Source organism: Enhydra lutris, unplaced genomic scaffold, assembly GCF_002288905.1.
Source record: "Enhydra lutris kenyoni isolate GAN:26980312 unplaced genomic scaffold, ASM228890v2 scaffoldscaffold120, whole genome shotgun sequence".
NCBI lineage: Eukaryota > Metazoa > Chordata > Mammalia > Carnivora > Mustelidae > Enhydra > Enhydra lutris.
Genome location: NW_019154204.1, coordinates 590,476 through 662,564, shown reverse-complemented (window position 1 = coordinate 662,564; position 72,089 = coordinate 590,476). Strand labels below are relative to the sequence as shown.

Here is a 72,089-nt window from a genome sequence, read left to right as displayed (position 1 = left end):
GTAAAAAGAAACACTCATGCACTGTTGGTGGGAATGCAAACCGGTACAGCCACTCTGGAAACATTATGGAAGTTCCTCAAAAAGTTAGCAATAGAATCACCTTATGATCCAACCATCACAGTCTTGGATATTTACCCAAAGTATACAAAAACATTAATCCAAATGGATACATGCACCCCTATATTTATAACAGCATTATTTATAATAACCAAGATATGGAAGCAGGCCAAGTGACTATCAATTGATGAAAGGATCAAAAGGATGTGATGAGATTATATATATATATTATATATGGGTATTATATATGGATATATATGATATATATTATATATATTATATAAATATTTAACATATTTAACTATTTATGACATATATATGTCATACATCTTGCCACTTGCAATTATGTGTATGGAACTGGAGAATATTATACTAAGTGAAATAAGTCAGTCAGAGAAAGGCAAATACCGTATGATTTCAATATATATGGAATTTAAGAAACAAAACAAATGAGCAAATTGGGGGGAATGAAAGAATGAGAGACTGAGAGAGACAAGCCAAAATACAGAATATCTATAAAGAATAAATCGATGGTTACAAGAAGGGAGGTGGGTGAGGGAATGGATGAAATAGGTAAGGGCAATTAAGGAGTGTCCCTGCGATGGGTACTGGGTATTGTATGAAAGTGTTAAATCAGTGTATTGTACACTTTAAATTAATATCTCATTGTGTGTTAACTAACTAGAATTTAACTAAAATATTTAAAATATTTAAAAAAGAAAATAGTGTGTATATATGTATATATATACATATATACACACTATTTTCTTTTTTAAATATTTTAAATATAATATACATATATATATACACACTATTTTCTTTTTATACACACTATTTTCTTTTTTAAATATGTATATGTATACATGGAATACTATTCAGTGATTTAAAAAAAGTGGAATCTTGCCATTTACAGTGACATGAATGGAAATAAAGAGTATAATGCTAGGCAAACTAAGTCAGTCAGAGAAAAACAAATACCACATGATTTCATTCATATGTGTATTTAAGAAATAAAACAAATGAATAAAGAAAAGAGCGGGGGGGCAAACCAGAAACAGACTATCTATAAGAACACACTGATGATTACTAGAGGGGAGGTGGTGAGGGATGGGTTAAATGGTTGATGGAGATTAAAGGGTGCATTTCTATGATGAGTACTGGGTGTTGTATTAAGTTTTGAATCACTATATTGAAACTAATATAGCACTGTATGTTAACTAATTCAAATTAATATAAAAACTTAACAAAAAGGATAAAAAGATGTTTCCATTCTCCTCACAAAGTAGGATTATGTAGTGTGAGTAGATAGCATTACTGAAAATGATAATATTACCTAAATAAAAATTAATTGGAGGAAAATAAATTAAATTAAAAAGACAAAATTGAACACTAAGTTTTTAATGAAAAGAGAGATAAAATGAGTACTATAAGACAATCACATGTATTCCTTTCAGTATGAGAAAACTAGGAAATGTAGAATGTCAAAATATATTTCCCATTCTCAAACAGTTTGCCTGATTTACCAAGAGTCCAATTCAAAATATGTTCCACTTTCCCACTGGCTAAAGTTATTCTTCTTGATTGTGAAATAATAGTAATAGAATTCAAATAAGGTGATTATATCTAGTGGTCATATTTTATGCACAGAGCAAAATATGAGTCAAATGTAATCTTTCCCTTTCTATAGGTAGTAAGGAGAATGTCTGTCCATGCTGATCTCAAATGACTTATCTATGTTTAGAAAATTCTGATGTCAAATTTGTCTCTATAATTGAGAATTAGTATACTAAATATGACAAAAGGAATAAAAATGGATAAAATATAAATATTAATATCAGTTAAAAGAAAGGAAATGTTACAACCACATTTTAAAAAGCAGGCAGACAGCAAGCTGACTTTCCATACAGATATAAATAAGTAACAAGTAGTAAAGATGTTTGAAATAAGGCCAAACTGTGTGAGAAATCTTAAAATGAGGTTTCTCTTTGTGTTTTCCTAGGATAACAAGTACTAAGTTACTGTGTGTGTATGATGGGAGAAATAATAAAGGATTACAAAGAACTCTGTATGTTAGTTGGTTAAGGACTTTGAAATGGTTTTGAATAAGGCTGTTTTAGAATATCTGACTGTGTAGAACTGATTGGGTAAGCAATAATGAAGAAAGATATAGCAAATGATGTGTTTCAGTTGAAAAAAGCAATAGTGAATATGATCTTTTCACCTCTAATTCTAATTCAAACTAAGCCCCAACCACTGGGCAGAGTGACAGGCACTATGAACAAGTTCTCAAGGTCCTACTTGTGCTGACCCATGCCCTCTCATCATCTGTCTCCACCCTTTCATACCTAATTTATCACCCTGCCATACTGAGCAATTTGCAATATCCTAACTTTTTGTCACTCAGCTGTACCTTTTTCCGTGCTGTTCCTCTGGCAAAAATATTTTCTCCTCCAGTCCCCACCACCCTGAAGATTATCTACACGCTTTTTTAGACTCAGCACTAGTCACTTATGTACAAATCTTTCTTGGACTCTGAAGAACATTGACCCTTTACACCCCATGTCACTTTGTGCTGCAAGATTAAGAGTCCATCCCACATCCTGAACCTCCTTCTATCATAGAAACTATAAGATACTACTGACCTAATTTTTACATTTGTATGTTTCTACCAAGCTATAAGCTACTTCTTAAACTGAAGTCATGTTTTACTGATATTATATATAAATTTTATGGTGCCTGGTGCATTGATCAATAACTGCCTTATGAAAGAAAGGATGCATTTTTGAGGTGTCCTTTTCCCACAGTCAGTCTCTCTTTTGATTATCCCTGGATAGCAGTTAATGAGGAAACAAAAGTGGTTATGGCCAGGGCAGCTGAGCTTGGATGGAGAACTGAACTGCTTCTGTTGGAGCAGACAATTAAAGCAAACAGCCAACACAAAAGTTACAATAAAACATTTGGCCATGTACTCTAAAGGCATGGGAAAAGTCTAAAACTGTAGAAAGCATCAACTATCCCTGTTCATTTATCCTCCATGGAATGGTGCACTGGGGAAGGTGAAGTAAATTAGAATGGGTGGGAAAATCGTATCTCTGTTGAGGCTACCTTAAAAAAATGGCTTCTGAAGTTTTTTGGGTCCTGGAACCAAGGGGAGGGAGAGAAGTGGACAGCTAAATGTGGGGACATACTGCGTACTGTATCAGAGTGGGGAAACTTGTCTTTAAGATTTTCCTCTCCTCCCCTCTACAAGGGGCACTGGGCAGAAACACCTGAGGAAGAGAACTGGGAATGATGATGCCTAGGATAGAAATACCAAATTATGTAAGAACATGAGGAAGGACTGGTATTTGAATCCTTGACCTCAACACCCTTCACAGACTGCAATGCCCTGGCTGTAAGACAAGTCCAGTTCAGGGAAGGCCCCTCTCCAGGTAAAGATTTGTGCAATTCCTTGTGGTCAAGACTGAAGAAACACACACATAGGTTTTCAAGCAGCCAACTCCTCAGTTACTTATGCTTTTGTGTCACACAACCCTGTTCATTATCCCAATGATCTGACTGTACAAATCTTTGGAACAGGTGGAAACATCATTATTTTGTCCTCTCTCAATTTTGAAAAAAACAATGTAAGACAGATGTTTTTATGTTCTAGTATATTACCCATATGCTTTGGTCCTCCATAACTTCTGTGTTTATTGGTGAAAATAGAAGACCAATGATTATAGATTACCCATTATCTGTTCAATTGTTTTAAGTCTAGATTAGAAGTTGCCCACCTGAGTCATGAAGTGCCTAATGTGACTTGTAAGCAAGTGTTCTCTACCCATACATATTCTGACTCTTGCTAATCCTCAAATTTTTGGTAAAATACAATCATGTCCTTAAAAAAAAAATAATAAGACCATAGTATCAGTTCAGTCAAGAAAAAAAAATGGTCTTCTAGAGAACATTTTATTCCTTCTCAACAAAATCTAACCCAAAAATTCAAATCTTTAATCATTTTCATTAAATTGTACTTACATTACTCCTCTGTTTCAACTTCAGAGTTCAAGGGCTTGCAATGATACACACATTAATTAAGATTCATTTATGGCATTTCTCAAGTATTTTTTTATAGTAAGTTGAAATCACCTTGAACTGAAGTGCTCTGGTTGAGTTGTGGAATTGTGTCAATGTGGAAATGAATGTGTGTATAGCTATCTATTAATCTATCTTTCTATCATCTATCTGTCTATATATCATTTATCATCTATCATCTATCTATCTGTCATCTATCTATTTACCTATCATCTATCTACCATCTATCATTTATCTATCATCTTCATCATCATCATCACAATTATCTATGGTGTTCTTTTTTTAAAACATAATTTTTTTTCAGTGTTCCAAGAGTCATTGTTTATGCACCACACCCAGTGTTCCATGCTATACGTGCCCTCCTTAATACCCACCACCAGGCTCACCCAACCTCCTACCCCGTCCCCTTCAAAACCATCAGTTTGTTTCTCAGTGTTCACAGTCTATGGTGTTCTTATAAAAAATTAATTCAAAAGGTTAGTTATCCTAAACATTTGCATAGCACCAACTTGGACTTATGAAGAATAACAAAATTTCTCTATGCTCTTATTTAATAGGCAGAATCTGAAGTTTAGATAGTTTATCTGTCTCACCAAATGCCATTATTTTAATGATAGAACAAGCCCAGCTGTGATAGAAATTGTAAAGTTGCTACCTCATTAATTTGTGAAAAACCCTTCAAAGTACAAATGCACTCAATTAACACCAACAGACTAAATTTTTACTTACTATCAGAGCTATTTAAATGTGTCAAAGTTTCTCACATCTTCAAGGAAGCACTTTATATAACATTTTCTTAAATTGTGTTTACAGGTCTAACCAACCCCTGACACATAAGATGACTGATTTCTAAAATATGTCTATTAAATATTCTCATTTCTAACACAAGCAAATCCTGAAGAAACTATTTTAGCAATAATGAGAATTGTGATATAGGGGGATCTTAGAATGGGGAAGTTGGCAATGTCTTGAAAAGGCCATGGCTTGTTTACAGTTACTAAGTCAGCTGGGGAAAACATGTGTCCCCAGCAGGCAATTAGCCAGGGGACTAACTTCTGGAGATCATCCACGAAAAATGGATACACATATTTCCCTAGTGTGAAATATTCCATTCTTTCTTGAATATTGCTTTGGGACCGTCTACTTCATAAAGGAAATAGAAGCCATTAGACTTGCACAACATAAAAACAAGTTATTTCATTAATTGATTTTATTAATTGATTAAAACAGCCTACTTGTATTGGTTTCTTTCAACTCCACTCCAGTTATAAGACAGAAAATTAGTCTTATCTTTTTGAAGTTAATCCTTCCTTCTGTATTTTGAATTTCCTGCATCATATTACTCACTGTAACTTCAAGCACCTTTCCCTATTAGACAAAGTAACATTATAAAAGTTTGTTCTCTATTAGAACAAAGTAACATTATAAAAAAGGGATCTGGGAAATGTATAGATTTACTAACTTTTTGCAATCTCAGCTTTCTCAAAGTTTTAATGTTGGATTTCTCAACCCCAGTCCAATGTCCTCTTCTCTTATCACATTTAATGTCTCCCTAATTGAGCCCATCTGCTAATGACTATATTAATTATGCATATATACCTCTATGAAGACCAGATCCATTTACACAAATTACTTCTTATTTTTCAATTTTTATTTAAATTACAATTAGTTAACATACAGTGAATATTAATTTCAGGTGTACAATTTAATGACTTAACACTTACACAAATACCTGGTGTTCATCAAACAAGTGCCTTCCTTAATCCCCATCCAAATTAACCCATCCCCTCAACCCACATCCCCTCTGTTAAGCTTCAGTTTGTTTTCTGTTAAAAATCTATTTCTTGGTTTCTCTCTCTCTTTTTCCCACTATGATCTCTTTCTTTGTTACTTAAATTCCACATATGAGTGAAATCATATGGCATTTATCCTTCTCTGACTGAATGACTTCTCAACATAATACCCTCCAGCTCTGTGCACTTCATTGTGAATGGAAAGATTTCATTCTTTTTTGATGCTGAGCATTAGTCCATTGTATATATATACCACATCTTTATTTTTTTTTTAATTTCAGGTTTTTATTTAAATTCCAGTTAGTTCCTATGTGGAATTTAAAATACAAAACAGATGAATATATAGGAAGGGAAAAAAGAGAGAGAAACAAACCATAAAAAACTCTTTACTATAGAGAAAAAAGTGAGGGTTGATGGAAGGGCATAGGTGAGGGATGGGCTAGGTGGGTGATGGGTATTATGGAGGGCATTTGTTGTGATGAGCAATGGGTTTTGTATGGAAGTGCTGAATCACTGAATTCTACTCCTGAAACTAATATTACACTGAATGTTGAATACTAGAATTAAAATAAGATTTGAAAAAAAAAATTTTTAATAAATTTCAGTTAGTCGGGCGCCTGGGTGGCTCAGTGGGTTAAAGCCTCTGCCTTCGGCTCGGGTCATGGTCCCAGGGTCCTGGGATCGAGGCCCGCGTCGGGCTCTCTGCTCGCTGGAGAGCCTGCTTCCTCCCTTCTCTCTGCCTACTTGTGATCTCTCTCTCTCTCTGTCAAATAAATAAATAAAAAATAAATAAATAAATAAAATAAATTTCAGTTAGTTAACATATATTGTAATATTAATTTCAGGAGTAGAGTTTAGTGGTTCATCACTTCCATACAATACCCATTCATCATCACAACTATATTCCTTAATCTCTAACACTCATTTAGCCCATCCCTCTACCTACTTCCCCTCTGGTAGCCATTTGTTCATTCTCTATAGTTAAGAGTCTCTCTTATGGATTGCCTCCCTCTCTTTGTTTTCCCCATTCCATATGTTCATCTGTTTTGTTCTTTAAATTCCGCAGATGAGTGAAATCATATATATTTGTTCTTCTCTGACTGACTTATTTCACTTAGGGTTCTACTCTCTAGTTCCATCCACACCATAGTAAATGGCAAGATTTCATTCTTTCTCATGGCTGAGCAATATTCCACATATATATTCTCACACCTGTCAGAATGGCTAAAATTAACAAAACAGGAAACAAAAGGTGTTGGTGAGGATGTGGAGAAAGGGGAATCCTCTTACACTACTGGTAGGAAAACATATATTCATACTGAATGACTGATTCAATATCTTTGCTGCTTATCAGTCTGTTCAAGTTTTCTATTTCTTATTGTATCTGGCTTGGTAATTTATGTTTCTCAGAATTTATCCATTTCTTGCAGGTTGTCCAATTTTTTGCATACAGGTTTTCATAATATTCTCTTAAAATTGTTTATATTTCTGTGGTGTTGGTTGTTATTTCTCCTTTCTCATTTGCGATTTTCTTTATTGGGTCTTTTCTCTTTTCTTTTTGATAAGTCTGGTTAAGGGTTTGTCAATTTTATTGATTTTTTTTTTTTCAAAGAACCAGCTCTTGGTTTTACTGTTTTGTATCAATATCATTTATTTCTGCTCTAATCTTCATTATAACCCTCCTTCTGGTGGCTTTAGGATTTGTTTATTATTCCTTTTCTAGTTCCTTTAGGTATAAGGTTAGGCTGTTCATTTGAGATTTTTCTTCCTTCTAGAGGTAGGTTCAAATTGCTACAAACTGGGGCACCTGGGTGGCTCAGTGGTTAAGCCTCTGCCTTCGGCTCAGGTCATGATCTCAGGGTCCTGGGATCGAGTCCCGCACCGGGCTCTCTGCTCTGTGGGGAGCCTGCTTCCTCCTCTCTCTCTCTCTGCCTCCCTCTCTCCCCCTTTGTAATCTCTCTCTCTTAAAAAAAAAAAAAATTTAAAAAAAAAAAAAAAAAAAAAAAAAAAATTGCTACAAACTTCTCTCTTAGAATGGCCTCTGATCCATCCCACAGGTTTTGAACCAATTTTTTTTTTATTTTCATTTGTTTACATGTATTTTTTTATTTGTTCTTTAATTTCCTGTTTGACCCATTCATTGTTTAGTAGCATGTGATTTAACCTTCATATATTTGTGGTCTTTTCAATTTTTTTTCTTCTGGTTGATTTCAAGTTTCACAGTATTATGGTCTGAAAATGTGTATAGTATGTTCTCAATCTTTTTATAATGTTGAGGCCTGGGTTGTAAACTATTATGTGATGTGTTCTGGAGAATATCTCATGTGCACCTGAAAAGAATGTGTATTCTGCTGTTTCAGGATGAAATTATCCTGAATATATTAAGTTTATCTGGTCCAATGTGTCATTCAAAATTATTGTTTCCTTGTTGATTTTCTGCTTAAATGATCTGTACATTGCTGTTAGTGTTACACTAACACTTAACTATTATTATAATACAATAACACAATATATAATGCAATAAAAACACAATACAATAATGCAATATTATTACTGTATTATTATCAGTGAGTACCTTTAAGTTTGTTATTAATTGTTTTATGTATTTGGGTGTTCCCAAGTTGGGTACATAAATATTTATTACCATTAGATCTTCTCTTTGGATTGTCCCATTTATTATGATATAGTGTCTTTCTTCATCTCTTATTACAGTCTTTGTTTTAAAGTCTAGTTTGTCCAATATAAATATTGCTATGCTGACTTTCCCTTGACAACAATGTGCATAATAAATATTCCTTCCCCTCACTTTCAGTCTACAGATGTCTTTTCATCTAAAATGAGTCTCGTGTAGGTAGCACAAAAGTGTTTGTTTGTTTGTTTGTTTTTATCCATTCTGACACCCTATGAATTTTTTAAAAAGATTTTTTATTTATTTATTTGACAGACAGAGATCACAAGTAGGCAGAGAGGCCGAGAGAGAGAGGAGGAAGCTGGCTCCCTGCTAAGCAGAGATCCCAATGTGGGGCTTGATCCCAGGATCCTGGAATCATGACCTGAGCTGAAGGCAGAGGCTTTAAACCACTGAGCCACCCAGGCATCCCAATCCCATGTATTTTGATTGGAATATTTAGTCCATTTACATTCAGGGTAATTACAGATAAATAGGTATTTAGTGCCATACTTTTTGGTCATTGTTTCTGGAGATTTTCCTCTGTTCTTTTCTTGTCCTTGCCACCTTGGCCTTTCCTTTACATTCAGAGAATATTAAAATATTTCTAGCAGGGCTGGTTTAGTGATCATGAGCTCCTTTGGTTTTTGCGTCTGGGAAACTATCTGTCCTGTTTTGAATGAGATTCTTATTGGATGTAGTATTTTTGGCTGTGTATTTTTCCCATTTAGCAATTTGAATATATCATCCCTCTCACTTCTTGCCAAGTTTCTGTTAAGAGATCTGAAGCTAGATTTATGGGTCTTCCCCTGTAAGGTATGGACTTTCTTTGCCTTTCTGCTTTTAAGATTTTTTTTTCTTTATCATTATTTTACATCTCAACAGGAAGAAACAGAAAATGTCATAGAGGGATCTAGTCAAAACAGATATAAGAAATATGCCTGGTCCAGAATTTAAAGCAACAATCACGAGTATGCTATCTGGGCTTAAGAAAAGCATAGAAAACATCAGAGAGACTCTTACTACAGAGATAAAAGAGTTTACAGCCAATCAGGCCAAAATGAAAAATGCCATAGCCAAAATTCAAAACTAACTGGATGCAATGGCTACAAAGATGGAAGAAGCAGAGGAATGACTAAGTGATATAGAAGATAGAATTATGGAAAATAATGAAGTTGCACAAAAGAGGGAAAGAAAAATCTTGGATCATGGAAGTAGAATTATGGAACTCAATGACTCCATGAAACGTTATGACATTTATATCATAGGAGTTCCAGAAGAAGAGAGTGAAAAGGGGCAGAAGGTTTATTTGAGGAAATTATAACTGAAAGCTTCCTTAACCTGGGGAAGGAAATAGACATCCTATTGCAAATTTAATAATAATATGTCTTGTCGGTCTGCTTTCGTTGATTTTAATGGGAGTACTCTGTGTCTCCTGGATCTGGAAGTCTCTTTTTTCCCCTCATATTAGGGAAATTTTCAACTGTTATTCCATCAAATAATTTTTCTGCCTGCTTTTCACTGTCTTTCTCTTCTGGGACTCCTATAATGTGTATATTACATTTGATAGCGTCTCTGAGTTCCCTAAGACTATTTTCATGTTCCATAATTCTTTCTTGCTTTTGTTCAGCTTCATTGTATTTCATTATTTTTTTATACCACTTATTTGTTCCTCCACTTCTTCCAGCCTACTCTTCATTGCATCAAGCCTGTTTCAATCTCAGTTATTGCATTCTCTATTTCTGAGTAACTCACTTATAATTACTTTATCTCTGCAATAATGGTTTCCTTGAAGCCTTCCATTCTGTTTTTCAAACCCAGCAAGTATTAATTGTTGCTTTAAATTCTCCATCAGTCATATTACTTATATATGTGTCTTGCAGATCTCCCGTCATGTCCTTTCCTTGCTTTTTTATTTGGAATGAATTCCTCCAACTTGACATTTTGTCTAAGTCTCTACCTTCTTTTTTGTGTTAGAAAAGTCCATTATGTTTCCTGCTCCTGAGAGAAATGGTTTTTTGAAGAAGTCATGCAGTGTCCAGGGCTTGACACTTCAGGGAGTATCAGGGAGTGGTGTGTGCTGCAAGCACTCTGCTGTTGTGTTTTGACTTTTATCCTTCAAGCCTGTCACGTGCAGAGGCTCTCCTTGACTGTTGTGGACAGTGTTTGATCCTTGGTCAGACTATGTCAAGTTTTAACAAGGTGTGCTCTTGTCTGCTTTGTAAATGAGAACTGACTCTACTTACACTAGAACTGAAGGCTTGCAGAACTCTCTGATTAGTAAACATGGTATGCACAGGGGTTTCTGCTGGCCTTCTGGGGGAGGAGGATCTGGCCCTGGGACTTAGGCAAGCTTGACTGAAATTGGTAGGTCCACCAGAGAACAGTGCTGTGGGACTTACTGTAAAACAATGAGGCAGTGAGTGTTGCCACTGCTTTATACAGTATTTGTTTTAAAGTCTACTTTGCCTAATATGTATATTAGTACTCTAGTTCTCTTTTGACATCGATTTTTGTGAAAAATATTTTCCCTCACTTTTGATCTGCAGGTCTAAAATCTTTAGGTCTAAAATAGGTCTCTTGTAGATAGCATATATTGATGGGTCTTGTTTTTTAATACATTCTGTTACTCTCTACCTTGATTGGATAATTAGTTTATATTTAAAATAATAATGATAGGGACACCTGGGTAGCTCAGTGGGTTAAAGCCTCTGCCTTCCGCTCAGGTCATGATTCCAGGGTCCTGGGATCAAGCCCCACATTGGGCTCTCTGCTCAGTGGGGAGCCTGCTTCCCCCTCTCTCTCTGTCTGCCTCTCTGCCTACTTGTGATCTCTGTCTGCCAAATAAATAAAATCTTTAAAAAATAATAATAAAATAAAATAATAATGATAGCTATGTATTTATTGCCAAATTGTTATTTATTTTGTGTTTTTTCTTTGACGTTTCCCCTGATTCTTTCTTGTTTTCTTCTTATGATTTGTTGAATTTCTTTAGTAATATATTTGGATTTTTTTATTCTTTTCATATTAATTAGTGGGGCTTTATTGATATGTGGATACCATTAGGTTTGTATATAACCTCTTCTTCATATAGTTATCTATATTAACTTAATGGTCATTAAGTTTGGACCCATTCTTTCCTCCTCTCTCCCAGGTTTTAAGTATATGTTATTATATTTTATATTATTTGCTTGTGAGTTTCCTTGTTTTAAAGATTATTATTATAATAATAATTTTTTTTTTTTTTTTTAGAGAGAGAGAGTGTATGTGTGCACACAAAAGAAAGAGCAGGATCAGGGAGGATAGGCAGAGAGAGAGGGAGAAACAGACTCCCAAATGAGCAGGGAGCTCTATTTGGGGCTCAATCACAAGACCCTGGGACCATGACCTGAGCTGAAGGCAGACACTTAACTGACTGAACCATCCAGGCACTCCATTTGCATGTGAGTTTCTTGACTCATATTTATAGAAATATTCATTTTTACTACTTTTGTGATTCCTACCCACACAATGTCATTTTTGTTCTCTCCTTTCCACTTGAAGTGTCCCTTTTAATATTTCTGACAAAGTTGGTTTAGTGTTCATGAATTTCTTCAGTTTTGTTTGTCTGAGAAATTCTTTATCTCTTTTGCATTCTGAATGATAGCCTTGTTGGATAAAGTATTCTTGACTGTAGATTCTCCCATTTAGTGCTTTGAAAATATTCTGTCACTCCCTCTGGTTTCTTTTCTTTGAAAATCTCCTGTTAGCCTTATCAGTTTTCCCTTGTAAATTCCTTCGTGTCTTGGTGCGCTTAAGATTTTTTCTTGAGCACCATATTTCGCCAATTTAATTATGTCTCAATGTGGGTCTGTATTTGTTGAATTTGATGGGTTTCTCTGTGCCCCCTGGATCTGGATATCTGTTTCCTTCCCCAGACAGAGGAAGTTTTCAGCTATTATTTCTCCAAATGAAGTTTCTGCCCCCTTTTCTCGCTTCTTCTTCTTTTCAAGGACTTCTATAATTTGAATTTTATTATGTTTGTGATGTTGCTGAGTTCCCTAAGTCTATGCTCATAATTATTTTTGTCTTTTGTTTAGCTTAATTTATTTCCATTACTCTGTCTTCTAGGTCATTAATTATTTCCTCTGTTTTTTCCATCCTGCTATTCATTCCATCAAACATGTGTTTCATTTTGTCCAGTGTACCTTTTATATCTGCTATGATATTCCTTATATCTGTGTTAAGGGTCTCATGTCTCCCATTCTTTTCTCAAGTCCTGGTGGGTAATCTTACAATAATTGCAAATTCTCCAACAGGCATGTTACTCATATCTATTTCACTTAGATATCTGGCTGTAGCCTTGTCTTAATCTTTTATTTGGGATACATTTCTCTGTCTCTTATCTGTTTCCCTTTCTATGTCTGTTTTTCTGTGTTAATAAAGTCACCTGTGTCTTCTGCTGTTGAAAATAATCACTTCATGAAGAAGAGTTCCTGGAGTGTCCTGCAGTGCAATATCTTCTGTTCACCAGAACCTGACACTTCAGGAGAGTATCCTATGTGTTGCTTATGCACTGTTGTTTTGTCTGAGTCATTTTTCCTTTCAGTGCAGTTGTCTGCACTGACTTTCTGCCCTTTGTAGGCTAACTTTGCTCTCTGTGGTGTTAATGGGATTAAAGCAGACCAGCTCTGAGGTGGCACCCCACCAGGGACTTGTGAGTGGAGTGCATTATTAGCAAAATAAGTGCTGAGACAGTAGTCATATGCCTTATCCCTCAAAGTACTGCAGTGGCTGGGGGTTGTGTGCAGGGTGCCGGGTGTGGGAGGCACATGCAGCTGGGCCCTGTGCAATGGTGGCTGGGGGTGCATGTCTGGACATGGTGTGCTATGACTGCTGGGGTGCATGAATGGGCAAAGCATGCAATAGCTCTTGGAGCTATTTCCAACCACAATGCTATAAAACTAGAAATCAATCACAAGAAAAAAGTCTGGTAAAAAACACAAATGCAAAAGGCTAAATAAATGCTGCTAAACGATGAATAGGTCAACAAAGAAATTAAGCAGGAAATCAAAAATGCATGATAATGAGTGAAAATAATACATAAACAATGAAATCAAAAACTAATGATGTGTGGTGACTAACATAACATAAGAAAAATTTTATAAAAAGAAGACATAACAGTCCAAAATCATTGTGATGCAGCAAAACCTGTTCTCATAGAGAAGATTATAGTAATATAGGTCTACCTCAAGTAATAAGAAAAATCTCAAAAGCAACCTAAACTTACATCTAAAGGTGGTATGAACAAGCCCAAAATTAGTGGAAAGAAGAAAATAATAAAGTTTAGAGCAGAAATAAATGAAATAGAAACCAAAATCACAAATAAGACAGACCAATGAAACCAACATCATATTTCTTTAAACAAAAATGAAATTCATAAACATTTTGATAAGCCAAACTCATCAAAAAAATGAAAGTGACAAGTCAAGTAAATAAAATCATAAATGGAGGGAAAATAACACCTAACATCACAGAACACAATGGATTATAAAATAGTACTAGGAAAAATTATATGCCAACAAATTGGACAAGCTAGAAGAAATTGATAAATTCTTAGAACCGTAACTTTCCAAAACTGAATCAAGAAGAAATAGAAAATTTGAACAGATTGGTTATTAGTAATAAAGTTGAATCAGTATCAAAAAACTCCAAACAAACACAAGTCCAGAACCAGATGTCTTCAAATGTGAATTCTAATAAACATTTTAAAAAGAGATAATACTTACTCTTCTCAAACTATTCCAAGAAATAAAAGAAGAAAGAAATTCAAATTAATCCTATCAAGCCAGCATTATCCTAAAACCAAAATGAAATAAAGACTAATGAACATAGATGCAAAATTCCTCAACAAAATGTTAGCAAACCAAATCCAACAATGGATTACAAAAAATAATTCACTACTGTTATGCTGAAAAGAAACTAAAAAGAAAAAAAAAGTGCAGAATGAGAACTAAACCAGAGCATTGTAACCATCAGGGTAAGACTACCTCCTAACACAAAGGGGGATTTTTCCTTGTGAGTTGTGTTGCGAATTATCCTTGACACACATTCTCCAGATGGGTGAAGAAAGAGACATATTTTGAGGGCCCAGAAGCTGGACCATATGGCCTATGTATCTGTTATGTATAATGTTTTCATTAAGATGATATGACGGTAATGAAATGATTTTGATAATCCTTTAGAAATTATCACATATCTGAATATATTAAGAAGGCTAAATAAAAAGAGGTGAAACAACAACAACAAAAATTCACCATAATCAAGTAGATTTTATTCCAAGGATACAAGTGTAATTCAACATTCACAAATTCACAAATCAAAGAGAGAAGATAAAAACCACATGATCATTTCAATAGATGCAGAAAAAAGCATTTGTCAAAGTGCAACATCTTTTCATGATAACAACTTTTCATAAAGTAGGATTAGAGAGAACATAACTCAACATAATAAAGGGCATCTATGAAAACCCCACAGCATCTTCATATTTAATGGTACAAAACTGAGAGCTTTGCTTCTAAGATTAAGAATAAAACACAACTACCGTATGATTTCACAAATATGTGGAATTTAAGAAACAAAACATGAACATAGGGGAAGGGAGAAAAAGAGAGAGAGAGAGAGAAAGTCAAGCCATAAGAGATCCTTTTTTTTTTTTAAAGATTATGTTTACTTATTTGTCAGAGAGATACCACAAGCAGGGGGAGCATCAAGCAGAGGAATAAGCAGTCTCCCCACTGAGCCAGGAGTCTGACACAGGGCTCAATACCAGGATCCTGGCTTCATGACCTGAGCCAAAGGCAATGATGGGTATTAAGGAGGGCATGTATTGCATGGAAGGCCAGATGTTATACATAAACAATGAATTCTTGAAGACTACATCAAAAACTAATGATGTATTGTATGGTGACTAACATAACAGAATAATAAATAAATACATTAAAAAAAAAAAAAAGACAAACCCTGAACCAACTGATCTACCCAGGTTTCTACGATTCTTAACTATAGAGAACAAACTGAAGGTTGATGGAGGGAGATGGTGGGGGGATGGGCTAAATGGATGATGGGCACTTGTTGGAATGAGCACTAGGTGTTATATGCAACTGATGAATCTCTAAATTCTACCCCTGAAACTAATAATACAGTATATGTTAACTAAATTGAATTTAAATAAAGAAAATTTTAAAAAAATAGCTTGAAATAAAAAAACCACAAATGTCTGCTCTCATCACTTATTTATTTATTTATTTATTTTATTATGTTCAGTTAGCCAGTATGTAGTACATCATTAGGGCACAAACTAAGGGCTTTTTCTATTTGCATATGACATGACACTACATGTAGAAAACCCTAAAGACCACCAATAAATTTCTAGAACTAAAAAAGGAATTCAGTAAAATCACAGGATACAAAGTTAATATAAAACAATGTGTTGCATTTATATACACTAATAATGAAATAGCAGAAAAAGTAATTAAGAAAGAAATTCCATTACAATTGTCCTAAGAAGAATAAAATACCCAGGAATAAACTTAATCAAACAGATGAAAAACCTGTACTCAGAAAACTATAAAATATAAAATATTGGTGAAATTGAAGATAAAACAAACAAATGGAAAGATATTCCATGCTTATGTACAGAAAGAATCATTATTATTAAAATGTCCATATTACCTAAAGCAATCTATAGATTGAATACAATGCCTATGAAAATATCAAAAACACTGTTTATAGAGCTAGAAGTAAACTAAAATTTGTATGAAACCATAAAAGACTGCAATTAGCCAAAGCAATCTTGAAAAAATAAATAAATGATAAGAAAACTGGAGATATTATCATCCCAAATTTCAAGTACAGCGATCAAAACAGTATGATACTGGTACAAAATAGACACACAGTTCAGTAGAACAGAATAGAGAGCCCAGAAATAAACCCACACTTAAGTGGCCAATTAACCACAAAGGATGCAAGAATATACAATGGGGAGAAAACAGTCTTTTCAACAAGTCATGTTGGGGAAAATGGACAGCTATATGCAGAAGAATGAAACTGGACCACTTTCTTACATCATACACAAAAATAAACTCAAAATGTATTAGAGACTTAGATATGACACCTGAAATCAAAAACTCCTAGAAGAGTACATTAGGCAATAGTTCCTTTGACATCAGCTATAGAAACAGTTTTCTAGATAAGTTTCCTCAGGCAAGGGGAATAAAACCAAAAGCTACTCAGACTTCATCAAAATAAAAGCTTTTGCACAGTGAAGGAAACTATAAATGAAGCAAAAAGACATGGCACACCTGGGTGGCTCAGCAGTTTGAGTCCTGACTTCAGCTCAGGTCATGATCCCAGGGTCTTGGGATCAAGTCTGGCATCAGGCTCCTTGCTCAGCAGGGAGCCTGCTTCTCACTCTGTCTGCCACTTCCTCTGCTTGTGTTCTCTCTTGATAGGTATATAATAGATAGATCAAAATAAAATCATACTTATGACAAGGATGTAAAAGGATGTTAAAAAAAAAAAAAAGGCAACCTACCAAATGGGAGAAGATATTTGTAAATGATATATACAATAAAGGGTTAGTATCCAAAAATATATAAAGAACTTACACAAGTCAACATCAATAATAATAATCAATAATAATAATCTGATTAGGAAATGGGCAGGAGACATGAATATACATTTTTTTTAAGATTTTATTTATTTGACAGAGATCACAAATAGGCAGAGAGGCAGGCAGAGAGAGAAGGAAGCAGGCTCCATGTTGAGCAGAGAGCCCAATGCGGGGCTCGATCCCAGGACCCTGGGATCATGACCTGAGCCAAAGGCAGAGGCTTTAACCCACTGAGCCACCCAGGCACCCTGAATATACATTTTTGAAGAAGACATACAAATGACCAAAAGACATGAAATGATGGCCAACATCAGCAATCATCAAGGAATGCAAATGAAAACTACAGTGAGATATCACCTCACACCTGTCAGAATGCCTAAAATTAAAAGAAAGAACACCTGTTGATGAATATGAGAAGACAAAGGAACACTCCTGCACTGTTGGTGGAGATTCAAATTGGTGCAGTGGAAGACTGTAAAAAGGTTTGTCAAAATATTAAAAATAGAGGGGCGCCTGGGTGGCTCAGTCACTTAAGTTTCTGATTCTTGATTTTGCCTCAAGTCATGATCTCAGGGTCCTGAGATGGAGCCCCCTGTTGGGCTCTGGAGTGAGTCAGGCTCTGGGCTCAGTGGGACATCTGCTTGAGATTCTCTCTCTCCCTCTCCTTCTGCATCTCACCCCAGTTGTGTTATAATAAAGAAATAATCAATCAATCAATCAATCAACAAAATCTTTTAAAAAAATAGAGTTTCCATATGATCCAGTAATGTCATTGTTGGATATTCACCCAAAGAAAACAAAAACACGAATTGGAAAAGATATATGTATTCCTATGTTTATTGCAACATTGTTTACAATAGCCACAATATAGAAGCAGCTCCTGTTTCCATTGACAGGTGAATGGAGAAAGACATGGTGTATGTGTGTGTGTGTTTTCCTGTGTGTGTGATGGAATTTTATACAGTCATACATAATAATGAGATTTTGCCATTTATGATATGAATGGACATTGAGGGTATCATCTAAGTGAAATAAATCACTCAGAGAAAGATTAATACCATGCGATTGTGCACATATGTGGAATTTAAGAAATAAAACAAACGAAGAAGCAGAGAGAGAGAAAAGAGATAAAGACCCAGACTCTTAAACATAGTGAACAAACTGGTGATTGCCAGAAGGAAGATGGATGGGATGATGGGTGAAATAGATAAAGAAGATTAAGAGTACACTTGTCCTAAAGAGTTCTGAATAATCTATAGAATGCTTGAATATTATATACCCAAAATAATATAACACTGTATGTTAATTGTACTTAAATAAACACACACACACACACACACACACACACACACACAGAGATAGAATCTAGGAAGAGCATTATCATTATCATTATACCTCTGTATTAGAACAGTTAGGAGTGATAATTCATTCCCTGACTCCTTATTCTTTATTTGAAATTATTACCACATCTGGACCTGCAGGATACTATCACAAAATTCTTCCTCATTTCATTGAGTTTATATATTTATTCTGATGCATGTTTAAACACACAGCATTCTTGGAAGCTAAAAACCATATAATCAATGTTTGCTACAATTCAGTGAAATAGTGTTTACAAAAAACTCAGTGAAATGGAGTGTTTACAAACAAATTCCCAAGAATCAAGATGCAAAAGCCACTCATTTCCAGAAAGGAATTTTTTTTTTAATTCAAATCGATTAGCCAACATACAGTACATCACTAGCTTTTCATGTAGTGTTTAATGATTCATTAGTTGTGTATAACACCCAGAAAATAAATGTTCTAAGCAAAGGCCATTTAGGGTGAAGTCCTGGGAAACAAATCATCAGTGCTATAGCATAAACAACAAGACTAATTTGACTAAACTCTCATCTGGAATATAAATCTCCAAGTTAAGGAAATGTGTTTAAATATAGAAATGTAGAGTTCCCTAACAATAGTGAATGTTTTTTATTTATATGTATTTGCAAGCCCTAGAATATTATATAGCTAAGCTTTTTCTTATGAATCAGACGTCACTGTTAGTAATTTCCAGAAAAGAAATGTGGTTTGTCATAGTGATCCAAAGGGGCACATGCACCTGAAAGTTTATAACAGCAATGTCAACAATAGCCAAACTATGGAAAGAACCTAGATGTCCACCAACAGATGAATGGATAAAGAAGATGTGGTATATATATACAATGGAATACTATGCAGCCATTAAAAAGAAATGAAATCTTGCCATTTGCGATGATGTGGATGGAACTAGAGGGTATCATGCTTAGTGAAATAAGTCAATCGGAGAAAGACAACTATCATATGATCTCCCTGATATGATGAAGTGGAGTTGCAATGTGTGGGGCTTAGGGGGTAGGAAAAGAATAAATGAAACAAGATGGGATCGGGAGGGAGACAAACCATAAGAGACTCTTAATCTCACAAAACAAACTGAGGGTTGCTGGGGGGAGGGGGGTCGGGAGAGGGGGGTGAGGTTATGGACATTGGGAAAGGTATGTGCTATGGTAAGTGCTGTGAAGTGTGTAAACCTGGCGATTCATAGACCTGTACTCCTGGGGCTAATAATACATTATATGTTTATAAAAAAATAAAACATTAAAAAAGCAAAGAAATGTGGTTTGTCAATCACTTAGTCAGTCATTTAGTCAGAACTGGTTTACTGGCTCAACTACTTTTGTCAGTCACTTAGAACTGCTTTTATTGGCTCAACTACAAAATAATAGAACCAGGTTGATTCTTTCTACTTTATCCTCTACCTGAATGTATGGGTTTTTTTCTATATGGATTATGCTCTTCTACACATTGATATCACATTCTAAGAGGATAGAGTGTAGGAGGAAATAAAAATTCTGCTTCATAACAGTTTGCCTCAATTTCTTCCATCTTTGGTGCAACTTTGGAAAAAGGGAAGACACTGGTCCAACTAGAGATACAGGAAAGCTGAGAGGCCAAATATGTTTTTCACAAATAAAGAAAAAAGAAATGACTAATTTAAAACATTTCTTAATTTTTTTTTCCTCAACATGGGAAAACAACAATTTTAGAGGTGTTTCATAGATGATATATTTCAGGAGGAAAGATATTTAAGAATAGATTGAACTATTGACTTTTATTTTTTTTGCTATTTTTTTGTTGCTATTGGGTAAAGGCAATGTTCCACAGTATATTATATATTCCACATATATTCCACAGTATATTATAGAATGTTGTATAAATAATTAACCAAAAGAAAATGGGAGAAAATGACCCAAATAGGCTTTTATTAAGAAGTTTAATGTTTTTAAAAAAAAGTTTAATGTTTTTTTTATTTTACCACACACAAAGAGATGTTTATCACAGTAGTGCTTTTTAAAAAACCTTTTATTTAAATAATCATGTAAACTTTATTCCCAGAATCTTTCCTAGAACTTTCCTTAGTGCCCACTTAACCTCTTTATTTCTCAAAGTATAGATAAGAGGGTTGAGGATGGGGGTCACCATGGTGTAAAAGAGGGAAACAAACTTTCCCTTGTCCTTGGATCTACTCTTGGCTGGCTGCAGATACATGAAGATGATGGTTCCATAGAAGATTATGACAACCATCAGGTGGGAGGAGCAGGTCCCAGATGCTTTCTTTCTTCCAGAAGCTGACTTAATCCTCAAAACTGCTTGGGCAATGTAGCCATAGGAAACCAGGATGATGGAAACAGGTACTATAAGGAAGATAATGCTAGCTACAAAGAGCTCAGCCTCATTGAAAGTGGTGTCCACACAAGCCAACTTGATGAGTACAGGGACCTCACAGATGAAATGATCCACTTGATGATGCCTACAGAAAGGTAGCTGCAAGGTGAGAGTAACTGTACTAGAGTAGTGACCACCCCACTGAGCCATGCCAAAGATGCCAAAGCCATACAAAGATGAGGATGCATTGTGTCAGTGTAGTGGAGGGGACGGCAGATGGCAATGTAGCTATCATAGGACATCACAGCTAGGAGGACACATTCTGTAGATCCCTGGGCAAGAGAGACATAGAGCTGAACCACACAGCCACCATAGGTGATGTTTTTCATAGGATCCTACAAGTTTACCAAGAGCTGAGGAATAACACTGTTGGTAAAGCATATATCCAAAAAGCAGAGATGAGAAAGGAAAAAATACATTGGCGTATGAAGCTTGGATTCCAGACGAGATAACAGAATGATGGTGGTATTCCCAAAAATGGTTAATAAATACAAGATCAAAATGACCACAAATAGAACCTTCTGTAACTGAGGATAATCAGAAAACCCCAAAAGGACAAAACCTGTTAGTCTGGTCTCATTGGTACTCCTCATCATCCCCATATGCAAAGTGTGTTCCCAAAGGCTGTTACAGTTGAGAAAGATGACATATTATATAAGGTCAAATGAGACAGTATATTTCCCCCAAAAGTATTCTATGTTAAGTTCTTAGAACCTATGTCCTTACATCTAGTAGATTAGATCATTTTTCCTACTATGTGCATTGTAAATAAATACACATCTTCTCCTCTGATGCTCTCTAAACTAGAGAAGAGCAGACATATGTAAAAACATCATAATCGAGCTACAATAATTAGAAACTATGGTACTGTCATAAATGTAGATGTATGTATCAGTGGAGTAAAATGAAGGGCCTGGATAGAACCCATTTATATACAACCACTGGATTGCCAACAAAGTTACCAGGGATACATAATGATAAAAAGATAGTCTTTTCAATAAATGGTGCTGGGAAAGCTAAATATCCACATGCAAAAGAATGAAGTTGGACGTCTAGCTTACACTACATGCACCATTAATCAACTCCAAATGTATTGAAAACTTAAATGTAAGATCTAAAACATAAACTTTTAGGAGAAACATAAAGGAAAAGCTTCATGACATTGGTCTTGACAATATTTTTATAGATATGACACCAAAACCACAGACATCAAAAGGAAAATCTAGGAAATGGAAGAAAATATTTGCAAAACAAATATCCAAAAAGGAGTTAATATCCAAAATATATAAGAATCACAAATGAAACAATATCAAAATAAATAAATAAATAGATATATAGATAGATAAATAAATAAATAATTAATTAAAAAGTAGGCAAAGTCTTGAATGGACATTTCTCCAAATGAGACATACAGATGTTGAATAGGTATAGGAAAAAGTGCTTGGCGTTGTCATCATCAAGATAATGCAATGAAAAATACAATATCACATCATACCTGTAAATATGGATGTTATCAAAAAAGATAGGGAATGTTGACAAGGTTTTGGAGAAATTAGAATCCTTGTATGGTGTTGGTGGGGGTGTAAAATGGTACAGTCACTATGAAAAACAGAATCAACCTTCCTCAAAAATTAAAAACAAAACTTTCATATGACCTAACAGTCCCATTTCAGGTATATATCCAAAAGAACTGAGATCAGGATCTCAAAGAAATGTCTTTATTTTTGTGTTCATTACAGCATTATTTACAACAGCGAACTTAAGTGTCCATCTATGGGTGAATAGATATGGTATTTATTACTCACTCTTAATGAATATTATATCATTTGATATTAATGTAATGTTACTCAGTTTTAAAAAAGAAATCCTGCAATGCACAAAATGGTTAAATCTTGAGGGCATTATGCTAAGTGAAATAAGCCAGACACAGAAGGAAAAATATTCCTCTTACATGAGGTATATAAAACAGTTAAACCTACAGAAACAAAAAATAAAATGGTGTGGTGGCCAGAGGATGGGAAGAGAGAAAAATAGGAAGTTGTTCAATGGTTATAAAATGACAGTCATACAAATGAGTAAATTCTAGAAAACTACTGTCCAACATATTGCTTGAATTTAACAATACAATTATGCAATTAAATTTAATTATGCAATTAAAATGTGTTAAGTGGGCAAATTATGTTAAGTATTCTTACCACACACACACACACACACACAAACACAAGAGGACACGAGTAAACTAGAAAACTTTTGCAGGTAATTTATTACCTTGATTATGGGAATAGTTCATATATATGTCCAGATTCATCAACTCTACACTTCAAATATGTGAAAATTTTTGTGTATCAGTTATATGTCAATAAAACTGTGTGTGTGTTGAGGGAAGCAATATTATCTATTGCAGGAAATAAATTAGACCATCACTTCCATCCAATCAAATTTACCTCTTTATATTAACATCTTTCTAGTTACAGAAAGATGGGAAATATAACTAATTTCAATAGAAGGAAAAAACAGGTTTGTTTTAAGCAATTTCAATCAAGAAGAAATAAAACCATTTTCATCACCCAAAATAGTGGAAGTCATTTATAAATTTATATTTTTAAAAATATAGCAGATGTAATGGTCATTACATTTTTTAAATGGCATTACTTTAAAAATCAAGTCCTCAGAGCTTATGTGACCCAGTCAAAGGCACACATATACTTAACAAGTGTATTATATATATTATATAGTGTATATAATATATAGTATATATTATTATGTATTATATATGTATATATATTATTATGTATTATATATAGTATATATTATTATGTATTATATATGTATATATATTATTATATATTACATACACTATATAGTGTGTATATTATAGTATTATATAATATTATAGTGTATTTTATATATAGTATATTTTATATAGTGTATTTATATATATATATATATATATATATATAGTGTATTATATACACTTAACAAGTCTATTTCTTCCTCCAGTTAATTCTCTACACTACCTTTCTTCTTCCCTCTCATTATGTTTATTTCTTAGGGGTTTTTTTGTTGGTGGTGGTGGTGGTCGTGGTGGTTGTTTTTTTGTTTGTTTGTTTGTTTGTTTTGCCTACTCCTTTTTTCAGAGACTCAGGATACTCCAGGCTCTATAATCAATTTTTAGGAAGTGAAATCCTATCCATATGGTTTTAGATTTCTTTTTCCTGGAATCATGTGTACTTTAGTCATCAGCTCAAAGTGTGAATGCAAAATGTGGCTCTTGTTTTGGAAACAATTAATTAAGGGGCTATTTTATATCCAATGATGGCACTGTATCCAATTTATAAAATAATGATACTTAGCAAGCTAGTAATTATGATTTCATCACAAAAAGGTGAGTCCTTCTTTTACATTGCAGCTACCAATGAAATTTCCCTCAGTATCATACTTTAATACTAGACTCCAAATCCTTTGTCCTTATTTGAATGGGAAACTAGCTAATGGGGTAATTTTTTTTTTTTTTTTGCACATGACTAGATAATATACAACATCTTCTCTATTTGCTTACATGACTAAGTTGTGTATGTATCTGTTCACAACAGCTTCTGAGAGTCATGAGGCCAAGGGTCACATAAAATGTAATTTTGTAGCACCCAATCCTTAGATGGCTCAGCACAAAGTAGTCTCCCCAAAATTAGTCAGCAATTCATCTAAATTACATTCACCATTTCATACCTATTTTATTTTCCCTAAAGAGACTAACACATCTCTAGTCAATAGTAGAGTTACTAGTAGATACCATTACCAAATGAATGAATAAGCAGGCCTTACCAATCTTCCTCCATCTTGGAGCTGCCTCAAACACATGCTATTCTGCCATCTATTTAAACATGGCTATATTAGAATTGCTAAAATCAACAACATAGGAAACAACAGGTGTTGGCAAAGATGCAGAGAAAGGAAAATCCCCTTACACTGTTGGTGGGAATGCAAACTGGTGTAGCCCTCTGGAAACAGGTTGGAGGTTCCTCAAGATGTTAAAAATAGAGCTACTCTATGGCCCAGCAATTGTACTACTAAGTATTTATCCAAAGGATACAAAAATACTGGTTTGAAGGGACATGTGTCCTGATGTTTATAGCAGCATTGTCAACAATAGTCAAACTATGGAAAGTACCCAAATGTCCATAGACTGATGAATGGATAAAGAAGATGTGGGGGTGCCTGTGTGGCTCAGTGGGTTAAAGCCTCTGCCTTCAGTTCAGATCATGATCCTAGGATCCTGGGTCAAGCCCCGCATCGGGCTTCCTGCTCAGTGGGGAGCTTGCTTCCCTTCCTCTCTCTGCCTACTTGCAATCTCTGTCTGTCAAATAAATAAATAAAATCTTAAAAAAATAAAAAAGAAGATGTGGTAGATACATACAATGGACTATTACTCAGCTATCGAAAATAATGAAATTTTGCCATTTTCAACAACATGTATGGAGCTAAAATGTATTATGCTAAGAAAAATAAGTCAATCAGAGAAAGATAAATACTGTATTGATTTCACACTTATGTGGAATTAAAAAAAAAACAGATGAACATATGGGAGAGGGAAAAAAAGAGGAGACAAACCACAAAAAAGACTCTTAATGATAGAGTACAAACTCTGGGTTTGTGGAGGGTTACTGGAGGGGAAGTAGGTGGAGGGATGGTTTGAATGGGTGTTGGGCATTAAGGAGTGCACTTATTGGGATGAGCACTGGGTGTTGTATGTAAGTGATGAATCTCTAAATTCTACTCCTGAAACTAATATACTATATGTTAACTAGAATTTAAATAAAAACTTACAAAGACAAAATAAAATTTAAAAATGCATGAATTTGATAGGGGGACTTCTAACGTGATAAGTAGGAGTCAGACCACACAAAAACTTCTTGGTTTTGATGAACTCCACCTCAATCTTGTAATTACAAAATGGAACCATCCTGTAATATCTTCATTACTATTTTGTCTATTTGCCCCATTCTTTCCCAGTAGGAAACTTCATGTATTTTATCTATTACTAAAGAAAATATATGTCTATTACAAAAACAAATGCTTCCTTTTTCAAATTCATTTTTTTCTTGAGTAAATATTATGCAGAATTAATTGTTTTTAGTTCTGTCTTTGTCACTTCATGTACGAGCCCTGCAAAATGTCCCCAGCCCCTTCACTGGTGAACCCTGAAACCACTACCTTTAATATGCATGGTGAATAAACATTGCCTCAGTCTACCCTCATCATTCTGAACCTTTATTGATTTCACTCTACACATCCACAAGTGGACTCACAGAGAACAGCAGTGTCCAGTCACCTGCCAAAGATGCACTGCAGAGTTTACAGAAAGCAATTAATTCCACTTCAGATAACACTGAGTTTGGACCTTTTAATCATAGCAATTTTTCTGATCAAGTTAGAAATCCTCATTACTCATTAAGAGCATCATAAATTACTAAGCTTTGAAGGTTTTTAAATTAGTTCTATAGAAAAATTATTAAACTATAAATATTGGCAGTGAATGCAGTATTTCCACAACTTTTCTCTTCAAATCTTATATCTTCAACATATCAAACAGGGAGTAGAAAGAGAATATTCTAAACAGGAACAATTCTAAAACTATGGAATGTGTAAAAATATGTATCACATTCCATGTATATGTGCCTAAATTAGAGGAATTCTGTATAGTCATATATCCCAATATATGCAGATACACAGGAAGCTGCTCAGAGCAGTGGCTTATAGGAGCGGTAGACCTCTGGGAGAGAGATGAGATTTTGCCATTCACCATTTTATTATTTTGACTTGTGTAACACAAATAGTAATTGTTCAAATATGAATAAATATTTTTCCTATTTTAAAAATAGAAAAAAGATGAAACATGAAAAAAGATCATGTTTAGCAAGTAATTTAATAAAACATGCCTCAGTTTTAAAGTATATAAAAGTGTATCTAATATATATTAAGCAATGTTCACTACAAATAAATGCACTTGATGAGGAAAACCCAAAAAAGCATCCAGGGGAAGAAAAGAAAAAAGAAAGAAAGAAAGAAAGAAAGAAAGAAAGAAAGAAAGTTCTGTTTATTCAGGAAACAATAAGCCTAGATCACTATGTACATCCAAAGGTGGGTATTTAAGAAATATAAAAACACTGGACCTAGGTTTTGAACATTTAAAAAAAACAACTAAAATACAAAACAAGACCAAGGACAAAGACAAAAAGGAAAATGTGCAACCTTCAAGAAACAAAAGTTCAATGAAGAACATATACTTGCAGAAGAATTTTTCCAAAAACCAGTATAAATATTTGGGAAGCAAACAGTAGTCCTTCACACTCAAGAAATTTTAGACAAGGATGTTACTAAAACAAATGATTCAAAACAACAGTTTATTTTAAAAGGTAAACTGGCTGTAGAAAATGATTAAGGACATATAGAGCAATTACATCCTAATTTGTACTAAGAAAGTGAAAACTAAGCTGAGTAAAAGATATGCCTGAGTAACTTGCCTAGAATGGAATAAAGGAGAAAGAGGGAGTTACAATGAAAGGTGACATGAAGAGTTAAAAACATAATATATCGTAAGATTTTCAGTTAGTAAATTTTGACATCAAACACTCACAGTTTAACATTATGAAAGCTAACATGCAAGCTAAAGTTCTAATTCTCACAGTTACTTTATAACTATATGTTAGGGCGCCTGGGTGGCTCAGTGGGTTAAGCCGCTGCCTTCGGCTCAGGTCATGATCTCAGGGTCCTGGAATCGAGTCCCGCATCAGGCTCTCTGCTCAGCAGGGAGCCTGCTTCCCTCTCTCTCTCTCTCTCTGCCTGCCTCTCTACTTGTAATCTCTCTCTGTCAAATAAATAAATAAAATCTTTAAAAAAAATAACTATATGTTAATCTACAATGAGACATAGACCTACTAAATTCCCATAAAACAAACATAAAATACACAACACACTGGTCATATAATAAAGTTTGTGTTATTGACCAGGTATTAAGCTTTAATGAAACACTCAATTATGTGGAGAATAGAAATTTCTTTCATTATATTCTCTAACTCATTGCTGTGAAACTTAAATATATAATAGAATTTAAGTGAAAGAGGGTGCCAAAATTTCAATTGGGGATTATTAAATAAATTTTTTAAAAATTTGAATATTAAAATGTAAACAGTTTTAATACTTCCTTTAAATAAGATAAAATGAGAAAAAAATAAGAAATAAGTTAGAAATATGTCAGAAAATAAAATCTAGTAAAAATAAAGATAATATTTTATATAGCATAATAAACAAAAGTAATCATGAATATTAATATAACATCCCCCAAAAGTATAAAAAATAGCATATTATAGTAACACAAAAGTAACAAGATAATTTTTAAAAATATTTCAGAAACAGTTTAATAATTTAATAATTCATATAAAAGAGCAAATTAAAAGGCTATATTGTAAACTAATTGTATATTTTTTTACAAAACTGTAAAACACCTGCATTACAAAATACTATCACTGTTTTCTTAATTAAAGCAGAAAATATCTATAAAGAAAGACACATTTCCTTAAATATGCAGGGATACAATGGAAACAATGAGATTGTCTATTTGGGAACCAAATAAATCATGCTAATCGTTGCCTCTTTTACCAATATTGAAGAAGTTTCTTTCAAAGTCCAACCAACTTCCCTTCCAGTTCTCCCAGATGCTGACTATGCCCCATTATGCTTCTGTTTTTCCTTTCTGTGCAGACTAGTCTTCCTTGCCATTCAAACACACTGTAGCCTGGCCCCTAAACTATCATATAAAGCTGAATTTTGCATTTGACAACTGAAAAGACCTTTTAACATTAGGATTTTTAGACCCTTTGTCTAGACCCTACCCATAGTGACATGCAGCATCCCATGGGACAGGGTTCTCTACACCTTTGCAGATAATGCTTTCTGTTTCTCCACAGTCACTCACCACTTTTAAAGACCACTAATAGTGCCAACCTCAGAACATGAAATGATCCTAATCAATGCAATTTTGGATATACCTCTCATCTATCTGCCTTAGAATATAGTAAACTTCTGGGTATTTCCATATCACACGGGGTCCAGCCTGATTATCATATCTGATTATCATTGATAAAGCCTATGCCCCCTGATTGTGCTGGACACCCCCATAGCCGCTCACCCCCCACTTGGAGCTTTTTCTCCTTTAAAAACCTATTCACCAGATTCCAGCTCTAGAGTCACTTTCCCAGTCTGCTATTCTAGGTTGACCCTATCAGAAATGCTACATGGATCACCGGATTTTGTGAATTCCTACATCTTACCTCCTTCTCTAAATGGAATTATTTTCACTTTGAGAATACTGTGCCCTCCATTATTTCACTGTGTGATTGTAGGGCATGAATTGAAAATGCTATTGTAATGATGAGCCCATGTATTCTAAATGTTGCTATGAACTATTTAACCTGCTACTCTGTTCTGGCAGACCCCCCCCAACCTCTTTTATTCCTTTCTAGACCCAACTACAAAACACAAAACAAGAACTTACTTTAAACATACTAAGAGCAATTTTCTCATCCAAATAGAATAAATCTAGGCCAAAGGACACAAATATTGTCAGCTAACTAGATGTACTTTTTAATACAGGAAAAGTTGCACTCAAAAGCAATTTTTTAAAAAATTGAGTTCAGGGTGCCTGGGTGGCTCAGTGGGTTAAGCCTCTGCTTTCAGCTCAGGTCATGATCTCAGGTTCTGGGATTGAGTCCCACATCGGGCTCTCTGCTCAGCAGGCAGCCTGCTTCCCCTCTCTCTCTGCCTGTCTCTCTGCCTACTTGGGATATCTCTCTCTCTCTCTGTCAAATAAATAAATAAAATCTTTAAAAAAAATGAGTTCAGAGGCACCTGGGTTGCTCAGTTGGTTAAGCAACCAGCTCTTGATTTGGCCTCAGGTTGTATTCTTGGGGTCATGGGATTGCCCCGGCATCATGCTCCCCACTCAGTGGGCAGTCGGTCTGCTTCTCTTCCTCTACCCCTCCCCAACTCTCTCTAAAATAATTTACTAATTAAAAATTCTTTTAAAAAATTGAATTCAAATGTTCTCTCAAAACAAGATAATTATGACATGTGCCATGAAAGGAGGGAGCGTGCTGATGTAAAATACAAGCATCTTCATTGTCTATAGAATCAAAGATAGCCCCAGAGCAGTTCAGGAGACTGTGGCTGCAAGCAGACAAAGCAGCAAAGAGGGTGGTAAGTGGACATACATGCCATATATTGATCTCCCTTCAGAGCCAATTTTTTCAAGAATTTATTTGTAGTCAGAATTAAGATGAATTGGTTGAGCAAATAATGTATATCCTCAATCAATTCCCTTTTAATTCAATGAGATTGTCACCATACCCTGGTAAGATGTTTCACAAGTGTTTATTAAATGCAAAAATATTTGGGTGGGAATGATTATTTTTTTCAGTTTGAAGAATATAGAAGAATCAGGAGTGAACAATTTAAACCCAGTCTTTGCTGCCTTTGAGCAGAATATTGGGTATAAGAAAGAACAAAATGAAAAGAATTTTATGAGATATTTCCTGTTTAGTTGTGAATAGTCAAAGGCAACATGAAAAGACTAGTCTGAAATTCAGACTTCACGATTCTGAGTTGCTTTAATTTCAGTTTGATCTACATGCCATAAAACATAGAACCTGACCATAAATGTAAATATACCTATTTCAGGCCAAGAACATTCATTTGGCCTCAGGAGTTACTTTCTTGTCTGCAGTATCTTCAGCTGCCTGTGTCTTGAGAGGAAATAAAAAGGTGTCCCCAGGTTAAGATCCCAGAAAGGACTAGCTGGGAACCACATGTAAGATTCTAAGAAAAGAGGAGTCTGGGTTGTTGTAGACTCCAGTCACTGACTGCCCCATAAACCAGATAGCAGTATGCCCACAAAGATGATACCTAGCTCTTACCATTGTCTGGAAAGGTATGCAAAAATGTTGAAGCTATGGCGGAGAGTTAGGACCACAGGTGAAGTCTGACCCTCAGCTATGCAAAGTAAAACTTTACTTTGCAATGTAAAACAATGGCTCAAAAGCTACCTCTCTGGGCCCTGAATCTCTCTGCAATAGCTCCAAAAGTGGTTAATCCTGATCCATGCCATATGTGGTACAACATGGAAATGTTCATGCCAAATAAGGTAAAAAATTAAACGGTTTCTAGACTAAATGTCAGGACTTGCCTGGGAACATGTCAGAAGAAAGTGAGCTAACTTAACCTCACTAACTCCACTTCTAAGAAAAAGAACTTGGAAGTAAGAAACCCAGTGACTACCTCTGCGATGAGGAAATGGCTTAAGCTAGCAAAGAGAAAAAAAAAAAAAGTCCTGTTGATGTGACCTAATCATGTCCCTAGAAGGGTTAGAGATTTACCATCTTCCCTCTATGGAAAATGTGTAGCTCGTTAAAATGTCCATAGGAGAGGATGCTGGGACATGGTCATGCACAAGAGCCCTGCAGTCATAATTTCCCCCTATCATGTAAGGATTCACTAAGACATCAGGAGCTTACCTTGACACTTTCCAAAACATTACCAATTTAAATTCATCCTGATTATCCCATTGTAATGCAAGAGGCAGTAGAAAAATGTTGTCTTTCAGTAATCACACAGAATTCAGAGAAATAAACTAAAGAGTAAGTCCCTTGAGTAACCAGCTCACAATATCATGGTGTCTATGGACTGAGCTCCAATGGGACACCAAATGCCAGACATTATTGCACTGTGCTATTCTCACTCTAGTAAACGGTACCTTTACAATTATGAGCAGAAAAATTAATAATTCTATTCTTATTTATCACATCTACACTTAAACACTTTAATTGCCCTATAGAAGTAAAAAAGAATTGTTGCTCTATTGTTACTCAAAATAGGAGAGTCCCCATTTTTCCGAGGTTATCTAAGTCTCTGATCATGCTTATCAACAATTCCCAAACTCTGCCTAAGAAATCTTTTCATTTCCCATATGTTTTTTTAGATCATTAAGCCCCAGTTTACTTGGAGTTCAGAGATGTTTGTGCACTCCTGGGCACAAAGAAAAACATTCTATTTCCAACCATATCTTTATATTCTGTATATCCTCTGGCTCTTCTAATAATTTTAAATAAAATGGCCTCTCGGTTATCTAAAGTGTATTATACCATTTGAAGACTATTTGGTTCCTGTTATAAGCTGTCAGCCCTTTAAAATTCACCCGTGGATTCTTTTCTTTCTTATACACATATTAACTTATTTGTAACTTAGCAAAAAACAATATAAACTCTTTCCTCCTTTTCCGAGTTGGTGTGCCACTGTTTAGATAAAGTTGATTTGCAACCACATCAATTTAGTAACAAATATCCAAGTAAAATAAAAGCACATAGCCATTAAGCTTATAGCTTGAGATAGATTTGATTTTTTGCAACCAACTTGCTGAAAGTGACATTTTCCCCCATTAATTACTTATTTTGTTAAATATTAGATACTATCAGATAGTGAAAATCTACCAATTAACTGAATTGAACCACTAGCATATAAAGGTACTGTTTCCTTCACATCTGTGCTCTCAATGTCTCAATAATTGTTGGACAAATAATTGCATTTCTTAAAGCAGATAAGACAAGCATAGGTTCCACAGTGCATTAAAAATTGTGTGCACCTAGTAATGTAAGATAGAGGGTATAATGGAAGATGTGAGCAATTAATTAAATAAATATCTCTCCATCTAGTAAAGAAGCCATCTCAGCAGTATGCAGGTAGCAGGAAATTAAAATGGAAAGAAGTGGGTAAACTAGAGAGATAATTAAAAGGTAAAATTTACAGAATTGTGTATAGGTTACATACAGTTGGTGAAAGGAAGGGCAGAATTTAGGATGGTGCATGCTTCATTTTGTGATATTGAGAATAGTGAGAAAGAGCCAAAAGCAGAGAAGCTTTTGACTTAGTTATCATGTGCTCATTTTGAAGTTGTTTTAATACACCCAGGTGGAGAAGTAAAACACATAGCTGAACATGAGACTGTAGATAGAAAATACAAATCCAGGAGTCACCTGTAAATATATTCTACTTTAAATTATGATTAAGTCAAAATGTAGTTGCCATTCTCAAAAACCTACTAAGGAGAGAAATACAAAAAATCAGAAACTTGTCAAACAGGAGGGAAAGTGCTGGAATAGAAATGAGCTCAGTGTATGATGGAGACTTGACCACAACTTCAGGGTCCAATAATCCACAGTCTGTTGAAAGAGCAATACCACTGAAGTTGAACATTTCTTCTTTCTGTTTTGAGCAAATAGTTAAAATACCTTGATCTCTGCAAAATAAGGCATAACAATACCCATCTAGCATACAGTTGTGTCTATTAAATACAATAGACTTTATGAATAAACCTTATTTAAAGTCAAATGCTTATGGTAGTGTTCTAATTTTAATTTGGGTTGTTCAATATTACACTTTCCAGTTCATAGATGGTATAAATGTTATGCAAATTGTTCAGGTCACACAGCTATTATGTCATGAAATGAGCATTCAAACTCAGGTTTGTCCAACTCAGAAATTCAAGTACTATTAATTTTTTTCTAATGAAACCCACTATATGTTTATGAACATAACCAAATAATTTACTGAGTCATCATCCATTAAATTAATCAGTCATAATAACTGCCTCCTAAAAAATTCTTGATAATCACGTTTCACTAAGTCAAAGTTCTCCCAAGAATTTTTTTCAGTGCTGCCTTCACTTCCTTGTTTCTCAGGGTGTAGATGAGGGGGTTGAGTATGGGGGTCACCACGGTGTAAAAGAGGGAAACAAACTTTCCCTGGTCCTTGGATCTACTCTTGGCTGGCTGCAGATACAGGAAGATGATGGTTCCATAGAAGATTATGACAACCATCAGGTGGGAGGAGCAGGTCCCAAATGCTTTGTGCCGTCCAATGGCTGACTTGATCTTCAGAACTGCTAGGGCAATGTGCCAATAGGAGATCAGGATGAGTGACAAAGGCACCACCAGGAATAAAACACTAGCCACGAAGAGCTCTGCCTGGTTGAAAGTGGTGTCCACACAAGCCAACTTGATGAGCACAGGGACCTCACAGAAAAAATGATCCACTTGGCAATGCCCACAGAAAGGCAGCTGCAAGGTGAGAGTGGACTGTATGAGGGTGGTGGCCACCCCACTGAGCCATGACACAGATGCCAGGATGTGACAGAGTCCAGGGTGCATGGCAAAGGCATAATGTAGAGGATGGCAGACAGCAATGTAGCAATCATAGGACATCACAGCCAGGAGGACACACTCTGTGGATCCCAGGGCAAGAGAGACATAGAGCTGAACCACACAGCCACCATAAATGATGGACTTATCTGAACCACCCAGGTTGACTAGAAGCTGAGGAATAATGCTGCTGGTGAAACAGAGGTCGAGGAAGGAGAGATGGGGGAGAAAAAAGTACATGGGAGTGTGCAGTTTAGAGTCCAAGAGGGATACTAGGATGATAGTGGTATTGCCTAGGAGTGTCATCAGGTAAAGAAAAAAGATTATCCCAAAGAGAACCAGCTCTAACTGAGGCCGGTCAGAGAAGCCTACCAAAATGAACCCAGGGAGTGTGCTATCATTAGTCCACCACATTATTCTTTGATTATTAACTCCAGAGTGATAAAGTCACATTAAACAGAAACTGCAAGGATTTTATGTAAATTCCTTCATAATTAAGATCTAAGTGTTTAAAAAATAAGACTTCGGATGTAGGTAAAGAGAATATCAAATGAGATGCCATTGATTATCCCACGAAGTGGCATACCTGGTGTGTTGATCATAGGTTTTCCATCTACCTTGAGGGCAAAACAAAAGTTAGAATACATCAAAGATCAGGTTTACCCCACTGTTTTGTCAATACCTTTCTTTCAGTATAAAGGTAATGGAATTGTGTAGGAAATATGGGAATTGCAAACACCATACCGCATTCTCAGAATCTATCATATGGGTGGACAAATTAGGGAGGAACATAATGAAACATGTCAGAATGTGCAAAACATCACCTGGGTCAGCAGTGTGGTATGAGAATGCAGAGCAGGGAGAAGAATCTATAGAGGGAAGGTTGAGATTAAGTTCAAGGATTAGGTTACATCTTATTCTTAAAAATGAGAGCAATCAAAAATGATAGAATTGCACAATGTTAAGAAGTATAGAAATGGAGAGGACACTATAGAGTGTCATTAAAAAGAAAGGAACTAAATTTAGGGTGTGATTATTGCATATACTGGCTATGCTATATAATAGAATATGATATTTACAAGGTAAATTTGAGTCACTTTTCCTTTTCTTTTTTTTTTTTTCAAAATTTTATTTATTTATTTGACAGACAGAGATCACAAGTAGGCAGAGAGGCAGGCAGAAAGAGAGGAACAGAAGCAGGCTCCCTGCTGAGCAGAGAGCCCGATGTGGGGCTCAAACCCAGGACCCTGGGATCATGACCTGAGCCGAAGGCAGAGGTTTTAACCCACTGAGCCATGCAGGCACCCCACACTTTTTCAATGACCATAAACATCAGTAAGCATTATTTGGATAGCAGAGGTTCTTGTTAGGAGGGTTTTTGTTTGATTTGAATTGTTCTTTTCAAGATAAATATGGCTACACAATATAGATTTTGGGGTGGTAACTAAAGAGATGGAGGGAAGTGGGATGGGTGAAATAGGTGATGGGGATTAAGGAGTGCACCTCTCATGATGAGCACTGAGTGTTGTATGGAAGTGTTGAGTTACTAAATCCTAAACCTGAAACTAATATTACACTATATGTTAACTAGCCAGAATTTAAATAAAAACTTGGAAGAAAAAAAGAAACAATATAGAAGATTTTTAAAAAGAAGACCCTCTAGTCCAGAAACTATGTAGGAAGTCAATGTAACAGTAAACAACACCATGTTACAAATTTGGAATAGAATAAAGACGATGTAAATAGAATGCAAGAAATGCTGCACAGTTAAATGACAATCAAGATTTAACTACTAATGGGATATAAGACAAATGAATAGGAAGAAGTTAAATTATTAAAGCTTTACATATGATGAAAAAGGGAGATCTAGTAATTAAGAACAGCCTGCATTTATTCAGTCCCAAGTCACCTGGTGATGCCAGGAAGAATGAGACTGATAATTTCTACAGAGTCCTAGAATAGGATTGATGACCATTGTTTTGATGTACTCTTTGGTATAAAGACTTGGACCCAGAGTCTCACTTAAGCTGTGACGCATTGGTAGCAGCTACTCATTTGATACCCCCCCACAATTTAGACTCTATAAAAACACATAAGTCATATATATCTTATATAACCACAAAAATTGCATAAAAACATAATTAGGGAAGCTCAATTAACATAAAGACTATTCCCAGTCAAAACTCTGCATGTCTGAAGAACAATATGGCTAATTAATAATTGCAATCTAGGGTGGTTGGGTTATGGACATTGGGGAGGGTATGTGATATAGTGAGTGCTGTGAAGTGTGTAAGCCTGATGATTCACAGACCTGTACCCCTGGGGCAAATAATACATTATATGTTAATAAAAATAATTAATTTTAAAAAAGCAAATACAGTTGAAAGGAGTTCATTAAGTTCATTAAGGTCCTAAGTCTTTACTCTGAAGTTATGTTTCAACATCCTATTAAGATTTTAAATTTTTGCTGACTATATTTCTTTATACCACCAAGTTTGCCATCTCAGTTCAGGTTTTAAAAATTTTGTCTTTTATGGTATGAAGTGAACTTAAAACTAGTGTCCTTCCACCAGAACACAACTGAAGCCATATTTATTGTGTTTAGATACACATGCAATCATTGCCACTCCCCATGTTGATGGAATTCTATAAAGCATGATGAAAAATCAAAGACTTTGGTAACAGAAAAAGCTTAGGTTTAATTCCTGGTCCTCCGACTTTTGGTTGTGCACCTGGAGTAAATAAGTAGATACTGCTGAGCTTCGGTTTGTCTGTCTGTGACATGGAGATGATAAATAGTTACCATTTATAGGAATAGTGTTAGGACTGTAGGAGATGGCAGCTCAACAATACCTGGGCAAGAGTTGAGCATGAAGACAAATAAATAGTGTATTCAGTGTGTGGATCAGGATATTAAATGTAAATCCTTTATATAGCTTATAAGCCCCTCAATATTTGCCTAAACCTATCTTCCCACCTTTTGATGCCTCCTTCCAAACCACAGAAGGAAATACTTCCAGTTCTCCAAACTCAGAGTATGGTCTTCCATTATCAGGTTCTGTCATTGGCTGTGATTTTCATAGTATTCACTCATGGCATCTGCTCAGACATTTTTATGCATCCTTTAAGACTTGGTTCAAACAACAAAGATTCTGGGAATCTTTATAGAAAAGTCACCTTTTACAGTTCATTTCCACATCGCTCTGTAGGTATTTCTATATACATTGTAGAATTAAAGGATATTGAATGCTATATCTCACTTATCTTGATGACCTTTAATGCAGCATAGTCACCAAAAAATGACTATGAAATCAATATGTGTGTATGTGTATAAATAAATGAAAATAAAAATGAAGATTTTATCACTTATTTCATTATATATGTCTTTTATCTTCCAACACGAACACTGATCTTTTAACTTTATCATGGATTTTATTAAAAATACAATATACAATTAATAATATAATATATAAAATATATTATAATAATAGAATATATAAGAAATCCATGATAAAAATAAAATATCTATAAAAACATATGATATACAGTCATGTGCACATATTTTATTTAAACACATATTAATATATAGCCATATGTACACTATATTATATTAAAATAAATGTAATGAATATATAATATGTATTTTATATATAGAAAAATAAATGATAAAAATAATAGATAATAGATGTAGAAAAATAAAACTTTGGAAATAGCTAAAGAGAAAGGGTTAAAATAGAGAATATAAGGATAAAATAAAAGAACACATTTAGGTTAAGGTCTTCCTTACTTTTTCATCACTATCAAATGTATTTATATATAATTTATATATACATATATATGTATGTAAAATTATATGTGATTGTCCTACACTGCTCTATTCAGCCATACACACACAGAGAACACATTTTTTTCATTTTTACAGCAACAAGTTTTAAGATACATTATAGATATTAGATGGATAATTATAACTTAACTATTTTCCATTGGACATTTTGTCAATTAATGTATCCATCAGTATTTATTGGATACATACAGTGTTCCAAGACCTCTGCTGAGTATCAGGCATATGAAATTAGAAAGGCATGAATTTTGGGGTGCCTGGATAGCTCAGTCAGTTAAGCATTCAGACTTGATTTCAGCTCAGGTCATGATCTCAGGGTCATGAGACTGGACCCCTACATGAGGTTCCACATCCAGTGAGGAGCCTGCTTGGGTTTCTCCCTCTCCCTTTGCCCCTCCCCCTGCTCATGCACACTCTCTAGAAACAAAATAAAAAGGCATGAATTTTGCTATCAAGAACCTTCTTGGCTATCCAAAACAGAAGAAAATTTTAAAAATATAAGCACAATAGTAAGTTTTAAGTGCAACTAAATGGCAAATCTTATTCCATTCTACAATGACTAATAGAAGGGAGAAAGGAATGAAAGAAAGGCCTCAGAAAGCAGATTTGAGTTTTTAAGATTATGAAGAGTTCTTGAGTTGGACAAGTTGTCCCAGGAGGAAAAGGCAGTCTTACTGATGATGCAAAGTCTTAAAATAATTGGGCATCATCTTCCATCACTCGTGGAGGTTGTGTGTGCTGCTGGAACTGAGATTATAAGGGATGGAAAGGAAAAGGGGAAGACTAAAACCAACTAAGATTGATCTTAGGCCATGCTCTTTAGGACTAGAAATCCAAACAACATTTTACAATGAAAACTATATGGAAATTTTTACCAAAAGGAATGTTATGAAATGACTTTAAAGACATCAGTGGCTGAGTGAGACTAACGGGATCTGAAATAGCAGGATGGGAAGGATATGGATATAGGGACTACTGACCTCCGGTTTCATTTCCGACTTTCTCTGAACCAGTGTATGTCTTTTTATAAAAATAAATGCATCTCATTGCTGCTCTTGAACAGGACATTCTGATACAAGAATTCTGAGTGGGTTTTCTGTTTATCTACCAATATGAATGTCTAGCTCTTCCAACCACATGTAAATAAAATATTAGCCAAGGATGTCACTCTTCAGACGTTCTAGTAGGAAGGTCATGTCATTAGGTGTAAAACAGCCTCAGGTCATTTCTATGAATGCTCCCTGCACCATAGTCACACACAGACAAGTAAAGAAGTATGCAGGAAGGAGAATAAAATTAGGGGGAAAAAGGTACTAGACATAAGGCAAACAATAAAAATGTAACAATGGTTTAACAGGTATCATCAATAGCAGTACAGAGAGAAGAACATATGATGCATTTCTGAGAGTTAAACCATAATTTATGCAGTTGTTCTTAAACTTTTTAGGGTTCTTCAGGATATCATAACTTGAAAGCTCAGATTAACAGTTTTTACCAGCTGTGTACATCAATGTTTGTCTGCATTCCCTACCTAACTCAAATACCCTGTTACATTTTCCTCCTTGCTGGAAGAACATGTGAGTTTATCCAGGGGAGTGCTACCAATTGGGTACAACGCATATCCATTTGGAAAGTGACCTGAAAGTGAAGGGACAACCTGGTCTGTGTCTGAGGGAAGCAGTCAGTAGCATATCCCTCTGAAGTCTGAGGTATGGAGAGAACCTCCAGGGCAAACGTCCAAGTCTGACTGCCAATCAGGCACTCAGAAATAAACCCAGCACTGCATGCTATATGCCTAATGAGTCAATGACTTCATCAAAAATCAATGAGGTACTATATGTTTGCTAATTGAATTTAAATTTAAAAGAAGAAGAAACCCATTGGTGCACCTCACATTGCTGAACATTTTCCCTCTGCATAAAAATGCAGTTTCCATGCTTTGCTGCAGGAAGTTTCCACCAGCTTTTACTTTTCTTTTGGAACAGAAGAAAGGTGTTCTGTACTGTTAATGCTGTATTTATCCTGAGAGAATGCTGGGACTACAAACTGTGCTGCTGCCCAGGGATTAACTAGATGGATGATGAGCCACGAATCCATGCTAAGGTTGATTACTGAACTCCCTCACTAACCTTGGGAAAGGATTTCATGTCCCTAAAACTAAGTATCTCCCTATGTAAAGCAAGGATAGTAACATCGGTTTCTGCAAGCACTTAAGACATGTTGTCATGAAGAATGATAAATACCTGAGCATCTGCATTGAGAGTCAACAGTCTGGCCCTGAGCTCATGGTGATCGTGGTATTAGGCACACTTACAGAGTGCTCACTCTTCACCTCAGATTCTGCTCCAAGTACCTATCTTCTATGAACCCACTGAATCTCTCCACAATGAAAGTGGGGGCATTACTATTCCTATCAACACAGATGAGGAACTAAGACTCTGAGTGAAGCTGACTTTATAGGCAAAGCCAGAATCTGAGCCCAGGTGCTTGCATTCCCAAGCCCCTTGCACTATTCTGGCCTCCTGGATTCCTGCTGAGATGGAAGAAATGGACATGCTTATAAATGCTGTGCAAGAACCAATACCTTCTAAATCATCTCTTTGTCGTGCTATTCATAGTGCTTTGCTTCCTCATAAGCTATTTGTTTTAGTGAATGATAGTTCTGATTTGAATTACAGCTTTGAGCTTCCAAGGTTGTGCTGGTCACTTAGAGAGCTCTCAGATATTTCATGTTTAAACACTTGTCATTTATACCACAAGACTGCAGACAGGACACAGTGTCTCCTTGGTGATGTAGCAATTCTCATTTCAAATATGCATATCCAAATGTGCTGCTTTGGGTTACAGAAAGAAAGAAAGTTTATAAAAGAATATGTGGAAAAGGCCAGTGACAGCAAAAAAGGAATTAAGGGCATAAGAAATATAATCTTGAGATAACTGGCAGATATGATAGTTTGCATCTTCTGGAGCTGAAGATACTTGCCTAATCAGCTGAGGAATTCTGGCATAAATAAGGCCTATGTTTAGGGTTTAATCTCAAGGTGGTGTCTTTAGGTTCAGAAGTGTGCATCACAGGACAATGCTTGGAGAGGGGTGGCAGTCCAGAAAATGTTTCTGTTGTTCCACACAATGGACCCTAAGTCACAATGTCTAAGCATATTTTACTCAAATTAATATATAATGGGGTTATCTGGTTAGATTTTGCAAAAACACTTAAACATTACTTATGGGAGAAAGCGGTATTGGAAAAATCAGCAAAGTCACTCTTGAAACCTAATGATAAAAAACTTCATGTATAATTGTTTCTCTCAGCTTCCCAGTGTGAAGCTCATAGCTGACCCTTGCTGTGATAGGAAACTCTCATCATTCCTGCAAGAAACATTTGGTCTAATCTTAGTAACTAGTTTTCTTCTTCTTCTTCTTTTTTTTTTTTTTTTTTGACCACCCCCCCTTTCTTTCCTGAAGTGGAAAAAAAGAATAGAGAATAAAATTGAACTATGCAAGGACTGAGTTATAAAAATTTGATTCTTCAAACTGATGGTCACCAGAACAGAGGTGGGGGGGGGGATGGGTTAAATGGGTAATTGGCATTAGGGAGGGCACCTGTTGTGATGAGCACTGTGTGCTGTACGTAAGTGTAGAATGACTAAATTCTACACCTGAAACTAATATTACAGTGTACGTTAACTAACTGGAACTTAATAAAAACTAAAAACAAAAACAAAAACAAAAAACCTCAAAAGGGGAAAAAAATAAAAATTTAATTCCTATCAGAACCCAAATTTAAGCATTCCCCAGGGCAGAGGGAATCTTTGCTACTATCTCATCTAAATGGTATACATTACTATAAAGGACATACAATTTAAAATACAGTGTTTTGGAGCACCTGGGTGGCTCAGTCAGTTGAGTGTCTGCCTTGGGCTCAGGTCATGATCCTACAGTCCTGGGATTGAGCCCTGCATCAGGCTCCTTGCTCAGCGAGGAGCCTGCTTCTCCCTCTCTTCCCCCCCTGTGCTCTCTGTCACTCTCTCTCTCTCTCTCTCTCTCAAATAAAATCTGAATCAATCAATCAATAAAATACAGTGTTTTAAGCCCACAAAACATAAGAAGATGACTTTATATTTTCATAAGTTTACCAAGGGTATGGGACTTTGGAAGCCAGTCAGTAGGCAGTCTCTCACAAACCGCTGGCATTTTTCCATTGGAAATGCATTACCCAGTTACCTTTTCTCTGCTCCATGGCAACATGAGTCCAAACAATCTGCCACCAACTCATTGTAGATTCTTAGACTCCTAGTTTCAACTCTATATGCTTCTGTTTTCAACTCTGGAAAAAGAAAATGAAAATTGAAACAATTTCCGCATATGCTTTAAAGAAAAACTAAAATCATTTCATTTTTAAAACTGCAAAGTTATTGTAACTCAATGAACTACACATTATATATAAATTGATGGGCCACAAATGAAGATTTTGCAAATGCTTTAGAAAGCTGTCTCTGAAGCAATAAAGTTATGATCATAATTTGGTTGTAATTTTTAATGAACTCCCTCACATTATCCAACTGTAAAAACATGAACATTTCCCTTTAGTCAGCACAGTAGTCCAACCAGAAAAATTCTAAGAAACATCTTTAAAAGTTATCCTTTCAGATGACATAATATCTAATTTTGAAGAATTTCCAAAAAATGCTACTTTTAGAATAATCCATCTTCAGAGCAGTACAACACTTGTAGTAGGTAATGGTGTTCTTCCTCCTTGGTGTTCAGAGGATAGACATAATTTATTCTGAAAATGCCAATTTCCCTGAAGTGTGGATTCTTGCATACTCTAGAGAGAGGTCATGGGTTGGTCTCCTGGGTACCAGGCACCATTACAGCCTAGGAAATTTCAGTAGTATTTCTGGAAGTGCTCAACACAATTTGAACACACGCAGTCTTGCATGCACCCAGCCAGCCAGCTAGCTAATGAGCCCTCTGTCCATCTTGCCATGTTAACATGTCATTTAATGATTTCTCATTAGATTCTAAAATATCCCGAAGGGTTTTTTTGTTTGTTTTTTTGTTTTTGTTTCTGTTTTTTACTTTTGTTGTTGTTGTTTCAAGTTTTTATTTAAATTTTAGTTAGGTGTGGTGCCTGGATGGCTCAGTCAGTTAGGCATATGCCTTTAGTTCAGGTCATGATCTTGAGGTCCAGGGATTGAGCCCCACATCAGACTCTCGGCTCAGTGGGGAGTCTGTTTCTCCCTCTCCCTCTGTGCTTGTATGCTCTCTTTCACTCCCTCTCTCACCTAAGAAATAATTTTTTTTTTTTTAATTCTAGTTCGTTAACATATAGGAGACTATTGGTTTCAGGTGTAGAATTTAGTGATTCATCATTTCTACACAACTCCTATTGCTCAACACAGTAGGAGATTACTTTAATACCTGTCACCTATTTAACCTATCCCCACCTCCCACCTACTTCTCCTCCAGCAGCCGTCAGTTTGTTCTCTATTGTCAAAAGTCTCTTATGGTTTGCCTCCCAAAGTTCTGTTTGTTAATAGCAACTTTAATAAACATACTAATGGGAAACAATGCAAATAACCAATAAGACTTCATATTTCTATACAACAAAATATCATTTAACAAATAAAAAGGGGAAAATTATGGATACATCTTAACACAGTACAGGGCCCAGCATGATTTGTCTTAGCTTGCTTATTCAACTCCATTTGCCTGTGTTTTGTGTTGCTTTGTTTTGTTTTATATTTCTCACATTTTAGTTTGTTCCTTATTTTGGAACATTTTTAACTGCCCTTACTTAACACAAAAATGTTTTTCTCAGTCTATCTATTCTTCACACTTTATTCCTTACACATACTCTTTCCATAGTACCAATCTGAAACAAATTTCTTTTTTGTCATGCTCTTTATTTTTTTAAGAGCATCTAAAAACAATTATAAAATTGTCCAACCTGTTTTTTTTAATTCCTGGCTATGATCCTAGATTCTGAACTTTGAGATGGTGTCTTAACAATTATTAAAAAAAGTGCACTAGCATTTAATTGACTGACACATAGCAGTTGTGCAAAAAATACTCTTAAATGGGATAATCATTTTAATTTACCTTTCTATACTTGCATAATTTCCATCAAAATTTACTTCACATTTGAAATAATTTTATGTAAGCATATGATACTTAATAATCATATATACCTTATGTTATTAAAGACAGGTATTATGTCTTACTAATCTTTTAAACTTTCTATAGTAATAAATGCATACTGAATTAAATTGAGTAGTAAATGAATGAAACTGATTCAGGAGTTATTAAGCAAGATTTCATTCCATGGTTATTTGAGTATCTATCTTCTAGCCTCTGCACCAAAAAATGAATATGTAGCAATGAACATGCTCTCAGGCATATCATGGGATAGCAGAAGAAAGATTACATCTATTGTAGAAAGTCAATACAGTGTCATATTAGCATGTAAAAAAAAAGAACAAAAATTTAATCTAGACTCTAAAAAGACAAAAGAGCTATCTGAAATAGGAATGTTCACTCTGAGTTTGAAAAAAGAAGCAATCAAAAGATACGAGGAAAGAAAGTGAGGAACTGTGCAAGAAAAATATACAGAATGGACAAAATCTCAGAAAAAAAGTATATTAGTTTTCTGCAAGTAGCTTTGCAAGATCAGGGATAGAGGGGCCAGAAAGATAGTGTATGTATAGAAATGTAGATAAATACACAGGACTATAGGAAAACATGACAGATTAAGAGAATAAACTTATCAGCCACTTTCCATGATAGTAATTAAGGCATTTTAAAATTTTAATCAAAAAGCTCAAGGAGAAGGGAGAAAAAATTGTAGATTTAATATAAAATATAACAAATTTTATTGACACATGACAAAGTAATTTTAAAAGTTATATGGGAATTCAGTAGGATGGAAAAAGTCAAGAAATTTTTGAAACACAAAACAGTTCATTCACAAAAAAATTCATTCTACCATATTACTAAGACCTCTTAAAATAATAATCAAGAATTTGCAATATAAGAGCACTGATAACTAGATAGGTCAACAGAAGGAAGAAAAAACTTAGACACAAGAACATGCATCTACGATATTTTACAAGTGCACAATGGAGATCAGTAAGGGATTTTTTTTCTCCTTTAAATGAATAGTTCTAGTCCCATTGGATACATAAATAAAAATAAAATTGCTAAAAAGTTTGTTTGGAATGATGAAAAAGTCTGGAAATGGATGGAGATAATGGTTGCACAACATCGTGATTGTTTTTAGTATCACTAAATTATACAATTATAAATGTACATTCTTATTTATATATACTTAATCTCAAAAATTTTATTTTGTATATTTTACCTTCATAAAAATAAAATTGCACAGCTCTCAATAGTATGCCTAAAATACCCTATATAGCTATAAATCTGAAAGAAAATGCAATAAATACAACAAATACTATAATTTATTATTACATCTTATTTATTAAGTAAGATTTTAAAAAATAATAAATAAAATGAGATTGAGACATTTAATGACAGAACAATCAAGAAATTCTGCTAATTAAAAAAGTTAAAGGAAAACTATTTGACTTGATATTTATAACATAAGTACACAACAAATGACTTGTATCCAGCATACATAAACACATCCTAGAAATCAATACAAACATAAAATCCATAGGAAATATGTTCCAAATAATTAAATGTGTACTTTGGAAAATAAATCAATCAATAAAATAAAGGTCTTCAAGAGAAATATAATTTAAAATAAGAACATGGTTTCATTGCACATCTATCTATAATATTTACCAAAATTTAAAAGACTGACAACATGAAGGGCAGACAACAATGTGAAGCATCCATCAAAAATGTGATATAATGATGTTGAGACTTACTATGACCATTTAGGAATTTTTTAGGCATTTTCTAGTATAGTTGAACATTGGTAAACATGATTGCCCAGTAATTCTATATCTAAGAGTCCTAGAAAAATGTGGCCACATATGCATAAGAATATACATGGACACATTTATAGCAGGATTGTTCAAAACTATTAAAAACTGGAAAAGCCAGTTGTCTATCAAAAGTTGAAGCGATAGGAGCTCTGATTCAAGATGAAAATTAAGAAAGTCTTGAACTCACCTCCTCCCACAGACATACCAAATCTGTCACTACATATGAAACAATTCCCTCTAATATAAATCTAAGAACTAGCTAAGTGATACTTACACATTGGGCAAAAGAAAGAAAACTCACATCAAAGATGGTAGGAAAGGCTGAAACAAAGTAATAAATCTCATCCTTGCCCTGGTGACCCACAGTTGGGGTGAAATTCACAACATCTAGGTTTTTCCTGATGACTGAAGTGTTTTAACCCCACATCAGACACCCCAAATATTAAGACCTGCATCCAAAAGATGGACTTCTAAAACATCTACCTTTGAAAGCCAACAGGGTTTGCAACCATGAGATCCACAAGGTTTTAGTAAATAGAGAAGCATTCCTTAAAGCATTGTAGCAGACTCACCCTTGCCATCCTCTCAGGACACAGCACAGAGGCAGCTGCATGTAGTTATCCTGCAAAAGGGACTCTTTGCTTATCTCAAAAGTTTTGACATAACAGACAAGCATCTAATTTAACACATATCTAGAGATCAACTGAAATATTTTATAAAGACTGCAAAGCCCAATAGACACCATGTTCATACTTTCCCTCTGTCCTGCTCCAGGTCACATGTGTTTCATAGCTGTGGCCAGAGACACAGGTTTCTAATTAAGCACACACCTAAGGGCCAAGGGTAATCCTCTCCAGAGACTTTGGAGGACAGGTACCATCTTCACATTCTTTTTCGGCCTCACCACAGGGTACCAGTGTCTCCCAGAAAGGAGTTTATACACATTCCAGAGTCCTAGTGTCTGCAGCTTCCATCCAAGGAGTACCCATTAATTGCCTGACTCTAGTGGCCAATGAGGCTTTTGTTTATGGTCCCTCAAGACTGAAACAAACAGAATAACACATCTTAACCAGCTACTACCTCAGGGCACGGCACAGAGGCAGCAGACAGAAATGGGGTTTTCCTATGAAAGTGGCTTATTAACTTACCTTCATAGCTGTAGTTTGAGCATGAGGCTTCTAATTAAACACACATCTAGGGATTAAACATACATTAATTAAACACACATCCAGAAACTGGGAAGGCCAGCAGACACCATCTTCATGTTCTCTTTCTGCTCTGCCTCAGGTTACCAGTGTCTTCAAGAAAGGAGTTTCTGTGGACAGTGGGTGACACAGTTTTTGTGGGTGCCTTCCAGAGGACACATCCCTTAATAGCCTGGTTCACTGGTCAGTGGGACCAAGATGGTAGCAAACAAATAAACAGTTCATAACTGACTATCACCTCTGGAATTAGTGCAGAAGAGAGAGGAAAACATCCCTCTTAAGTCTTTCTTTGAAAGAATATTTGCATACCTTAAAAGATAATGCATGAAAGTCCAGTTTTCAGTTAGCCTGAAGCAAGGTTCTCACTGAGATTCTCTCCTTTGGCACACGGAGTAGTCTTGGCATATCCCCAGCTACTGAGAGCCAGTAAATCAAAGTAAACTGCTTGGACAATTACAGTGGTTTGAGAGACAACGAAAGTTAGGGCAAGGTTGCATAATAAGAGATTCACCTTCTACATGAGGCCATTCCTCATAAGACTACGGAAAAGGGCTGCTTTATCTAGTACACAGAAACAAACACAGATATTAAATAAAAATGAAAAACAATATAAAAGAATAGGTTCCCCAAAAAAGATTTTAAAAACCTCAGAAAATACCTTAATGAAATGGAAATAACTAATTAACGTGATAAGGGAGTTCATAAAGATGCTCAGAGGCCAGATGAACAATCCCTTTGATTCAATGAACTGAAAAATTCGATTCAAGACAAAGTGAGAATTTCAATAAAGAGATAGAGAATATGAAGAAGTACCAAACAGAAATCATAAAGTTAAAGAATAGAATAACTGCACTGAAAGAATACAATAAAGGGTTACAAGAGCAGTCTAGATGAAGCAGAAGAAAAGAGTAAGGAGTTTGAAAACATGGCAGTGGAACCCATTCAATCAGAGCAGAAAGAGAAAAAAAAAGATTAATGAAGAGTTAAAATAGCTTAAAGGATTGATGGAACAACATGAAGCAAGCCAACATTTACTTTATAGGATTCCCTAAAGGAAAAGAGAAAGACAAAATGGGCAGAAAACTTATTTGAAGAAATAATATCTTAAACTTCCCAATGTGAGGAAGGAAACTAACATCCAGATCCAGGAAGTTCAGAGTTCTAAATAATATAAACCCAAAAAGGCTTTCACAAAGATATTGTGCTTAAATTGCCAAGAGTTAAAGGCCGAGAATCTAAAAACAGCAAGAGAAAAATAATTTGTGGTAAGGAAACCCCCAAAAGACTATAGGTTGACTTTTTAGCAGAAACTTGACATGCCCCCAAAGAGTAGCATAATATATTCAAAGTGCAAGGAAAAAAAGAAAAATTTCCAACAAAAAATACTCTATCTAGAAATGTTGTCCTTCAGAATTGAAGGAGATATAAAAAGTATCTTCAAGCGAAAGTGGAAAAAAATTATCACCACTAGACTGACCTTAAAATAAATTATATACAGACTATTTAAGCTGAAAGAAGGATGATAATTTGTAACAAAAGAAAAAAAATGGATGTGTAAATGTCACTAGGAAAGGTTACTATATAGAAAAAAATAGTGAATTAATCACTTGTAAGTCTAGTATAAAGTTTAAATGAAAAATGTAGCAAGAATAACTAGAACTACATACTTTGTCAAGAAATATGCAAGGTAAAAAGATGTAAAGGGTAACATCAAAAACAAAAAAATATGGAGAATAAATCAAATATAGAGATTCAGAATGTATTCAAATTTATGTTGTTATTAACTTATGTAGTCTGTTATACATACAAGTTGTTACAGGTAAGACTCAATGTAACATCAAAGCAAAATCCTAAAAGATAGAAAGGATTCTAAGTATACCACGAAATAAAAATATCAAACCACAAAGAGAGAGCAGAAGAAGAAAACAGGAGTTAGAAACTACAAAACATCCAGAAAACAATTAACAAAAAGGCAGTAAGTACAGACTTATTAGTGATTATTTAAATGTAAATGGAGTAAATTGGACTTTAGAAAGAAAATAGTGGCTAAATGGGATAAAAAAAATAAAAGATGCTGTTTATAAGAGCCTTAGAGTGGAAGATACTCCATACAAATGGAAAACAAATGAAAGCTGGGAAATGTTTATAGCAGACAAACAGATTTTGAAACAAGGACTGTAAAAACAGATTTGCCTCTCTGCTAGTGCCTAAACTGTGGTCTGCCCTCCCCTTGGACTCTATTAGCAGCCCCGCCAAGGGTGGTCACGGACTTCACCTCTCCCTTCTCTCCCTGCTGAGCTACTTCCTCCTGGAGCTAGTGATGAAGTTCCAGAATATAGGTTGGGTTCAGTGGGGTAAGGTCCAAAGCCAATGACCAAGAAAGAATACTTGAAACATCTTTGGTGCAAAATTGTGGTTTATTAAAGCAGGGGGACGGGACCCCTGGGCAGGAAAAGCTACTGCCCTGGGTTGTGAGAGGTAGCAGGTTAAGTACCATGGGGGTGGGGGAAGTAAAGAAAAGGGAGGTTTCAATAGAACTTTCATATGCTAAAAAGGACCTGCAAGATACTGGATACCAGAGGCCTTTCCAATACCAAGGTCCTTTTGCCCTCTAGCAAGGTATTAACATTAAGATGGGTGGGAGATTCCTAAAGAATGTCACAGATGATCCACCCAGGAGTGGTGGGTTAGGGGGTGGGTGGTGGGGGGGTTGCAAGGTGTCAGCTTTTGCTTTGTTCTCAGCCAGCCTTCTGTCCCCTCATCACTAGGACTGTCATCTCTGTCCCGCAGCACAGTGGGAGCCACTTGTCTGGGTGGCTGCCTGGTGTCCCTGGCCTTTCCCACCCATGGTTACTTCAGGGCCCTCCTGATGGTGGCCATGGCCCTGCCACCTGGACCCTGAATCCTGGACCTCTGGGCACTGCCTGACACCCTTTACCTCTCTCACTTCCTAGAATGAGACGGTCCTGGGCTGACCCCACAGTCTTGCGCCCCTGCAGCTCTGCCAAGCTGTAGTCTAGCTACTGTGGGAGGCACCCCTCGGGCAGCGCAAAAGAAGCAGTGAAAGAAGAGGGTGTGGGCCAGCACGGCTGGACAGCTTTCATCAGTACCATGGGCACGGGCAGGTCCTGGAGGGCGGGCAGAGCCCCTCAACCGGCCTAGTGCAGCACAGGAAGTCCCACACCAGCTGGCCAACTTAGCCCCTGGTCCAGTCCTACAGCCGCAACCCAAATTGAGGAAGTGAGTCCTTTCCCTGGGCAGCTGCTGCCTGCCGCGCCCAGCCAACCTTCGTTCAGAAGAGAGGTTTTACATTAAAAAATGGGAAAATTGGAGAAAATTGCCATTCCCTATGTCCAGTTTGTTCATGGTATACACTTGTGTGAACAACCAAAGATAAGCAGACAGAAAAGCAAATATAACTTACCACTAACCAAAATCACTATTCAAAAAGAAATTGTAAGGTTTTATAGGCGAGATAAACACGACACCAGGCAAAGTGGGTGCAAGGCAAGATTTATTAAAGGCACTCTCCAGCGAAGTTTCAGGGCTCAGGTGAAGGGGAGCCAGGAAAGTTGCGCAGGGAGGAGGTGGGCACCCTCGGGCCAGGTTCCTCGAATCTTGAAAGCAGAGTGGGGGAAGTCGCACTGCACTGGGAGGGAGTTGGCCGGGGGTCTTTTATCTGTCTCCTGCATAGGCATCGGGTTACCTATGGAGACATGACCTGGGCATACATCCTTTTGGAGGGAGAGTCAAGGGTTAAGGGGGGGGCGGAGGCTGGAAGACTGCGGGACCGGCCATGGCGGTGGTCATTTCCTTTGCTCCTCCTGCACTCCCGGAGCCTGCCGACCCAACAGAAATGAAAATAACTTTTGGCAGGATTCTGCTTCATCTGACAGCTCCAGAAGCAGAAAAAAAAAGAAAGGCTTTTAAAAATACTGAGAACATTAAAAATACACATTTGAAGAAATCAGCATTTCTAACTGAAGTGAACCAAAAGGAAAATTATGCTTGGGCAAAATTTAGTGATCAGCCTTCTCCTAGTGTTCTTCCAAAGGCTCCCAGTCACTGGATGGGAAACACTATTGGAAATTCTAACCAAAATAGGGAGTTGATGGCCATACACTTAAAAATGCTCCTAAAGGGGTGCCTGGGTGGCTCAGTGGGTTAAAGCCTCTGCCTTCAGCTCAGGTCATGATCTCAGGGTCCTGGGAGCTAGGCCCGCACCAGGCTCTCCGCTCAGCAGGGGACTGCTTCCCCCTTCTCTCTCTGCCTGCCTTTCTGCCTACTTGTGATCTCTGTCTTTCAAATAAATAAATAAAATTTTTAAAAAATGCTCCTAAAAGTTCACACTTAGATCTCAGATCACAGTATGTCTTGTAAAACAGTTTTCTCAAAATCTCTGGACTCTTGAAAGTTGGTACGGAAATGGAAATTTGCCTTGTAACAAACTGTAAGGACCTATTTTATATTTTTATTTTAGCCAGAGGCTTCCACTGATGTTAAGCAATAACTTTGTTGTTTAACCCTTAAACAGTCCCTGCTCCCCTTCCCCCAGGGGACTTAAAAACAAGTCCCAGAAACCAGCTCCAGGTGTGGAGGCCAAGAAAAACAAGGCTGTACCCACTTCGGGTCTGGCCCTGACATAAGTACAGCCATCTTGGCAAAGCAAAAGCCGGCACCTCGCACTGTAAGAGTGGATTAGCATAAGAATGGCCATCCTGAAGGCCCTGAAGCCATTTTACTGAGTGTCCCTAACAGGCCGACACTGTGTATACCACCAGGGTGGTTAGGTGATGGCGCCACAGGGACCAAATGTTGAAGAAAAACAAATAGTTAACTTGCAGAGATCACAATCCTGATAGACCAGAATCACCCTTGGTTTGCAAATGTCCAGGTGATTTACAACAAAAAGGCCATCTTTTCAATGGCTCAGTACCTCTAGGCCAAAGGTTGTCCTCCCCACCATAAAACTGTAGGAAGCTGAGGCAGAAGGAAATGTAATTAAGGTGAAAATTCTTCTAAACCTAAATCTCACTTAACCGCCAGGGTGACACTGGGGTGGCAAAAAGTTAAACAAAATTAAACTGTCAAAGTGGGGCACAAGAGATGTATGTAACTATGAAAAAATGCCTTGAAAATGCTATATAAACCGTTGGCTTTGAGTGCTCAAGGTCCTTGTTGAAACCCGCTGCGCCGGGCGGATACTTGGACCCCAGCTAGCTGGAAATAAACCTCGCTGTGCGACTTGCATTATCGAAAGTGTTCTCTGTCTAATTGAGGTGTGGTTGACTCCGTACCCTAACAATACAAGTGCAAAAGATGAGTTTAAAAAATTGTAAACAAGTTGTATTATATTTTATATTTTGTAAATACTGTATACCATGTATTATGGGTATATAGTTCATACTTGAGAGATATATTATAGTTTTGTTATGAAAGTATGTATTTTGTTCTACCAATTGGTAAGTGTTTTGTATATATACAATGAAGAAATTTTTGTTATGCCCGAGTTTTTGCGTCCGAGAGAGCACCAAGGAGCCAAGCACTGATGCAATCACATGAGGGTTTATTTGACAAGCTTAAGCTTGGGCCCAAGTATACCCGACACAGCAGAGTAGGGACTTGGACCCCGAGGTGACATGCTTAAGCTTGGGTCCAAGTATACCCAATGCAGCGGAGTAGGGACTTGGACCCCGAACCAGATTACAGTCAGAGTTTTTAAAGGCAGAGTAGGGGTGGACTTGGTGGTGGGTGAGGACAAAGGGGATTATGGATGATGTAAATCTCCAAGGATTTCTGGAAGCAATGTCTCCAGGACCTTGAGCAGCTAGCTATTGTTGGGACAAAGGTTATTTATTACGAATAATAAAAATCTTCTCGTGAGACCCTTTAGATGTATATCAGTGGGCCATATGCTTGGGAATGATTCTCGACACTATCTTGGAGGTTTAGAGATAAAGTTTCCTAAAAGAATTGTTAAAGTAGACTTACAGGATCCTGGTTGGACCTGTTGGAGTAGGGGGTCAGTCAGGCTAGGATTGTCCTTAGCAAAACCTCAAGGTGAGGGCAGTTAAGTCCCCAAGGGAGAGCCACTCTGTCTGTTTCAAGGGCTTGTCAGAAGGTAAGGAATTTTAATGATTTTTTGCCTCTGTTTCCCACATCAGCTAAACTTGAGGTGGGATGGCCTTAATTTTCTCAGCCTCCACATTTTAAGTGTGCCAGGGTACATGGAAGATTGATTTATTTGCACAAGGTACTGTTGTTTTTGTTTGTTTGTTTGTTTAAGAAACAGCTATCTAATTGATGTGGGAAACAGAGGCAGAAGAAAAGTTATTAAATTTCCTTACTATCTAGAGACCACTGAGAAGTCCTTGAAACAGGCAGAGTGACATTCCTTTAGGGACTCACCTGCCTCTACCTTAATACTTTGCTAAGGCAAAAGGCAATCCTAGCCTGTAAGTCTACTTTAACATATAAAAATTCCTTTGGAAACTTCCTTTATCTCTAAACCCTCCAAGATACATGCTGGTGATCATCCCCAAGCATATGGCCCACCGATATATATCTGAAGGGTCTCATGACTAAAGTTTTATTAGACAGTAATAAATGGCATTTTCCCAACAAGAGCTAGCCTCTCAAGGTTCTGGAAACATTGCTTCCAAAATTCCTTAGAGATCTATGCTATTCCTAACCCCTCCCAACTTGCAAGTATATAATGGATCACTTCTCACAAACCTGGGATGGCAGCAGTAGCAGTAGCAGTAGCAGCAGCAGCAGCAGCAGCAGCAGCAGCAGCAGCAGCTCTCTCTCTGCCCATAGGTCCCCATGCTTTAATAAACCACCATTTTGTACCAAAGATGTCTCAAGAATTCCTTCCTGGTCATGGGTTCTGGACCTAACCCCACCAAACCTCACCTATATTCTAAAACTTCACCATAAACTCAAGATGAAGATCTAAATGTGAAAGTTTACTAATACACTACTGAATTTTAAATCTGTGGCATAATCATTGTAAACATGGGGTTTGTCTGTGTTTCTTTAAATTGATTTCTGCCTTCTAATCTGTAATTACTGGAAAATGAGTCCCATTTTTACCAAACTTAATTTCTGGTTTTTGGTTTATCCATTCAAATCTAAAATAACCTCTAATTTTAATGCCAACAAAATTGGTTGTAACCAAATTTTTAAATAATAATATAATAATTTGCCCCCCTTAAAAAAAAAAAAAACAGATAGAGAAGGGTATTGTATAATGTTAAACAGGTCACTCCAACAAGAAGATACAACAAATGTGTATATATATATATATATGCACCAAACATAGGAAATCTTAAATATAGAAAGCAAATCTTTACAGACCTAAAAAAAGAAATAGATAGCAATACAGTAATAGTAGGAGACTTCAATAGCATACTTACATTAATGAATAGATGTTCAAGAGAGAAAATCAATAAAGAAACATGGCAGGGAAGGAGCTTGGGAAGATGGCAGATGATCTCACCTGGTCTTATGTTCACAATGAGCTATCATCCACATCCGAGTCCATAAGCCAGAGAGTGACCCAAAGACTGGCCACAAAAAATCCCTTCTCTAAATATATGAAGTTGCCTCTGAAAGGCCAGGAAGGTCAGAGAAGCAGAAGAAGCTGCATGCATGCAGGGGGCAAAGAAAACATTCCTTGCACCAGACAGCCCACATAACGAAGACTGATCCCCATAATATTTGGCTTTAAAAACCAGAGGGCCTGAATTCCACGAGTTTGTAAAACCAGTGAGATTTTGAACCTGGAGCATTAAAAATAACTTGACTTAGCACTGGGCCACCCAGGAGGGTCAGTGATAGCTGGGTCATTGCCCTTAAAGAGATAGTAGTGTTATGCCCCAATAATGGGTCTGTGATTAAAGGAGTGAGACTGATACAAAGCAAAGGTCAAGCAAAGCTTTATTTCACGCCAAGCATCAAGAATCTAACCAAACGTTCAGGGACGCACCTCTTACACGAGAGGGCGACCCTTCTCTGTTTCACAAACTAGTTTTTAAGGGCAAAGGCCATGCGGCCAGGCCTGGCCATGCACAGGTGGCCAATGAGATTGTAAACCGTACAAGAAACTCCACAGTGATGCTAGGTGACTAATTGAGTTACAATTTACCCTAGTAGACATTTGAACCGGCCTGTTACACCTTGATTAGGATTGGCGCCAAAAAGGCTCCCAAAGGGTAGGGGCCCCTACTCCTTGGTAGCTAGGGAGACAGTATGCAACCCCCCCCACTGATTGGATGTCTCCACCTGGCCTGACCCACCCTTGTATCTGGGCTTTGTTACCTGGAGCTGGTTTCCAGGACTTGTTTTTAAGTAAATCCCCTGGGGGAAGGGGAGCAGGGACAGTTTAACTTTAACGAAAGCCTCTTGCTAAATAGGTCCTTACATTAGCCTGTCCAAAGAGAAAACATAAAAGTGACAGTTAACAAAATACCAAGGATAAACAGGAAATAGATCTGTTATGCTGATTTTAGAGGATGTTGGGGGAATTCTTTGAAAATGAGGGAGCTGGAAGACTCCATTTTCCTTCATTGTCAACAACACAAACACAGAGATACCGTCTAGAGATGAGACTGTACAGACAAACTACAGACCTGCTGGAAATGTATCACACCCATGAATTCTCCTGACAACTTGCCCACTCCAAACCTGCTAGCCTGGGACTTGGGTTCAGTACAAATTTTGTTAAAACTGTGTGTGCACACCATGCAGATGCTGGATCCATAGCTGTCCCTGTGTGCTGTGCACATCCGCTGTGCAGGGCTCACGTGTGTGTCCCCAGCCATCACTGCACAATGTACACACCTTCCAGGTACACAGCTGCTGGTGTGTGCCATGCCCAGCTGACCTGTCAGACCAACCCACTGCATAGAGCTCAGTCATGGGCCATCAAACAATGTCGTGCAACAGGTGCAACAATGCCCAGCATCATTTTATGCTGTTCCAAGCTTCATGCCCTCATCTACCCCAATATGCAGCCCCCAGCTGACACAGAGATTCAGGCGATCCTGCATAGGACTAGTGGTCCCATGCTAATTTTGTTAACACCACTGCCCTGCATCCAGCTTCCACAGCAGTCTTGCCTTGTCTGCTTCCTACAGAGAACAAAAATAACCCACAACAAGCAAAAAGTCAGTGCAAAAAACCACACTGAAAGTAAAAGGGAATCAAGCAAAATAGCACAACATTCACAGCACTTATAGGATATTATCCAAAAGTGTCGGGTTCTGCCGAATGGGGAAACTGTACTGCAGGGCAATCCAGTACCTCTTCTTCATAAAATCACTAAATTCAGGAAAATAAGACAAAGCTCACTTTCTTTTTTGCTTTCTTTTTTAAATTTTTGTTTAAATTTTGTTTAAATTCTACTCAGTTAACATACAAGTAACAGTTAACATACAAGTCAGTTAACATACAAGTAGAATTTAGCAATGCTTCACTTACATATAAAACCCAGTGTTCAACACGAGTGCCCTCCTTAATACCCATCCCCCACTTAGCCATCCCTCACCTAGCCCATCCCCCACCTGCCTTCCTTCCATCAACCCTCAGTTTGGTCACTATAGTTAAAAGAATGTTTCTGGGTTTACTTTCTCCTCTGCCCCCCCTTTCCTTATGTTCATCTCTTTTGTTTCTTAAATTCCACATTATGAGTGGATTGTATGGTATTTTTCTTTCTCTGATTTATTTCACTTATTTCTCTTATTTATTTTAATATCCACTAGCTCTATCTACGTCCTCACAAATGACAAGATTTCATTCTTTTTGATGCTGAAATTATATATATGTATATATATATACACATACATATGTATACATATAATTATATATATATATATACATACGCACATATATGTATATATATGTGTGTGTGTGTATGTAATACACACATATACTCAGAAGACGTGGTGTACACCATAGTACATCACACCTTCTTTATCCATTCAACAGTCATTTGACATCTGGCCTCTTTCCATATTTGACAAAACATGGCATCCATTCTTGGTAAAAACTTCAACAAAGCAGGGATAGAGGGAACATACCTCAACATCACAAAGGCCATATATGGAAGACCCACAGGTAATAAGATCCTCAATGGGGAAAAACAGAGCTTTTCCTCTATGGTCAGGAACAAGACAGGAATGTCCATTTTTACTACTGTTATTTAACAGTGGAAAGTCTAGTCTCAGCAATCAGACAACAAAAAGAAATAAAAGACATCCAAACTGGCAAAAAAGAAGTCAAACTTTCAGTCAAAACCTGAAAGACTCTATCAAAAAATTACTAGAACTAACACATGAATTCAGCAGAGTATAAATATAAAATCAACACTGACTTTCTGCCTGCAGAAACACACAAAGGCAGAAATTTAAGCAGACAGAGAAATTTACACCAAATAAAAGAACAGGACAAGGCCACAGCCAGAAATCTAAGTGAAACAGATATAAGTAACATGCCTGATAGAGAATTTAAAGCAATGATCATAAGGATACTCACTAGACTTGAGACAAGAGTAGAAGACATAAGTGACACTTAACACAAAGATATCAATAACATGGCATATATAAAGTGCACAATAAATGATATGAGAAACCCACTTGATGGAATGATGAGCAGTCTGGAGGAAGCAGAGTAGTGAATTAGTGACCTACAAAACAGATTAATGGAAAATAAGCTGAATAAAAGAGAGAGAAAAGAATTAAGCAGAATGAGAGTAGACTTAGGGAGCTCAGTGACTCAGATGTAATAATATTCATATTCTAGGAATCCTAGAAGGAGAGAAAAGAGCAGAACATTTATTTGAAGAAATAATAGCTGAAAACATCCCATATCTGGGGAAGGAAGCAGACATCCAGAACTGGGAGGCACAGAGAACTCCCGCCAAAATTAACAATACCAAACCAACACCAAGACATATTGTAATTAAATTTGCCTAATATAGATATATATTTTTAAAGATTTTATTTATTTATTTATTTATTTAACACAGAGAGAGAGAGAGAGAGAGAGAGAGATCACAAGTAGGCAGAAAGACAGGCAGAGAGAGAGGGGGGAAGAAGGCTACCTGCTGAGCAGAGAGCCCGATGCGGGACTTGATCCCAGGACCCTGAGATCATGACCTGAGCTGAAGGCAGAGGCTTAAACCACTGAGCCACCCAGGTGCCCTGCCAAATATATTGATGTAGAAAAAAATTTTAAAAACAGCTAGAGTTGTGTAGTAGTTAAGATGGCAGAGTAGTAGGGGAACACTATGCTTGTCTTTTTCCTTGAACACAGCTAGATCATATCAAATCACTCTGAGAACCCCAAGAAGTTGATCTGAGAACTGAGAAAACAAACTGCACAACTAGAGAAATAAAAGAGGCCACATGATGGAAGGTAGGAGGTGCAGAGATGTGATTGGGGGGAGAAAAAAAATAAGTGCTGCAGAGGGAAAGGAACCTGGATCACGGGATAAGAGAGAGAAACAGAGGAAGAGAGACTAACATCCTGGGGATTGCACAAGAAAATTCTGCAAAGCCATTGACAGGGAAAATAAGTAAAGCTGATTATTACAAGTTTTTATAAGTGGCAGCGCTCAAAGTACAAAGTTTAGAAGTCTGCATTGTTGGGGTGTGCCCTGGCAGGCACAGCAGTACTCCTATGGAGAAGGAGGACAGGGCCCAAGGAGAAGACAGTGTTGTCTGAGTCCTCTTCAGAGTGTGCGGGTAATTTAACTAAGTGTGTTTTGGTCTGCTTGTTAAGAGAGGCTAGATCCCACTTCCACTAGAGCTGAAGTTGAGCCAGACTCTATGTCAGTAGACTTGGTGCATGTGTGTGTAGGGGGTGGTGGTGGTTTCTGATGGTCTTCTGGAGAAGGGGCCTCCTGCTGTTCTGGCTCTCAGGCTGAGTTTCCCTAGTTGAAAAGCACTTGCAGAGTGAAGGGGGGTGGGGCTTGGTATAAGCAGCTCAAGCCTCCATTATGGGCACTGTACTGGTCATTGAAGTCGGTCTGTACTGACTGGCAGGAAATAAAAATGGTATTAGCCTGTTCTATCATCCCTGGAGAGGGGAATTTGCATCCACTGCTGTTCAGGAAGCCCTCAGAGAAGAGTGAACTATCTCCCCTTGTGTGTTCCAGGTATCCCTCATATTCCTGCCTTCATTTTATCTTTATCCAAGCTATCTGACAACCTAGTGGTGCTGTGTTCCTGTGTTTTATGTCATGTGTGATGGTTATGCTTCAAAACCCTAAATTTTAGGGACCCAGCATGATGTGGACCTGCACTGATCCTCTGGGCTAGGGTCTCTCCCTTCTCTGGTGGGTGCTAGTTTGTCCCAGGGTGGCAGCAGCACGGATGCTCAGGGGCTTGGAGTTTATAGTAAAACACACCAAAAAGCCAGCATCCAGGCTAGTTGCCCTTAGCAGTGCCTCTCAGACTATGCTAATGAGTGGGTTAGGTCAATGGCACTCACCAGCTTTTTTGTCCCCTGAGGGGCAGTGCCACCCCTCCTAAATGCCCTCCAAGAAGGGGAACTGTTTCTCCCAAAGTGACCCAGACTATTGCACAACTTCAGCTCTAGGGGAAATTTTGTCTACCCTCTTTTAACATGCAGACCAAAACACCCCTAGCTAAAATACTCCCCAACACTAGGCAAGGTCCACACACTTCCCACTGTAGGCAAGGAAAACTCTGAAAAGGACTCACCTGAGGGCTAGAACACCCAAAACACAACAGCAGAGAACACAGAGCATATACCAGAAACACATTCTGATGCCAGACCTTTATCAGTATATGACATCTTCGTAATATAGACCTTATGCTCAAGAGTAAGAAATACAGACTCTCCTAACACACAGAAAACAGACCTAGGCAAAATGCCAAGACAGAGGAATCCATCCCAAATGAAAGAATAAGAAAGGGCACAGCCAGGGATCTAATCAAGATATAAGTAATATGCCTGAACCAGAATTAAAAGAACAACCATAAGGTCACTAACTGGGCTTAAGAAAGGCAAAAAGACACCAAAGAATCACTTAGCACAGAAATAAAAAGACATAAAAACTAATGAGGCTGAAATAAAAACTGCTATAACCGAGATGTGAAACTGATTGCATATAATGACCACAAAGATGGAAGAAGAAGAAGAGGAATTAATGTGATACAGAAGATAAAATTATGGAAAATAATGAGGCTGTAAAGGAGAAAGTAAGAAAAATATTAGCTCATGAAAGTGGACTTAGGGAACTAAGCAACTCCATAATGCATAATAATATTCATACCATATAGTCCCAGAAGAAAAAGATAGGGAAAAGGTTTGCGTGAGCAAATTTTAGCTGAAAATTTTGCTAAGTGGGGAAGGAAAGAAACATCTAAATCCAGGAGGCAGAGAAGACTCCCATCAAAATCAACAGGATCAGGCCAACACCAAGACATACTATAGTAAAATTTGCAAAAATACCGACGTAAGAAAAACATCCTGAGACAGCAAGGGAAAAGAAATCCCTAAGTTACAAGGGAAGACATATCAAGTTATCATCAGATTTATCAAGAGAAACTTAGCAAGCCAGAGAGAGTGGCATGATATATACAATGTGCAGAATGGGAAAAATATGCAGTCAAAAATACTTAATCCAACAAGGCTATCATTCAGAAAGAAGGAAATATAGAGTTTCAAAAAAAAAAAAAAAAAAAAACTAAAGGAAATTGTGGCCACTAAACAATCTCTACAAGAAAAATTAAAGGGGACTCTTTGAGAGTGTGTGTGTGGTTGGGGGGGGGGGCGGTAGCCAAAGGCAACAAAGACTAGAAGGGAACAGGGAAAATCTCCAGAAACAATAAATTTACAAGTAATACAATGGCACTAAATTCATACTTACCAATAATCACTCTGAATGTAAATGGACCAAGTACTTCAATCGAAGGCTTGGGTGCCAGAATGGACAAAAAACAAGACTCATCAATATGCTGGATATAAAAGACTCATTTAGACCTAAAGTCACCTGCAGATTGAAAGTGAAGGGATAAACAAATATTTACCATGGTCATAGATGTCAAAAGAAAGAAGAGTAGCCATCCTTATATCAGACAAATTAGATTTTAGACCAAAGACTGTAACAAGAGATGAAGAAGGATTCTACATCACAATAAAGGGGACAATCCAACAAGAAGATGTGACAATTATAAATATTTATGTCCCAAACTTTAGAGCACCCAAATGTATAAAACAATTAATAACAAACACAAAGAAATTCATTGCTAATAATACCATAATAGTGGGGGACTTTAACATCCTACTTACACCAATGGACAGATCATCTAAACAGAAAATCAATTAGGAAACAATGGCTTTGAGTGACACACTAGACCAGATGGAATTAACAGATGTATTCAGAACATTTCATCCTAACGCAGCAGGCTACACATTTTTTTCAAGTATAAATAATGCATACTCCAGAATAGATCACAAACTGAGTCACAAACTAGTCCTTAACAAATACAAAAAGATTTAGATCATAACATGCATATTTTAAGACCACAATACTATGAAACTAGAGTCAACCATAAAAAAAATTTTGGAAGGACTATAGGCACATGGAGGTTGAAGAACATACTACTATAGAATGAATGATTTAACCAGGAAATTAAAGAAAAAATAAAGAAATACATGGAAACAAATAAAAATGAAAATCCTACTGTCCAAAACATTTGGGATGCAGCAAAAGTGGTCCAAAGAGGGAATCATATAGTAATACAGGACTCAAGAAGCAAGGAAAATCTCACATAAACAGCCTAACCTTATACCTAAAGGAGAAAAGGAAAAGAAAATAAAGCCTAAAGCCAGCAGAAGGGAAATACTAAAGATTAGAGCCAAAATAAATGATATAGAGATGACAACAACAACAACAAAACAGAAAATCAGATCAATGGAACTAGGAACTGATTCTTCGACAGAATTAATAAAAAAGGTAAATCCCTGCCAGACTTATCAAAAAGAAAAGAGAAGGATCTAAATAAATAAAATCACGAATGAAAAAGGTGAGATTACAACCAAAACCATTATTAGAGAACATATGGAAATTTTATGTCTGGAAGAAATGGATGAATTCCTAGAAACATATTAACTCCCAAAACTGAAACAGGAAGAAATGGAAAATTTGAATAGACATAGCCAGCAAAGAAATTGGATCAGTAATCAAAACAACAAACAAAAGTCCAGAGCCAGATGACTTCCTGGGGGAATTCTACCAAATATTTAAAGAAAAGTTGATATCCTATTTTTTAGCTTCTTGAGGAACCCCCATACTGTTTTCCAGAGTGTCTGTACCAGCTTGCATTTCCACCAACAGTGTAAGAGGGTTCCCCTTTTTCCACATCCTTATCAACATTTGCTGTTTCCTGGCCAAATTGGCTGCTGTGAGATGATATCTTAGTGTAGTTTTGATTTGTATTTCCCTGATGTCAAGTGATATGGAGCATTTTTTTCATGTGTCTGTTGGCCATTTGTATGTCTTCTTTGCAGAAATGTCTGCTCATGCTTTCTGCCCATTTCTTGGTGTTGAGTTTGAGAAGTTCTTTATAGATCTTAGATACCAGTCCTTTATCTATAGTGTCATTTGCAAATATCTTCTCCCATTCCATAGGTTCCCTTTTAGTTTTGCTTACTGTTGCTTACTGTTTCTTACTGTTGCTTACTCTTTCCTTTGCTGTGCAGAAGCTTTTTATCTTGACAAATTTCTAATAGTTCATTTTTGCTTTTGTTTCCCTTGCCTTTGGAGATGTATCTAGTAAGAAGTTGCTGCACCTGAGGTCAAGGAGGTTGCTGCCTGTGTCCACTTCTAGGATTTTGATGGATGTCTGTCTCTCATTTAGATCTTTCATCCATTTTGAGAGTATTTCTGTACATGGTGTAAAAGAATGGTCTCGTCTCATTCTTCTGCATGTGGCTGTCCAGTTTTCTCAGGAACATTTATTGAAGAAACTGTCTTTTTTCCATTGGATATTCTTTCCTACTTTGTTGCAATGGAATATAACTCTTACCATGTGCATCGACATGTATGCGGAGTGAAATAAGTCAATCAGAGAAAGACAATTATCATATGGTCTCATGAGTAGAATATAAGAAATAGCACAGAGGATCATAGGGGAAGGGAGGGAAAACTGAATGGGAAGTCAACAGAGAGGAAGAAAAACCATGAGAGACTCTTAACTATAGGAAAATACTGAGGGTTCCCGGAGGGGAGGTGGATTGGGGGATGGGGTAAATGGATGATGGACATTAAGGGGGGCACATGCTGTGATGAGCAGGGGGTGTCATATGAACTGACGCATTATGGAACTCTACATCTGAAACTAATGATGTATTATATGTTGGTTAATTGAATTTAAATTTTAAAAATGAAACAAGGAAGAAAAAAAGAAGCGTTAATACCTATTCTTCTCAAGTGTTCTGAAAAATAAAAATGAAAGGAAATTTTCCAAATTCATTCTACAAGGACAGCATTATCTTGATGCCAAAACCAAAGAGCCCAATAAAAAGAATTACAGGCCAATATACATGATGAACATGGATGCAAAATTCACAAGATACTTGCAAATCAAATCCAACAGTACATTAAAAGAATTATTTGGGGTCAAGTTGGGTTTATTACTGGGCTTTAGGGATGTTTAATATTCAACAAAATAATTAACATGATACACCACATTAACAACAACAAAAAAGGATAAAAGTTAAATGATCCTCTCAATAGATGCAGAAAAATCATTTGACAAAGTACATCAATTCTTCATAAAAAGCCTCAACAAAGTAGAGATGGAACAAACCTCAACATCATAAAGACTATACATGAAAGACCCATCCATGGCTAATATCATCCTCAATGGGGAAAAACTGAGAAATTTTCCTCTATAGTCAGAAGCAAGATAGGGATGTCCTATCTCATCATTGTTATTTAACACAGTACTGAAAGTCTTAGCCTCAGCAAGTAGAAAACAAGAAATAAATAGTACCCAAACGGGCAAGGAAGAAGTCAAGCTTTCACTATTTGTTGGCAACATGATATATATACAAAACCCAAGAGACTCCATCAAAAATTACTAGAACTTGGGGTGCCTGGGTGGCTCAGTCAGTTGTATCTGCCTTCTACTCAGCTCATGATCCTGGGGTCCTGGAATCAAGCCCCACATCAGGCTCCCTGCTTGGCCCCTCTGCTTGCCACTGCCCCTGTTTGTGTGCCCTTTCTCTGTGTCAAATAAATAAATAAATAAAATCTTTAAAAAAAATTGCTCAAAATGGATATAAAATCAACATACAGGGGCGCCTGGGTGGCTCAGTGTGTTAAGCCTCTGCCTTTGGCTCAGGTCATGATCCCGGGGTCCTGGGATCGAGCCTCACATCGGGCTCTCTGCTCAGCGGGGAGCCTGCTTCCTCCTCTCTCTCTCTCTCTGCCTGCCTCTCTGCCTACTTGTGATCTCTCTCTCTCTGTCAAATAAGTAAATAAAATCTTAAAAAAAAAATCAACATACAGAAATCAATTGCATTTCTATATACCAAATATGAAGCAACAGAAAAAGAAATCAAGGAATCAATCTCATTTACAATTGCACCAAAAACCATAAAGATACCTGGTAATAAACCTAACCAAAGATGTAAAAAAATCTGTACTCTGAAAACTACAGAATGCTTATGAAAGAAACTGAAGATGACACAAAGAAAAGGGAAAACATTCCATGCTTATAGATTAAAAAAATGAATACTGTTAAAATATCTATACTACCCAAAGCAATCTACACACTTAATGCTGTACCTATCAAAATATGACCAGCATTTTTCAAAGAGCTAAAACAATCCCAAAATTTGCATGGAACCACAAAATACCCCAAATAACCAAAGCAATCTTGGGAAAAAGCAAAGCAAAGCTGGAGGCATCATGTTTCTGGACTTCAAGTTGTACTACAAAGCTACAGTGTTCAAGACAGTACAGCTTGGGCACAAAAACAGGCACATAAAACAATGGAACAGAATCTAAAACCCAGAAAGGGATCCACAACTATAGGTCAACTAATTCTGGACAAAGCAGTAAAGAATATCCAATGGGAAACAGTCTCTTCAGCGAATGGTTTTGGGAAAACTGGAAAGCAATATGCAGAAGAATGAAACTGGACCATTTTCTTATTCTATTCACAGAAATAAATTAAAAATGGATGAAAGACCTAAATGTAAGACAGGAAACCACCAAAGTCCTAGAGGAGAATAGGATATATAGAGGAGATAATAGAGGATATAATAGAGGAGAATAGTGCTGCCTAGCACTCTCTTTGACCTCATTTGTACCAGCTTCTTACTACACACTTTTCCAGAGTCAAAGGAAACAAAAGCAAAAATGAAGTATTTGGATTTTATCTAGATAAAAAGCTTCTATATAGTGAAGGAAAATATCAGTATAATTAAAGCCATCAGATAGGATGAATACCTATCATTTTCATTGACATGGATGGAACAGGAGAGGATTATGCTAAGTGAAATAAGTCAAGCTGAGAGAGGGATAATTATCATATGTGGAGCATAGGGAATAATGCAGAGGACCATAAGGGAAGGGAAGGAAAACTGAATGGGAGGAAATCAGAGAGGGAGACAAACCATGAGAGACTCTGGACTCCAGGAAACAAACTGGGGGTTACAGAATGGGGGGGGGGGTGGGAGGATGAGGTAACAGGGTGATGAATATTAAGGAGGGCACATGTAATGAGCCCTGGGTGTTTCGCTATATATAAGCTAATTGAACTTAATCATAAAAATTTTTTAAAAAAGAACACCATTAAAATAATATAATGTTGTTTGGAACATAATAGATGAATACTTATTGATCATCTTAATATAATAAAATATAAAATATGCTTCTAAAGTACTGATTTGAAGGTGCACATGCACCTTGATAGTAGCGTTATCGGCAATAGCCAAATGATGGAAGAAGCTTAAGTGTCCACCAACTGATGAATGGATAAAGAAGATATGGTATATATACAGAATGGAATATTACTCAGAAATCAAAACTGATGTAATCCTGCCATTTGTAATAACATACATGAAGCTGGAGTGTATTATGCTAAGCAAAATAAGTCAGTCAAAGAAAAATATGATTTCAGTTATATGTGTAATTGAAGAAACAAAACAGATGAACAAAGGGGAAAGAAAAATAACCAGAGGGAGGCAAACCATAAGAGACTCTTAGCTATGAGCAAACTGAGGGTTGATAGAGGCAGGTGGGATAAATAGGTGAAGGATATTAAGGAGGGTACTTGTGATCAGTACTGGATGTTATATGTAAGTGATAAATCACTAAATTCTACTCCTGAAACTAATATTACACTCTATTTTAACTAACTAAAATTTTAAAAGAACTTGAAATATTGGTAAGAAAAATAAAGCATAAGTATTAGATCACTTATGTGATAAATATTAAAATCATAGATCTGGGTCACCTGGGTGGCTCATTCAGTTAAGTGTCTGCCTTTGGCTCATGTCATGATCCCAGGGTCCAAGGATTGAGCCCCACATCAGGGTCCCGGCTCAGTGGGAATTCTGTTTCTCCCTCTGTCTCTACCCCTGCTTGTGCTCTCTCTGTCCCTCTCTCAAATAAGAAAATAAAATCTTATTTTTTTTTCCTCTTTACCTTTAATCTTTGACATTTTAATTATTATGTCATGGTTTGGATTTCCTTGAGTTTATGGTACTTGGAACTCACTGTGCTTCCTAAATTTGGATGTCTCTTTCCTTTTCCAGGTTAGGGACATTTTCAGCTATTATTTATTCAAATCGCTTTGGTACTCCTTTCTCTCTTCTTCTTCTGTGACCCCTATAATGTAAATGTTTGTTTACTTGATATCATCCAAATGTTTCTTAACCTAGCCTTATTTTTATTTTATTTTATTTATTTATTTATTTATTTATTTATTTATTTTTCATTTTGCTGTTCTGCTTGGGTGCTTTCTATTACCATGTCTTCCAGATCACTGACTTATTCTGCATCTTGATCTGCTGATGAATCCTTCTAGTGTATTTTTCATTTCAGTTATTGTGTTCAACTCTGTCTTTTACTTATATTTTTAATTTCTTTTTTAAAGTTCTCACTGAGTCCTTTCAGTCTTCTTTCCAGTCTAGGGAACGTCTTTATGATCATTTATAATCATACATCTTAACCTGGAATACTGTTCATCTCTATTTCACTTAGTTATATTTCTGAGGTTTTATCTTGTTCTTTCATTTGGAGCATATGCCTCTATCTCCTCAATTTGCTTGCCTTTCTGTCTTTGTTTTTTTTATGAATTAGGTGGTACTGCTATTTCTTCTAGACTTGGAGAAAAAACTTGGAGAAAAGGGGGTCTATAGTCACTCCCTGTTTAAACTGTGCCTGGAGAATTTGGTTGGCTAAATGGAGCTGTGTCTAATATGAGCTGGGGTTCCTGGGGTTTCCAGGGCACTCTATGTCAGAGCTGCTATGGGAGGGTGGCCAGAGGTAAAGTGGGCATAGGCCAGTGTGGTTGCTGGGCTCTCCATGCAGAATACAAAGTAGCAAAACAGCTAAAACTTGTGCAGATGCAAGCTGGGGAGCCCAAGGATCTGCACAGAGGGTACCTGGCAAGATAGCTGAAGGAAATGTGGGTGCAAGCTGTAGTTCCTGGAATGCTCTATATGGAGCATATGGAGATTCACTGGGGCTGAAGCACAATGTGGGCTAGGGCATCATGAGATGCTCTTTGGGTGGGAAACCCTGCTTAAGTGGCTGGATCCGAGATGGATTAATGTCCTGGGGGTCCCAGTGCACTCCACGTAGGGGGTTGCCCTGTGGACAGCACTTTATCAAGTGGGTGGAAGCAGGGGTGGTACCAGGTCTCTTCACACAAGGACACCCTGGAAAAATAGCTAACGTTGAAGTGCATGCACACTGTGTTCAGTACAGTGAGTACCCTGGCATTGTGGCTGGTACTGGAATGGGTGTGGGCTGAGTGCATGTGTGGTGCTGGGGGCACCCTGGTATTGTGGCTAAAGCTGAGAGGGACAAAGGTTGGAAATATGTGGGGTACTCTGAACACTGTCAAGAACTGAAGCAGGCATAAGCTGGGAATTCCCTGAGCACTCTGAGCAAGGGATGCCTTAGAAAGATATATGGAGCCCAAGTGGTGCAGGCCTGGAGTGTTTCAGGGTGCTTTTTGACATTTGTCACCTTGGCGAGAGGGCTGGAGCTGTAGTAGGAACTGACCAAGTGTGTCTTTGTATGCACTATGCTAAGGATGGCTGGGGCTGGTGTGGGGTAGTAGTCTGAGGCTTACTGAGGTTGTAGGTGAAATAGAGCATCTGGACCCTGCTCCCATCCATGCTATAGGAGAATGTAAATCCTACCACTCACTGGTTCCTCGGACCCAGAGTGAGTTCCAGCCGCTCCCCTGCCATTTAGCAGAGTTTGGGGCTAGTTCCTTCATAGTGTAGTAGTTCTTTTAATTCATGGCTTTTTCTTTCTGTCTTCCAAGGCATCTGAGGCTGCTATGGTCTAGAAGCCTAGAGTTTGTTTATGTGGCATGCTGCCCATAGCATCCAGATCCTGCTCCTGTCTGTACTGTCAGTATGGAAGAGGAACATAAGCCATCATGCTCACCAGCTTCTCTGAGCCAGAGAGAGTTTAAGTAGCTCCTCTACCATTTGGCAGAATTCTGGAGCTGGGTCTTTTATTTGTTCAGTTGTTCTTCTAAACCATGGCTGTTTTCTGTGTCTCAGGGGAGATGAATCTGCTCCTATTCTATCAGTACTATCACTCCCCACTGCAGTTTGCATCAGGAGTGAGCATTTCCTTTGTTCCTGTGTCTCCATCTCTCCTCCTATTCCTTATGCAGTCTCTCTTTTGTTGAGCAGAAGCTGTTCAGTTGATTAGTTCTTCTTCAGGAGGAATTGTTCTATAAATAGGTGTATATTTGATGTTTCCACAGAGGATGTAAATTCAGTTTTCCTACATCACCATCTTGGACCAGGATATTTTTTTTTTCAATCAGAGTACATAGTTTATAATATCATTTATTTTTGGTGTTGAATTTTGACAAATATATAATAACATTCATCACCATTATAATATTCTGCATAGTAGTTTGCAACCCCCCAAAATCCCATGTTTCACATATACATCCCCCTGTCTCCTTACCCCTGGAAACTACCGATATTTCATTGCCTTAATATTTTTCCATTATATTATGAAATTAGAATCACAGTAGTGGGGGCACCTGGGTGGCTCAGTGGGTTAAGCCTCTGCCTTCAGCTCAGGTCATGATCTCGGGGTCCTGGGATCGAGCCCCGCATGGGGCTCTCTGCTCGGCGGGGAGCCTGCTTCCCCCTCTCTCTGCCTGACTCTCTGCCTACTTGTGATCTCTCTCTCTCTCTCTCAAATAAATAAACAAAATCTTAAAAAAAAAAAGAATCACAGTAGTATAGCCATTTCAGACTGGCTTTTTTACATTGTAATATACATTTAAAATTCATCCATCTTTTTCATGATTTGATAGTTACCTAATTTTAGCACTGAATCATATGTCACTGTTTAGATAAACCACAGTTTATATATCTTTTCACTTACTTGAGGATATGTTGGTTATTTCCATATTTACACTACTAAGAACAAAGTGGTTATAAACATTTCTGTGAAGATTATTCTGAGGACATGTTTTCAACTCCTTGGGTAATTCTCAAGCAGCATGATTGCTGGGCTGTATGGTAAGAGTATGTTTACTCTTGTAAGAAACTGCCAAACTGTCTCTCAAAGTGGCTATGCCATTCTGAACTTTCATCAGCAACAAATGAGAGTTCCTATTACTATACATATTCTCACAAGCATTTTGTATCATCCATATTTTGGATTTTGCCATTCTAGTAAGTTTGTAGTGGTACTCATAGGAGTTTTAATTTGCAATTATCGAATAATACATCTAATGATTTTGAGCATCTATCCCTATATTTTCTAGCTACATGCATGTCTTTTTTTTTTTTTAAGATTTTATTTATTTATTCCAGACAGAGAGTAAGAGAGATAGAGAGTAAGAGTGGTGGGGGAAAGGACAGAAAGAGAAGCAGATTCCTTGCTAAGTAGGGTCTCTATCCCAGAAATCTGGGATTATGACCTTGATTGGGAAAAACTATACTCCAAGATGGCTGACCAAACAAGCAAGGGAATTCCAGTCCCTGTCTCAAAGCCCTTCCAGGTTCTTCTTTCCTACCCTGTTTCCCCACACGTGCCAAAAGTACCAAGTATGTGGAAGTAGAAGGGTATAAATCTCCCTCCCTGCTTGTGCTCGGGACTCAGACCTTTGGAGAACAACCCCATCTGAGCCCACTGGTGTTAAATAAACCACTGATCCTTCAATCCTCCAAAGTTTCCAAGTACCGCTTGGTTCTTCCACCAGCATCCAGTCCAGGTTCTGCAACAACCTGAGCCAAAGACAGATGCTTAACCGACTAAGCCACCCAGACACCCCTATCTACATGCATGTATTCTCTAGTGAGATGTTTGTTCAGATCTTTTACTAACTTTTTTTATTTGTCCAGGTTTTTATTTTAATTCCAGTTAAATTAAATTAAATTAAATTAATTAATCAAATTTAATTAATTTAAATTTAATTCCATACAGTGTAATATTAGTTTCAGGTGTAGAATTTAGTAATTTAACACTTTCATACAACACCTGGTGCTCATCACAAGTGCACTCCTTAATCCCCAACTCCTATTTAACCCATCCTGTCATCCCCCACCCCTCTGGTAACCCTCAGTTTGTTCTCTATAATTGAGACTGTTTCTTAAGTTATCTCTCTTTCTCTCTCTTCTCCATGTTCATTTGTTGTTTCTTAAATTCCACATATGAGTGAAATCCTATGGTATTTGTCTTTGTCTGTTTGACTTATTTAACTTAGTATAATATTCTCTTACTCATGCACATCATTGCAAATGGCAATATTTCATTTTTTTTAATGACTAATATTCCATTGTATATACCACATCTTTGTCCATTCATCAGTCAATGAACATTTGAGTTCTTTCCATAATTTGCTATTGTTGAGAGTGCTGCTGTAAACACTAGGGTACTGCTTATTATTTTTTTAATTAGGTTGTTCATTGTTTTATTTTGAAAGTTAATGGGATGCCTTGATGGATCAGTTAATTAAGCATCTGCTTCGGCTCAGGTAATGATCCCAGGATTCTGGGATCAAGCCCTGTATCAAGCTCTCTGCTCAGTGTGGGGTCTGTTTCTCTCTATATTTCTGCCTGTCACTCTCCTGATTGTGCTCTCACACACACACACTCTCTCTCTCAAATAAATAAATCTTTAAAAAAAAGAAAGAATGTTAAGAATTGTGTGTGTGTGTGTGTGTGTGTGTGTGTGTGTGTGTGTTTTAGAAAGCAGTGCTTTCTTTACCAGATTTGTATTTTGGAATATTTAGAATATTGGCCTCTGACTTATGCCCCCATACTCTTGAAATTAAATTCTACAGAAGACAAGTTTTTAGCTGCAATGCCAATCATTTTTTTTCTTTCATAAATCGTGACTTGTTATTTTACCTAAAATGTCATGGATAACCCGAAGTCATCTAAATTTTTTGCCATGTTAACTTCAAGGAGTTTTATAGTTTTGCATTTAATATTTAGATCTATGATCCATTTTGAGTTAATTTTTATAACAAGTATGTCAATCTACATTATTCTTTTTACATATAGGTGACCAGTTTTTCCAGCACTATTTGTAGAAATGACTATCAGTTTCCATTGATTTAGCTATATTTGTATGGGTCTATTTCT

The 72,089-nt window shown here is 36.7% G+C and overlaps 2 protein-coding genes and 1 pseudogene across 2 annotated transcripts; 1 reads left to right on the top strand and 2 right to left on the bottom strand.

The window, feature by feature from the left end:
- Positions 1–20,641: 20,641 nt before the first annotated feature.
- LOC111139831 (olfactory receptor 2G2-like) lies at positions 20,642–21,594 on the bottom strand. Its single transcript, XM_022492244.1, is given in 2 exon segments — positions 20,642–21,108; positions 21,111–21,594. Coding segments are annotated over 2 exon segments (951 nt in total).
- A 12,123-nt stretch (positions 21,595–33,717) lies between these two features.
- Positions 33,718–34,650, bottom strand: LOC111139827 (olfactory receptor 2G2-like). Its single transcript, XM_022492242.1, has one exon. The coding sequence runs from the start codon at positions 34,648–34,650 to the stop codon at positions 33,718–33,720; it is 933 nt and encodes a 310-aa protein (XP_022347950.1).
- Positions 34,651–40,302: 5,652 nt separating this feature from the next.
- LOC111139826 lies at positions 40,303–56,482 on the top strand (annotated as a pseudogene).
- Positions 56,483–72,089: the final 15,607 nt, after the last annotated feature.

Bases quoted from the DNA above. Each gene is read 5' to 3' on its own strand.
- LOC111139827 (XM_022492242.1), bottom strand. From the start codon at position 34,650: ATGTGGTGGACTAATGATAGCACACTCCCTGGGTTCATTTTGGTAGGC.